General features: G+C 52.4%; 2 protein-coding genes across 5 annotated transcripts; both read right to left on the bottom strand.

Moving 5' to 3' along the window:
- Positions 1–8987: 8987 nt before the first annotated feature.
- TMEM161A (transmembrane protein 161A) lies at positions 8988–27623 on the bottom strand. 4 transcript variants are annotated; one of them, XM_050769649.1, is made up of 13 exons: positions 27554–27597; positions 26505–26671; positions 23903–24006; positions 21942–22022; positions 21466–21563; positions 21161–21317; positions 19395–19546; positions 11096–11156; positions 10862–11005; positions 10645–10758; positions 10347–10521; positions 10119–10215; positions 8988–9551 (listed from the first exon to the last, which is right to left on the bottom strand). In XM_050769649.1, exons 3-13 carry the CDS (start codon positions 23956–23958, stop codon positions 9298–9300), a joined length of 1389 nt encoding a protein of 462 aa, XP_050625606.1. In that variant the 5' UTR covers positions 23959–24006; positions 26505–26671; positions 27554–27597; the 3' UTR covers positions 8988–9297. The 4 variants fall into 4 exon arrangements, with proteins under 4 accessions (XP_050625606.1, XP_050625605.1, XP_050625607.1 ...); XM_050769648.1 differs by lacking the exon at positions 26505–26671 and having other exon boundaries at positions 27554–27623; XM_050769650.1 differs by lacking the exon at positions 26505–26671 and having other exon boundaries at positions 21161–21242; positions 27554–27606.
- Positions 27624–35436: 7813 nt separating this feature from the next.
- On the bottom strand, positions 35437–40892 carry MEF2B (myocyte enhancer factor 2B). Its single transcript, XM_050769717.1, has 8 exons — positions 40816–40892; positions 39351–39554; positions 37547–37681; positions 36908–37055; positions 36603–36736; positions 36415–36508; positions 36135–36246; positions 35437–35878 (listed from the first exon to the last, which is right to left on the bottom strand). Exons 1-8 carry the CDS (start codon positions 40867–40869, stop codon positions 35653–35655), a joined length of 1107 nt encoding a protein of 368 aa, XP_050625674.1. The 5' UTR covers positions 40870–40892; the 3' UTR covers positions 35437–35652.
- Positions 40893–62570: the final 21678 nt, after the last annotated feature.

Genomic DNA, 62570 nt, shown 5'->3' with positions numbered 1-62570 from the left:
CCAGTCTTGGAGGTACCAGCTACTCAGAAATTCACGCATCCCTTATGTTACCAAACCAGGCTCGTTCTGCCCATCAGTACAACAGAGATGACAGGTTTTGTAGCGAAGAGTTGATTCACGAGGCAGCCAAGTGAGGAGAAAGGAGAACAGATCTCAAATCTGCCTCCCTGAAGATGGGGTTTTAGGGATATTTAAGGGATAGAGGAGCAAGGTGGTCAGAGACACGGGGAAAAGTGGGGCAGTCGGGGAACCGTGTATGCGTAGTCAAGCTTCATGGGTTTTCCATAGGATGCATTCCATAGGATGCGTGTTCACCAAATGACATTGTTATCATGATCTGAGGGTGTAGTGTTTGGCCTTCTAACGTCAAAAGGTCACCACCTAAATACACACAGGCCGAGGTGAAGGTTCGGCTCTCAGCCCATTTGAACTGGACAAGAACTGATCCTGTTCCTGAAGAACAACTTAAGCAACCATTACCATGGTGGCCCATTCATAGAGATGTTATCTATAAGGGAACTAGTGGGAGTTTTTTTTTTGTTTTTTTTTTTTGCGGGGGGGGGGTTTGTTTTGTTTTGTTTTGTTTTTGAGATGGAGTGTTGCTCTTTTTGCCCAGGCTGGAGTACAGTGGCACGATCTCGGCTTACTGCAACCTCCACCTCCCGGGTTCAAGCGATTCTCCTGCCTCAGCCTCCTAAGTAGCTGGGATTACAGGTGCCCGCCACCCAGCTAATTTTTTGTATTTTTAGTAGAGACGGGGTTTCACCATGTTGGCCAGGCTGGTCTCAAACTCCTGACCTCAGGTGATTCACCCGCCTCAGCCTCCCAAAGTACTGGGATTACACGCTTGAGCCACTGTGCCCCTTCCTTCCTTCCTTCCTTCCTTCCTTCCCTCCTTCCCTCCCTCCCTCCCTCCCTCCCTCCCTCCTTCTTTTCCTTTCCTTTCCTTTTTTTTTTTTTTTTTTTTTTGAGACAGGGTCTCTCTCTATTGCCCAGGCTGGAATGCAGTGACACTACCATGGCTCACTGTAGCCTCCAACTCCTGGGCTCAAGCAATCCTCCCACCTCAGCCCCCCTAGGAGCTGGGACTATGGGTACATGCCACCACACCTGGCTATTTTTTGTATTTTTTTGTAGAGATGGGGGTCTCACCATATTTCTCAGGCTGGTCTCTAACTCCTGGCTCAAGTGATCTATCTGCCTGCCTTGTCCTCCCAAAATGCTGAGATGACAGGCATGAGCCACCACACCTGGCCTGGGAGGTTAGCTATATAGTGTTTAGCTGAGTGTCTTTTAACACTATGAGAGTTTATAATCAACTAAAAACAAGTGAGGTAAGTTAAGATTGGTAGGTCTAATCAGGTGAGCCCTCAGTTCTCCCTTATGGATGGGCAATTATGTTGTTAGGTATTGCCATGACAACGTGATAGCAATTTGGTGGGAGCTGCTGAACTCATCTGCACCCCGCCTCCGACATCCAGCCCAGATTTCTGATCTAAGTTCCATGTTTCACCCCAGTCCCCGAACCTTGGTCAACCCCTCCCCTCTCCCGCCCACCACTGTGGCATCTCCTAATAGTACAGAGGTGAGCCCGTGGACCTGTCTAGACTAGTGACAGTGAAGAAGATGTTTGCTAGCTGCGTCCAAGAAGAGCTTCAGGAGACTCTCGTCCTCTTTTTATTGAGATGGAGTCTTGCTCTGTTGCCCAGGCTGGAGTGCAGTGGTGCAATCTTGACTCACTGCAACCTCTGCCTCCCAGGTTCAAGTGATTCTCCTGCCTCAGCCTCACAAGTAGCTGGGATTACAGGCGCCCGCCACTATGCCCAGCTAATTTTTACATTTTTTTTTTTTTTTGAGACGGAGTCTCGCTCTGTCACCCAGGCTGCAGTGCAGTGGCCGGATCTCAGCTCACTGCAAGCTCCGCCTCCCGGGTTCACGCCATTCTCCTGCCTCAGCCTCCCGAGTAGCTGGGACTACAGGCGCCCGCCACCTCGCCCGGCTAGTTTTTTGTATTTTTTAGTAGAGACGGGGTTTCACCGTGTTAGCCAGGATGGTTTCGATCTCCTGACCTCGTGATCCGCCCGTCTCGGCCTCCCAAAGTGCTGGGATTACAGGCTTGAGCCACCGCGCCCGGCCTAATTTTTACATTTTTAGTAGAGAAGGGGGTTTCAGGATGTTGGCCAGGCTGGTCTTGAACTCCTGACCTCAGGTGATCTACCCGCTTCGGCCTCCCAAAGTGCTGGGATTACAGACGTGAGCCACCGCACCCGGCCACCAAATGCTTTTTGCTATAAGCAATTCCACCTAGCCTAGGCATCTCCTAAAGAAACACAACACAGTACCCCAGGTGCAACCGACTGGTGGATGACTGAAGATAGGTGTGTAAGTAGCTTAACCTGTGCCCGGAGGTGGGATCGCCCTGAGATAATTGCTCTACACTGCCCCCATAAGGCCCCCAGCAGGACTGAGCCTGGGTTGCCCACAGTGTGACCTGCTCATTGGTGCCCCCTGCAGGGCACCTTCCCTCCTCGTCTCAGCTCTCACCCGCCATGGGGGCTGCCTGGGGACACCTCCCAGGTAAACCACCAGCTCTGAGTCCTTTTGGGGTCATCTTTGAGGGGAACCTATCCAAAAAGGAATAGGAATGCCAGGTATTCCTGCAAATAGATCATATGGATTTACACCATACTCTCACCCATCTTTGATCTTCCATAATCTGACAAGTAAAAAACCATATCTCGGCCGGGTGCGATGGCTCATGCCTGTAATCTCAGGCCTTTGGGAGGCTGAGGCAGGCAGATCACTTGAATTCAAGACCAGCCTGGCCAATATGGTGAAACCCAGTCTCTACTAAAAATACAAAAATTAGCCGGGCATGGTGGTGAGCGCCTGTAATCCCAGCTACTCAGGAGGATCGCTTGAATCCGGGAGGTGGGGCCGAGATGGCACCACTGCACTCCAGCCTGGGCGACAGAACACGACTCCGTCTCAAAAAAAAAAAAAAAAAAAAAGATATCTTACCTGGTTGGTTGGCTTTTTTTTTTTTTGAGACGGCGTCTTGCTCTGTTGCCCAGGCTGGAGTGCAATGGTGCAATCTCGGCCCACTGCAAGCTCCACCTCCCAGGTTCATGCCATTCGCCTGCCTCAGCCTCCCAAGTAGCTGGGACTACAGGCACCCACCACCACGCCTGGCTAATTTTTTGTATTTTTAGTGGAGATGGGGTTTCACCATGTTAGCCAGGATGGTCTCGATCTCCTGACCTCATGATCCACCCGCCTCGGCCTCCCAAAGTGCTGGGATTACAGGCGTGAGCCACCGTGCCCAGCCTTTTTTTTTTTTTTTTTTGAGACAGAGTTTTGCTTTTGTTGCCCAGGCTGGAGTGCAATGGTGCGATCTCCGCTTACTGCAACCTCCACCTCCCGGGTTCAAGCGATTCTCCTGCCTCTGCCTCCCGAATAGCTGGGATCACAGGGCATGCACCACTATGCCTGGCTAATTTTGTAATTTTCGTAGAGACAGGTTTCTCCATTTTGGTCAGGCTGGTCTCAAACTCTCAACCTCAGGTGATCCACCCACCTAGGCCTCCCAAAGTGCTGGGATTATAGGTGTGAACCACCACGCCTGGCCTCGTTGATTGTTTTTTCTTCCTCAGGTCTAGCCTAGAGCTCTTTCCTTTTTTTTTTTTTTTTTTTTTTTTTTGAGACGGAGTCTCGCTCTGTCGCCCAGGCTGGAGTGCTCACTGCAAGCTCTGCCTCCCAGATTCATGCCATTCTCCTGCCCCAGCCTCCCGAATAGCTGGGACTACATACAGGCGCCCGCCACCTCGCCCAGCTAGTTTTTTTGTATTTTTTAGTACAGACGGGGTTTCACTGTGTTAGCCAGGATGGTCTCGATCTCCTGACCTCGTGATCCGCCCGTCTCGGCCTCCCAAAGTGCTGGGATTACAGGCTTGAGCTACCGCGCCCGGCCAAGAGCTCTTTCCTTTTAAGAATAGCTCATTTGCAGGCCGAGTGCAGTGGTTCACACATGTTATCCCAGCACTTTGGGAGGCCAAGGCAGTTGGATCATTTGAGCTCACGAGTTCAAGACCAGCCTGTGCAGGATGGTGAAACCCTGTCTCTACAATAAATACTGGGCATGGTGGCATGTGCCTGTAATCCCCACTACTCAGGAGGCTGAGGTGGGAGGATGGCTTGAGTCTGGGAGGTGGAGGTTGCAGTGAGTCGAGATGGCACCACTGCATCCCAGCATGGATGACAGAACCAGACCTCGTCTCAAAAACAAACAAACAAACAAGCAAGCAAACAAACAACAGCTAATTTACGGCCAGGTATGGTGGCTCACACCTGTAATCCCAGCTCTTTGGAAAGCTGAGGCAGGAGGATCACTTGAGACCTGGAGTTTGACACCAGCTTGGGCAACGTAGTGAGACCCTGTCTCTACAAATAATCTTTTTTTGATGGGACAGGGTTCTCACTCTGTCACCCAGGCTGGGGTACAGTGGCACAATCACAGCTCACTACAGCCTCAACCTCCCAGGGTCAAGTGATCCTCCCACCTCAGCCTCCCGAGTAGCTGGGACTATAGGCGCAGGCCATTGCGCCTGGCTAATTTTTTATATTTTGTAGAGACGGGGTCTTGCTATGTTGCCCAGGCTGATGTTGAACTTCTGGGCTCAAGAGATCTGCCCACCTCGACTTCCCAAAGTGTTGGGATTACAGGCATGAGCCACTGCACCTGGCCCTCTACAAATAATTTTTAAAATTATTTTAATATTTTAAAAGTTGAAGGTTGTATTTGTTTTGTTTTTTTCTATGAGTTTTACTTCCCCTTTTCATTTTGTTTCAGCTTGTCTGGAAATGGTACATGCCATTTCTTCACCCATAGGGCTTCACAACATCAGCACTGCTGACATTTGGCGCTGATCAGCGTCTGGGGTGAGGCCATCCTGGGCACCTCACGGTATTAAGCAGCATCTCTGGCCTCCACTCTTCAGACGCCAAGAGCAACACCTCCACCCCTTGTGGTGACAACTAAAAAATGTCTCCAGACATCAACATGTGTTCCCTTGGAGCAGAACCACCGCCTCCTATGAGAGGCATGGATGTGGTGGTTACAAAGGATGCATCAACAAAAATTAAAATGTTTGGCCAGGTGCAGTGGCTCAGGCCTGTAATCCCAGTACTTTGGGAGACTGAGGCAGGTGAATCACTTGAAGCCAGGAGTTCGAGACTAGCCTGGCCAATATGGTGAAACCCATCTCTATTAAAAATACACAAAAAAGGCTCGGCACGATGGCAAACGCCTGTAATCCCAGCACTTTGGGAGGCCGAGACGGGCGGATCACGAGGTCAGGAGATCGAGACCATCCTGGCTAACACAGTGAAACCCCATCTCTACTAAAAAATACAAAAAATTAGCCAGGCGTGGTGGCGGGCACGTGTAGTCTCAGCTACTCAGGAGGCTGAGGCAGGAGAATGGCGTGAACCCGGGAGGTGGAGCTTGCAGTGAGCTGAGATGGCGCCACTGCACTCCAGCCTGGGCGAAGAGTGAGACTCCGTCTCAAAAACAAAAACAAAAAACAAAGAAACACACAAAAGGCCGGGCACGGTGGCTCATGCCTGTAATCCCAGCACTTCAGGAGGCCAAGATGGGTGGATCACGAGGTCAGGAGATCAAGACCATCCTGGCTAACACAGTGAAACCTTGTCTCTACTAAAAATACAAAAAATTAGCCAGGCATGGTGGCGGGCATCTGTAGTTCCAGCTACTCAGGAGGCTGAGGCAGGAGAATGGCGTGAACCCGGGAGGCAGAGCTTGCAGTGAGCCGAGATTGTGCCACTGCACTCCAGACTGGGTGACACAGTGAGATTCCATCTCAAAAAATAAAAAAAATTTTAAAAATACACGCACAAAATAATTAAAATGTTTATCTTCCCTCTGAACCACACACAAAGACCTCAACCACCCCCTTCCATCTTTCCTATTTCATTATTTTTTTGAGACAGAGTCTTGCTCTGTTGCCCAGGCTGGAGTACAATGGCACGATCTCGGCTCACTGCAACCTCTGCCTCCCGGGTTCAAGCAATTCTCCTGCTTCAGCCTCCTGAGTAGCTGGGATTACAGGCACCTGCCACCGCACCTGGCTAATTTTTGTATTTTTAACAGAGATGGGGTTTCACCATTTTGGCCAGGCTGGTCTCAAACTCTTGACTTCATGATCCACCACCTCGGCCTCCCAAAGTGCTGGGATTACAGGTGTGAGATACCACACCCGGCCGTATCTTTCCTATTTTTTTCTCATCGTGGTTCCGTCTGATTTTTCTCCTTACACTGCTTTTTGTTTTTATTTTTATTTTCATTTTTTGTTTTGGTTTTATATTTTTGAGACAGGGTCTTGCCCTGTCTCCCAGGCTGGCATGCAGTGGTGCAATCACAGCTCACTGCAGCCTCAACCTATGGGGCTCAATAAATCTTCCTACCCTGACCTCCTGAGTAGCCAGGAGTACAGGTGTGCACCACGACACCCAGCTAATTTTTGGATTTTTTGTAGAGACAGGGTTTCACCATGTTGCCCAGGCTAGTCTCAAACTCCTGAGCTCAAGTGATCCTCCTGCCTCAGCTGTCCAAAGTGCTGGGATTACAGGCGAGTGCCACTGTGTCTGGCCATATTTTCTTTTTCTTTTTCTTTTTTTTTTTTTCAAGACCAAGTCTCACTCTGTCACCCAGGCTGGAGTGGAGTTGCACGATCTCCACTCACTGCAAGCTCTGCCTCCTGGGTTCACGCCTTTCTCCTGCCTCAGCCTCCCGAGTAACTGGGACTACAGGCGCCCGCCACCACACCTGGCTAATTTTTTGTATTCTTTAGTAGCGACAGATTTTCACCATGTTAGCCAGGATGGTCTCGATCTCCTGACCTCGTGATCTGCCCGCCTTGGCCTCCCAAAGTACTGGGATTACAGGTGTGAGCCACCACGCCCAGCCTGGCCATAGTTTCATTTTTTTTTTTAAAGACAGGGTCAAGCTCTGTCACCCGGGCTGGAATACAGAGGTGAGATGATAGCTCACTGCAGCCTCAAACTCTCGGGCCCAGTGGATCCTCCAGCCTCAGCCTTCCAAGTAGCTGGAACCACAGGTGCATGCCACCATGCCCAGCTAATTTATTTTTTGGAGAGACAGGGTCTCCCTGTGTCGCCCAGGCTGGTCTTGAACTCCTGGCCTCAAGCCATCCTCCCGCCTCGGCCTCCCAATGTGCTGGGATTACAGGGATAAGCCACCACGCCCAGCCTGAATCCTTATTTTTAATATATTTTTCATTTTTATCCACATAACAGAAGTACAAATTTCAGAAGTCAAACATCACTGAAAGGGCATCTCCTGATGCCTGTTCTGGGAGCCACTGCGTGTCAGCTCTTTCTGTGGCTTTTCTTGAGACAGGGTCTCACTCTGTCATCGAGGCTGGAGTGCAGTGGCGTGATCACGGCTCACTGCAGCTTCAAACTCCCGGGCTCAAGAGATCCTTCTGCCTCAGCCTCCCACGTAGCTGGGACTACAGGTGTACACCACCATGTCTAGCTAATTTTTTTTTAATCTTTAGTAGAGAGGAGGTCGTGGTATGTTGCCCAGGCTGGTCTCAAACTTCCTGGGCTCAAGCGATCCTTCTGCCTCGGCCTCTCAAAGTGCTGGGATTACAGGTGTGAGCCAGCATACCCAGCCCGATGAAATTTTTAAAAAAGAAAAATCTTAAACCCTTCTAAGTCAGGGAACTGTCTGTATACATCTTACTTATACAAAAAGGTTACATATGCACCTTACATTGTTTTTGTTTTGAGACAGAGTCTCACTTCGTCACCCAGACTGGAGTGCAGTGGCATGATCTTGGCTCACTGCAACCTCCGCTTCCCAGGTTCATGCGATTCTCCTGTCTCAGCCTCTCGAGTAGCTGGGATTACAAAGTGTGTGCCGCCATGCCTGGCTAATTTTTTTGGTATTTTTAGTAGAGACAGGGTTTCACCATGTTGGCCAGGCTGGTCTTGAACTCCTGACCTCAGGTGATTGGCCCGCCTCAGCCTCCCAAAGTGCTGGGTTACAGGCGTGAGCCACGGCACCCAGCCTGCACCTTACATTGTAACACACATGTGCACACACCCCGGAGTCACAGCTACAGGACAACTTCAGAGTCCACGAAGGCCCCACGTCCCTTCCCTGGGTCACAAAGACCTCAATATGCCCCTCCCTGTGTGTGACCTCTATACAAAGTCACCTGCATACCTGTGGCAGATGCTGGCATCACCGTGGGCTCCCCGCCCTCCCATTTATTCAAACAGGTTTTCCCCTGAGGTTTCCCTGCCCGTCTAACCTTCTCCTGGCACTCCCTCATGAGGCATTTCTCTCACCTGCCTGCCCGTCCCAGGCCACCTGCACTCTCAGCTAGGACTCCACCTTCCTCTGATTTCTGGTCTCTTCCATCCTGCTTTTGGACTTTTCCTGGGACACTTGTATTTCTTCTCTTTTTCCTCCTTTTCTTTTTTTTTGAGACAGAGTTTTACTCTGTCACGCAGGCTGGAGTGTGACGCGATCTTGGCTCACTGCAGCTTCCACCTCTCAGGTTCAAGCGACTCTTCAGGATCATTATTCTCAGTAGCTGGAACTATAGGCATGCGCCACCATGCCTACTTTTTGTATTTTTAGTAGAGATGGGGTTTCACCATGCGTTGACCAGGCTGTTCTCGAACTGCTGGCCTCAAGTGATCTGCCCGCTTTGGCCTCCCAAAGTGCTGGGATTTGGGATTGCAGGCGCGAGCTGCCGTGCCTGGCCTCCTCCTTGCTTTCCCTTCTCCTCCCAGACCTTTGCTCCCCTCTCAGTCCTGATCCTTTCTCCCTCCTGCGCAGCCCGCACCCTGCACCCGGGCAGGTGCCACAGGGATGTGCAAGGCAGCTACCACCCTGCACACGCCCAAGTTCCAAACCACTCACACCCTGTTTGTAAAAATCGGCGTGCTCCTTTATTTGTTCAGAAGAGCAGCCGGCATCACCCCCACCACTCAAACCTGACACACACGCTTCGGAGACAATGGCCTCGGGACCCTCATGCTGCTGGGCCCAGGAGAGACAGTTCTGAGGCAGAAACTCGGCGTCCAAGGGGGGGCCGCGGCTCAGGCACTGCGGTGAAGGGAACAGCAGGGAGTCCGGCCCCACCTTGCTGCTGGGGACACGAGGGCACACACAGAGGGGGCAGGCTAGTGTCCTGCTGACCCAGGACAAGACCTCAGCGCCACAGGAGGATCTGCAGGCAGCTAGGAGCCTGCCAAGTGCTGGTGGAAGTAGAGGCCGAAGAGGCTGCAGAGCAGCTGGCAGGCCGCCGTCCACCAGATGAGGTAGGCCAGGATGCCGCGGAGGAAGAGGGGCGTGAGCAGGCCACCCAGGGCCCCGGCGATCCGCGCTGCAGTCTGCTGGACCTCGTCCTCCCCAAAGCCGATGGAGGCAGCACTGGCTGAGGATGGGTTGGGGGATAGTAGAGGGGCTGGGCCCAGGCCCCAGGAATAGCCTCCTAGGAGAAGAGGATGAAGCGAGGTATGAGTGGAGAAATGGGGGAGGGGGTGAGGGGCAGGGCTGGCATGAGGGGCCGGGCCCATTCCTCCAGACACTCCCACCCCTGTCTCAGACTCCACCTCCTGCCGGGTCTCCACCCCCTCAGGCGCCGCCACCTGTCCAAGGCAAGCCTTATCCCTGGCCCCACCTCCTGCTCAGTTCCTGCCTCACTACATGCCCTTCCCCCTACCCAGGCCCCACCTCCTGCCAAGACCCAACCCCTCCCCAGGCTCCACCTCCTAAGGCACACCCCATCCCAAACTCCACCTCCTGCTCATAACCTGCCCCACCACAGTCCCCGCCCCCTTCCCAGGCCCCACCTCCTGCCAAGAGCCAACCCTCCTCAGGCTCCACCTCCTAAGGCAAACCCCATCCCAAACTCCACCTCCTGCTCAGAACCTGCCTCACCACAGTCCCCACCCCCTGCCCAGGCCCCGCCTCCTCCCCCCGGCCTCCCCAAGACTCCAACTTCACTGTTTTATCTTCCAGCCCCGCCCTCCTCCACCTCCACACGGCAGCATCTCACCCAGCGTCTTGAGCAGGAGTGTGCAGTTGAGGGTGAGGATGAGCGGCGTCAGGTACTGCAAGCTCACCACGGTCACGTAGCAGTAGACCCGGACCACCTGTGGGCAGGTAACAGGGGTGGCTACAGCAGGAAGCCTTCTGGGTTTGGGAGGACTCCACGCCCAAAGGACTAGGAACCCTGCCCTCAGCCCCAAGTTCCCTCTGGCCTAGGTCATCGGGGCGTCCATACCCTCCGCTGGATTTCACGGGCTTCGATGCGGCCAGCCTCCCTTCGCAGCTGCTCCACGCGGGCCTTGGCCAGGCACAGGTAGGCCTGCAGGTGGGGCCGGGTCACCGCAAGCCGCAGCAGGCACAGCACTACCAGCAGCCAAAGGCGCCCGGAGTCGAAGGCAGAGTCGGACAGCCTGTGCGGAGCGGGGCGGGGTAAGGGGCTAGGAAGGCCGCCCCTCACCCCCCAGGATCTTCCCCAGGTTCCTCCCTGAGTCTCAGAGGTTGGAGCACCCAGGGGAGCCCCACCCGATACGCACAGGGAGAAGGGCCTTTCCCCAAACGGCGGCTGGTGCAGGAAGTCCCGTGCAATGGGCTTTGTCCAGAGCCACAGGATGAACAGGGGAGACAGGAAGCTGGTGTGCAGGAGGAACCTAGGGGGTGACAGCAGGAGAGAGTGAGGCCTGGGCACCCCCTCTTCCCCAGCCCCTCCTTTAGGGCCCCTAATCCCCCCACCCACCAAGCGACCCACGTAACTGCAGCATGGGCCGGTCCTCCGACATGGTCAGCGCGTCCCGGTGGGTCTGGGCCAGCCGTAGGCCTGGGAAGGTGAGGAAGGCACCCAGCACAGAGCCCACCACCGCCAGCCCCACACGGATAGCCAGCTTGGCCACAGGGAGCCTAGGAGAACACCAGGTCACAAGCTTGCCTGGGGGACCCTGGGAGGGTCCCATCCTGCCCTTGCTCCCCTCCCCCATTCCCAGGACTCACACCCAGTCCCAGTCCTGCTTCTTCAGAAGTGGCTCCAAGTTCTGGGTCATGCTGGCCAGGCCTGGGGACGATAAGAAGAGGACCGAATAGAGTGAATTCCTAGGGTCTCTGAGGCCACTCTGTTCCCTAATCCCCCATCCCTCAAGCATCCATTTGCTCCCCAAGTAGGAATGCACCAGGCCCTGTGCCAGGCATAAGGACAACTTTGTGCTCTAGTTACACAGCACTCTTTACAAGAAACAAGGTCAGTGTGTTGGCTCACGCCTTCAGCACTTTGAGAGGCCGAGGCAGGCGGATCACCTGTGATCAGGAGTTTGAGACAAGCCTGGCCAACATAGTGAAACCCTGTCTCTACTTAAAATACAAAAATTAGCTGGGCGTGGTGGCAGGTGCCTGTAATCCCAGCTACTTGAGGCAGGAGAATCGCTTGAACCTGGGGGGCGGAGGTTGCGGTGAGCCTAGACCGCACCATTGCACTCTAGCCTGGGGGATAAGAGTGAAACTCAGACTCAAAGAAAAAGAAACAGAATGTACCAGGCAGATACTCCTGATTGGGCTGGGAACATTCAGGGGTATCTGTTGAGCCTGAGCTCCCTAGGTTATAGAAGGAATCTGGAGGGGGATGAAGGACTCCTGCGGGAGAAAACCAAAGTCCTCCTGGAGGAAGGAATCCTCAGTTCAGGACTCAAGATTGTGCAGTGGCTCGCACCTGTAACTCAGCACTTTGGGAGGCCAAGGCGGGTGGATCATTTGAGCTCACAAGTTCGAGACCAGCCTAGGCAACATGGCAAAACCCCCATCTCTACAAAAAATACAAAACCAGGAGTGGTGGTGCACGCCTGTAGTCCCAACTACTCTGAAGGCTGAGGTGGGAGGATGGGTTGGGCCCAGGATGTGGAGGTTGCAGTGAGCTGAGATCATGCCATTGCACTCCAGCACAGAGTGAAACTTTGTCAAAAAAAAAAAAAAAAAAAAAAAAAAAAGGAGAAAATTCATATGAGCTCACAGGCAAAATCAACAAATGCATAAGGAAACAAATCGCCATAAAGGAGAGTTAACAGAAAAACAACAGTCAAGTTTAGGCCTCAAAGACTTCAGAACTTGGTGCTGTCAATTATGTGTCAGATGACTAAGGAAATGAAAGCTGTAATCACAGAACAGGTGACATGAGACTACCTTCAGATGACTGGGTAGAATTGCAAAGGAACCAAATTAAACTCTTCTAAAGGGAAAATGTAAGTGTTGAAATAATAGATTGTTAAACAGCACATTAGGAACAGCCAAAGGAGGAACTGATGAACTGGAAGACAGATCTGAAGAAATCACTCAGATTCCAACTCAGAAAAGTAGGTGAGAAATACGAAGAGAGAGGCTAAGAGAATAAGGAAGACAGAACAGAAAGTCCAATGCAAATCAAATCAGAGCCCCAGAGGTAGGGAAGAGAAGGAATGAAGAATAAAAGGAATTACTGGAAGAGAATAGTTGAGAAGTTTGCAGAATGAAAGACACACACAAAGTATATCAAACCATGTAAATAAAAAGAAATCCATACCTAGACACAATGGAGTGAAACTGCAGAACACCAAAAACAAAAAAATCACAAAGCAGCCGGGGAGTTAAGACATTTCACCTATAAAGGAACAACAATTAGGCTGACAGCTAATGTCAACTGCAACAACAGAAAAGGAACAAATAGAAAGCAAAAAAGTAAGATGGTAGAAACAAAGTCAAATGTCAGTTATCACAATAAATGTAAGTAGACTAAACTTTAAAGTTACATGACAAAGACTATCAGACTACATTGAAAATATCCAGCTACATGTTTTTTTAAAAGATGACATACCTTGACATAAAGTCACTGGAAGATTGAAAGTAAAGGGATGTTAAAAAGATACAGCAAATACTAATCAAAAGAAAGCAAGCGGCCGGGCACGGTGGCTCACGCCTGTAATCCCAGCACTTTGGGAGGCCGAGACGGGCGGATCACGAGGTCAGGAGATCGAGACCATCCTGGCTAGCATGGTGAAACCCCATCTCTACTAAAAAATACAAAAAACTAGCCGGGCGAGGTGGCGGGCGCCTGTAGTCCCAGCTATTCGGGAGGCCGAGGCAGGAGAATGGCATAAACCTGGGAGGTGGAGCTTGCAGTGAGCTGAGATCCGGCCACTGCACTCCAGCCTGGGCGACAGAGCGAGACTCCGTCTCAAAAAAAAAAAAAAAAAAAAAAAAAAAAAAAAGCAAGCTAGAAAGGCTACACTACTACCAGCCAAACTGGACTAAGAAGTAGTATTAGAATAGGCCGGGCGTGGTGGCTCACACCTGTAACTCTAGCACTTTGGGAGGCCGAGGCAGGTGGATCACAAGGTCAGGAGTTCAAGACCAGTTTGGCCAACATGGTGAAACCCTGGCTCTACTAAAAATACAAAAATTAGCTGGGCATAGTGGCAGGTAATACCAGCTACTTGGGAGGCTGAGGCAGGAGAACCACTTGAACCCAGGAGGCAGAGGTTGCGCCATTGCACTCCAGCCTGGGCAACAAGAGCAAAACTCCATCTCGAAAAAAAAGAAAAAAAAAAAGAGAAGTAAAAAAGAAGTAGTATTAGAAGATAGAAGGGGTCCATACATCATGATAAAATGGCTGATTCACCAGGAAAATGTAGCAGTTCTAAATCTGTGAACACCTTGTGAATAGGCTGTAAAATATATAAAGAAAACATTGACAGAATTGATAAGGAAATTGAGAGCTCTGTTGTCCCAGAGGGAGACTGACTTCTGCTGACTGATATGTCACAGACAAAAGGTTAGGCAAGATGGAGATTTGAATTTATTAAACTCATAGAGCCAGAGAATATGTCCTTCAATTACAACACGTGAAAAAAGGCAACACAACAACAGAATATGTCAAGAAAACATGGAACAGTCACAAAATCTGATCACGTTCCAGGCCATAGGGCAAACCTTACCAAATTTTAAATAAATTATTTCAAATAGACCATCTGTGCAATTGAGCTAGAAATAAATATGTATTTTTTAAAGGTCTATGTTTGAAAAATTTAAAAATCTTTAATAATCCATAGGTCAAAGCATAGCAAGACCCCATCTCTACAGAAATCAGAAGGGAAATGTTAAAACATCCCAAACAGAACAATAAAAAATATCAACCAAAACTTGGGTGAACTGTCGGGCGTGATGGCTCACACCTGTAATCCCAGAACTTTGGGAAGCCAAGGCAGGTGGATCACCTGAGGTCAGGAGTTTGAGACCAGCCTGGCCAACATGGTGAAACCTCTTCTCTACTAAAAATACAAAAATTAGCCAGGCGTGGTGGCATGCACCTGTAATCCCAGCTACTCAGGAGGCTAAGGCAGGAGAATCACTTGAACCTAGGAGGCAGAGGTTGCAGTGAGCTGAGATTGCACAATTGCACTCCAGCCTGAGTGACAAGAGCAAAACTCTATCTCAAAAAAAACCTCCAAAAAGCAAAAAAAAAAAAAATTAGGTGAACAAAAGTGAGAGACCTGATAAAATATGTATAACATTAAATGCTATATATGCTATAAACTTAGAAAAGACTGAAAATTTATGAGCCAAGTAGCTAACTGAGAAATTGGAAACAAGAAAAGGAGGTACATCACTACTGTTCTAAAATCCAGAGGTCCTAGTCACACCAAAAGGGAAAGATCAGACAAGACAAAAGAAAACCAAAAAGAACCTGGAATTCAATAAAAATACAATTCTTTTTTTTTTTTTTTTTTTTTTTTTTTTTGAGACAGAGTCTTGCTCAGTCGCCCAGGCTGAAGTACAGTGGCGTGATCTCGGCTCACTGCAAGCTCTGCCTCCCGGGTTCATGCCATTCTCCTGCCTCAGCCTCCCAAGTAGCTGGGACTACAGGCGCCCACCACCACACCTGGCTAATTTTTTGCATTTTTAGTAGAGACGGGGTTTCACCGTGTTAGCTAGGATGGTCTCGATCTCCTGACCTCGTGATCCACCCGCCTCGGCCTCCCAAAGTGCTGGGATTACAGGCGTGAGCCACCACGCCCGGCCTAAAAATATAATTCTTTAGCAAGGTTAGTCCATGGAGACACTCAAATTTGACCCCTACATCATAACACAAAAATTAATATCACTGTCCATCAGCGACAGTGAGGAGTTTAGGAGCTTATATAAAATGTAAAAGTTGAAATATTTTATTTTATTTTATTTTATTTATTTTTAAGATGGAGTCTTGCTCTTGTCGCCCAGGCTAGAGTGCAATGACGCGATTTTGGCTTACTGCAACCTCCGCCTCCTGGGTTCAAGCGATTCTCCTGCCTCAGCCTCCAGAGTAGCTATTACAGGTGCACGCCACCTCGCCCAGCTGCTTTTTGTATTTTTACTACAGATGGGGTTTCACCATGTTGACCAGGCTAGTCTTGAACTCCAGACCTCAGGCAATCCACCCGCCTCGGCCTCCCAAAGTGTTGGGATTACAGGCATGAGCCACCACGCCTGGCCGAAATATTTTAGAATAAAATATAGAATGACTTTCTGATTTTAGGGAAGGATATTTTTCAAAACAAATATCAACTAAAATAATTAAATAACATTCATCAAGATACTAGAGGTGACGCTTACAACTACATTCAATGGCTCAGCAAAGAAAGTGTGATGCATGTATGCAGACAGAAAATAATGCAAATAGTGGTCAAGTGAAAAGAAAAAGAAAACAAGTATTGGCAATGAAGTGGAGAAATTGTGCACTTGTGCACTGCTGCTGGGAATATAATATATAAAATGGGCCAGGCACAGTGGTGCATGCCTATAATCCCAGCACTTTGGAAGGCCGAGGCTGGCACACTGCTTGAGTTCAAGAGTTTGAGACCAGCCTGGGCAACATGGCAAAATCCGTCTCTATTAAAAATACAAAAATTATCTGGGTGTGGCTGGGCACGGTGACTCACACCTGTAATCCCAGCACTTTGGGAGGCCAAGATGGGCAGATCGCCTGAGGTCAAAAGTTCAAGACCAAAAAAAAAAAAAAAAAAAAAAAAAAATTTTTAGCTGGGTGTGGTGGTAGGAGCCTATAGTCCCAGCTACTCGGGAGCCTGAGGCATGAGAATCATTTGAATCCAGGAGGCGGAGGTTGCAGTGAGTGGAGATCATGCCACCACTGCACTCCAGCCTGGGCAACAGAATGAGACTCTGTCTCAAAAATAAAATAAAATGGTTCAGCTGCTGTATAAAACGGTATGGCAGTTCCTCAAAAAATTAAAAGTAGAATTATCATATAATCCAGCAGTTCCACTTCTGGATATATCCCCTCCAAAACTGAAAATGGAGTCTCAAAGAGATACTTGTACACTCAGGTTCACAGCAGTATTAGTCAAAAAGCCAAAAGTTGGAAACAACCCAAGCAAATGTTCATCCGTGGACAAATAAACAAAATGTGTTCCATCCAGACAATGAAATACTGTTCAGTCTTAAAAATGGAATTCTGGCTGGGCACAGTGGCTCACGCCTGTTATCCTAGCACTTTGGGAGGCTGAGGTGAGAGGATTGCTCAAGGCCAGGAGTTTGAGACCAGACTGGGAAGCATAGCAAGACCCCATCTCTACAGACAAAAAAGTAAAAATTAGCCAGGCATGGTGGCATGTGACTGTGGTCCCAGCTACTTGGAAGGCTGAGGTGGGAGATCACTTGAGCCCTGGAGGTCAAGGCTGCAGTGAGTTGTGATTGCACCACTGCACTCCAGCCTAGATGACACAGTGAGATCCTGTCTCAAAAAAAGAAAAAAAATCTAACACCTGCTACAACATGGATATGATTTGAGGACATTGTGCTAACTGAAATGAGCCCATCACAAAAGGACAAATACTGTATGATGCCACCTATATGAGGAACCCAGAGTGGTCACATTCACAGAGACAGGACATAAAATGGTGGGTATCAGGGGCTGCAGAAGGAGGAACAGGGAGTTAGTGTTTAATGGGATGGAGTTTCAGTTTTGCAAGAGGAAAGAGTTGTGGAGATGGATGGTGGTGATGGTTCCACAATAATCTAAATAGACTTTTTTTTTTTTTGAGACAGAGTCTCGCTCTGTCTCCCAGGCTGGAGTGCAGTGGCGTGATCTCATCTCACTGCAAGCTCTGCCTCCTGGGTTCACACCATTCTCCTGCCTCAGCCTCCCAAGTAGCTGGGACTACAGGTGCCCACCACTACGCCCAGCTAATTTTTTGTATTTTTAGTAGAGACGGGGTTTCACCATGTTAGCCAGGATGGTCTTGATCTCCTGACCTTGTGATCTGCCTGCCTCAGCCTCCCAAAGTGCTGGGATTACACACATGAGCCACCACGCCTGGCCTATCTTTTTTTTTTTTTTTGAGATGGAGTTTTACTCTTGTTGCCCAGGCTGGAGTGCCATGGCTCGATCTTGGCTCACCACAACCTCCGCTTCCCAGGTTCAAGCAATTCTCCTGCCTCAGCCTCCCAAGTAGCTGGGATTACAGGCGTGTGTCACCACATCCGGCTAATTTTGTATTTTTAGTAGAGACAAAATTTAGGGTTTCTCCATGTTGAGCAGGCTGGTCTCAAACTCCCAACCTCAGGTGATCTGCCTGCCTCAGCCTCCCAAAGTGCTGGGATTATAGACATGAGCCACCACGCTCGGCCATCTAAATATACTTAATGCCACTGAGCTGCACATTTAAAAATGGTTAAGATGGTGAATTTTATGTTTTGTCTATTTTACCACAATGAAAAAAAATTCAAAGAGAAAAAAGATACAAAAATGGGCAACAACGTGAACAGGCATTTCACAGAAATTTCATAGAAGAGACATGAATCATGAATAAACAGGAAAAGGTGCTCAACTTCCCTGGTAATCAGAGAAATGCATGTTAAGGCCACAGAGGGCATCATTCCACATGATGAGGACTAGGTTGGCAAAAATCAAGCCCTATCTATGGATCCTGATTCATTTAAACCTTACTGCCCCCTGGGAGATTGGTGCAGTCACTACCCCACCTACTTCTTATTTGAGGGGTAGGTTTGCAGGTACTCATATTATTATTTTGCTTTATAATTGACATACACATCTTCTTTGTATATATCAAACATATATAATTTTAAAAACTGAAAGGCAGGGAGAATTGGAGAAGGTAAAACTCAAACAGTCAGCAGGGTCATGTGGGCCATGGTGAGGACTATGGTCTTCTAAGACCCAGGGAGTGTGGTGCCAGGCAGAGAAGTGATGAGGTACAAATTCTATGTTAAAAGGATCATTTAAGAGGCCAGGCATGGTGGCTCACACCTGTAATACCAGCACTTTGGGAGGCTGAGGTGGGCAGATCGCTTGAGCTCAGGAGTGTGAGACCAGCCTGGGCAACACAATGAGACCCTGTCTCAATAAAAATAAATAAATAAATAATTTTTTTAAAAAATGAAAAAAAGAGCCGGGCGCGGTGGCTCACGCCTGTAATCCCAGCACTTTGGGAGACCGAGACGGGCGGATCACGAGGTCAGGAGAGCGAGACCATCCTGGCTAACACGGTGAAACCCCGTCTCTACTAAAAAATACAAAAAAACTAGCCGGGCGAGGTGGCGGGCGCCTGTGGTCCCAGCTACTCGGGAGGCTGAGGCAGGAGAATGGCGGGAACCCAGGAGGCGGAGCTTGCAGTGAGCTGAGATCCGGCCACTGCACTCCAGCCTGGGCGGCAGAGCGAGACTCCGTCTCAAAAAAAAAAAAAAAATTAAAAAAAAAAAAAAAAAAAAAGAAAAAAAGAGGCCACACATAGTGGCTCACACCTGTAATCCCAGCACTTGGGGAGGCTGAGGTGGGTGGGTCACCTGAGGTCAGGAGTTTGAGACCAGCCTGGCCAACATGGTGAAACCCCATCTTTACTAAAAATAAAAAAATTAGCCAGGCTTGGTGGTGTGCACCCATAATCCCAGCTTGGGAGGCTGAGGCAGGAGAATCACTTGAATGCAGGAGGCAGAGGTTGCAGTGAGCTGAGATCATGCCACTGAACTCCTGCCTGGGTGACAAAAGTGAGACTCCATCTCAAAAAAAAAAAAAGAAAAAGAAAGAAGAGCTATAGCCATGAGTATCCATCAGAGACAGTGAGAAAGGGAAGGTCCTCTCTTCCCCAAAGCCCAATGAGGTTCAGGAGTTGAGATAGTCACTAATGGGGGCTGTCTTCACCCCAGGAGCCCACTCCTTTACCTATTCATGCTGGACACCGAGCCAGTGAAACCAGCCTGGTCAGATTACATGAGGGAGTGACAGCTGTGGCGCCCCCACGTTGGGGGCTGCACTTACCAGGCTCCAGGCCCAGCTCGAGGGTGTCCTCCCGCACCACCTGTACCAGCATGGCCAGCAGCAGGAAGAGGAAGGCAAAGGTGAGGCAGACAGAGCGCTCACCCCCCTCCTCGGCACTGAAGTACAGCCGTGTCACTGTCAGGAACATCTTGCTGGAGGCTAGAGCTAAGGAGGCCTCAGTTGCCACTGCCCCACTCTGCCCATTTCACCACACCCCACCTGGGAACTCCCGGGAACAAGCACTGCTGCACAAACAGGCCTTGGGGATGACCTAGAGGAGTTCGGGTTTGGGGTGCTGGATCCCAGATCAGGATGTAAACTGGGGGTTCCTGTTGAGTGGGAGATGGCCTCATCAGGCCACCATGTCTGTTCAGCCTCCCGCCCTGGGTGATCCTGCCTCTTTCACCCACCTCACCTACTTCACATCCCTTGGAAAAGCAATCAGATATAGAAGGGCTTCATCTCCAATCTGCCCTCAAAATGCAGCATTGGGGCCAGACACGGTAGTGCATGCCTGTAATCCCAGCTACTTGGGAGGCTGAGGCAGGAGAATCACTTGAACCCGGGAGACGGAGGTTGTAGTGCCTAAATCATGCCACTGCACTCCAGCCTGGGCAACAAGAGCAAAACTCCATCTCAAAAAAAAAAAAAAAAAAAAAAAAAAAAAGCATGGGAATCTGGGGAACCAGTGGATTTTGAGACAGGTTTCCCTCTCCAAGAGTCACAGGAGTGGCATTCTTTCTGTGCTTCCTCAAACTTGGGTCCCTAAAGTCATATGTTTGCTCTCTTTGGGAGGCCAAAGCAGGAGAATCACTTGAAGCCAGTCAGGACCAGCCTAGGCAACAAAGCAAGATCCCATCTCAACAACAACAAATATATATACATATACACATATACATACACATACATACATACATATGTGTGTGTGTGTGTGTGTATATATAAAATTTGGGGGGGGGGGAAGGAATTCACTCTTGTCACCCAGGCTGGAGTGCAATAGCATGATCTCGGCTAACTGCAACCTCTACCTCCCGGGTTCAAGCGATTCTCCTGCCTCAGGCTCCTAAGTAACTGGGATTACAGGCATGCACCACCATGCCTGGCTAATTTTTGTATTTTTAGTAGAGAAGGGGTTTCTCCATGTTGGTCAGGCTGGTCTTGAACTCCTGACCTCAGGTGATCCACCCACCTTGGCCTCCCAAAGTGCTGGGATTACAGGCATGAGCCACTGTGCCCGGCTAATTTTTGTACTTTTAGTAGAGATGGGGTTTCACCATGTTGGCCAGGCTGGTCTCGAACTCCAGACCTCAGGTGATCCGCCTGCCTCAGCCTCCCAAAGTGCTGGGATTACAAGTGTGAGCCACCATGCCTGGAGTATACATTTTTTAAAATTTTGCCAAGGGGCCATCTCTTTCTTGGCCTTGATTGTGGACTGGCCTGGTGATTTCCTTACACAAGGAGAATGTGGTAGAAAGAAAAGGGATGGGGTGGGTGACTTTGGGCAAGGCATTCCCTCTTGCCTCCTGGCATTTCTACTGCCACTGAATGGCATGATCATGTGGAGTGGAGATTAACCGACTTGCTGAGCCCCGCCCAGTCTGTTCACCCACAGAACCAGAGCACATAAAATGTCTGCTTCATGCCACCAAGCTTGGGGAAGTTTGTGGCACAGCAGGTGAAAACTGCCACCCCAGTTTAGGGGAGCCAGCGTAGCTCGGGTCCTGCTCCCATCTGCCCCTCTGGCAGGGAGCAGAGAGGAAGGATACATGGAGAAGACCACTGTGAGCAGGCACCAGAACACGGCAATGTTAGTCTCCTTGGCTGGACCCAGCACGTAGTAGTAGGCCTCTGTGAAGAGGTACACGCCACCCGAGTACACAGCAAAGTCCACGAACCACTGGTACTCCAGGAAGAAGTGCAGGACTGCGGGGGGCACTCTGCTCAGCCCTGGGGCCCAGCCCGCTCCCCTCCCAACAGCATACTCCTCCTTCAAATCCTCCCCACCCCCATGAGGGTGTGGGGACCTTCAGGGCTGAGGGCGTGGAGTTTAGGGACGGGACTGGGCTATTACCCAGGGCATCCACAGTTGTGAGGGGGCAGGTCTCCAGCTGGAATGGGGCATCTCGGGGCACAGACAGTGGCTTCTCCTCACTAAGGCCATTGGCCCACCTGGGAGGATGGTGACAAGCAAGGGGGCTGGTAAGCACACATCCCACTGGGGCCAGCCACCCTCAGAGCTCAGAGCAGTTGGCCTGGAGACCATCACTTCCTATAGCCTCGGCTCTTCTGCACACTGGGATGTGAGGACCCCCACCACCACCACCCACAGGACTGGCTAGAGCAAACTGCTAGGAAACAGATGCTAACTTGACAGTGATCATCTCCTTGGACTAGGGTCTCCCAGTTCACCTGTGCCCAGATCAGAGTCTGGAAGTGTGGGTAGGCCAGTCCTGTGTCCCTTAGCCCAGAGCCCCCTGAGCAAGGGTGAGGCCGTCCCTGGGGAGGAGCCACCCACCCAAGGCTGGGGATGGGGCCCAGTTCACTCACCGCTCTTTCCTGCCTCTGGGCCTCGGCTTCCCCGCCAGAGCCCGAAGCTCCTCCTCGGACGGGTGCTTGTATCGGAACAGACTGAGAGCAAGGACGGGCAGTCAGGGAAGCTCAGATATGGGGCTGGCAGGTTGAGGCAGTGAACCTCAAATCCAGGGATTCTAGTTAGAGGGTAGCCTAGTTCAGGGGAACACTGGGAGGTAGGTGAGGGTACAGCATGGGGAAATTCTGGGGAAATCGTGAGGCCAACAGATCTAGGCTGAGTGGGCTCAGGAGGCTTGGATACCCCTGAATCTGCTGGCTAACTCTCCTGGGGAAGCAGGTGTGTGCAACTTTTATCTTCTTTTTCCTTTTCTTTCTGAGACAGAGTCTTGCTCTGTCGCCCAGCCTGGAGTGCAGTGGCACGATCTTGGCTCATTGCAACCTCCACTTCCCGGGTTCAAGTGATTCTCCTGCCTCAACCTCCCGAGGAGCTGGGACTACCGGCATGCACCACGATGCCCAGCTAATTTTTGTATTTTTAGTAGGGACAGGGTTTCACTATGTTGGCCAGGCTGGTCTCAAACTCCTGACCTCAAGTGATACACCCGCCTCAGCCTCCCAAAGGGCTGGGATTACAGGCGTGAGCCACCTCGCCTGGCTTTCTGTTTTTGTTTTTGAGAGAAGGCCTTGGTCGGTCGCCCAGGCTAGAGTACAGTGGCGCCATCTCAGCTCACGGCAGACTCGACCTTCTGGGCTCAAATGATCCTCCCGCCTCAGACTCCTGATTAGCTGGGATCACAGGCGTGAGCCACCATACCCGGCTAATTTTTAAAATTTTTTGTAGAGACGCGGTCTTGCCATGTTGCCCAGGCTGGTCTCAAACTCCTGGGTCAAGTGATCCTCCCACCTTGGCTTCCCCCAGTGTTGGGATTATGGGCCTGAGCCATCATCTCTGACGCGTTTTTTTGCCTTTGTTTTTGTCACATACATTTTTCTCAGGAGAGAATTCAGTTACCACCAGATTCTCAGAAAGCATCAGAGACCCACACAGGGACAAAAACCAGAGCAGGCGAGCTCTAGCAGGTGCAGGGGTGGAAGGAAGGCTGGGTTACAGGGAGGCAGGAAGAGTGGGGAGTGTGGCGATGGTTCCACCCATGTGTACATCTGTCAAAACAGGTCCAACTGTATACGTCAAATATATACAGTTTGTGTCAGGCATAGGGTCTCACGCCTGTAATCCTAGCACTTTAGGAGGTCAAAGTGGTAGGATCGCTTGAGCCCAGGAGTTTGAGACCAGCCTGGGCAACTTAGCAAGACCCCATCTCTATTAAAAGTTAAAAAACTGTGGCCGGGCGCGGTGGCTCAAGCCTGTAATCCCAGCACTTTGGGAGGCCGAGGCGGGTGGATCACGAGGTCAGGAGATCGAGACTATCCTGGCTAACATGGTGAAACCCCGTCTCTACTAAAAATACAAAAAACTAGCCAGGCGTGGTGGCGGGCGCCTGTAGTCTCAGCTACTTGGGAGGCTAAGGCGGGAGAATGGCGTGAACCCGGGAGGCGGAGCTTGCAGTGAGCCGAGATCACGCCACTGCACTCCAGCCTGGGAGACACAGCGAGACTCCGTCTCAAAAAAAAAAAAAAAAAAAAAATTGTCTGGGCACGGTGGTGCACACCTGTAGTCCCAGCTACTCAGGAGGTTCAGGCAGGAGGGCCACCTGAGCCCAGAAGGTTGAGGTTGCAGTGAGCTATGATCAGACCACTGCACTACAAGCTGGGTAACAATGAGACCCTGTCTCTAAAAAGAAAAAGAAAAAACAAATATATACAGTTTGTTGTACTTCAATTACACCTCAACAACGTCTTTCCCCCCATCACCCACTAACCAAGATCGAGGGCGTGCAATTTGTGAGGGGGAGCGTAGGGAGCCAGAAGGGGGCGTGGTTCCGCGGGGCCCCTCCCACCGCCGGGACACGACTCACCTGCCGTTGCAGAGCAGCCAGCGCGCGAAGGAGCAGTGCGGCGCCAGCCTGTGCATGAGGGTGGCAGTGAGCAGGGTCACCACCAGCTGCACTCCGAGGACCGCCTGGGGGGAGGGGACGTGACTGGCAGCACCTGCCAGAGGGTCACAAGCTCCCTCCCTCCCTAGGAACCCAGGCTATTTATAGAGAAGCCAGGCCCGATGGGGGAAGGGCGAGCCTCTTAGGCTCTAGCAGCTTCTTAGGGGAGAGTCCTGGGGTGAGCCTGGACTCACCTGGCCTGGCCCTGCCCTCTCACGTCAGAGATCAGCAGCACCCCCCCCCCCATCACCACCTAGCTGGAGTGTAGGGCAGTGGAGACCATGGGGTTCGCCTCCTGCCTCCACTATGGATTCAGGTATAATATTACTTTCCTGGAGTCTCACTTTTCTCATCTGGAAATGGGTGCTTCCTATGTAGCCTCCTGTATTCCTCACCACCACCTTCCAGCCCCTAACCACGAGGTCGCCACACTCAGTGCAAGCAACTCCCACCGCCTTCTGCACTCCCACCTTGGGAGCCACTGCCTCCTGGTTGAGCTTCTAGCTTTCTCCTTCCCCCGGTAGCTCCTTCCCCTAAGTGTCTCCCACCTTAAATGATCCCTGATGGTTCCATCACCCTCCTCCCTCTCCTTCCCTTTGTAATTAACCTCCTTGAAAGGGCATCTATGCTCCTGGCCACCTCCTGTTTTGATGTGAAGACCTACATGTCTGAGTGTGGTGAGCTTATTTATTTTTATTTGTGTGTGTGTGTGTGTGTGTGTGTGTGGTGTGTGTGTGTGTGTGTTTTGTCAGGGGAGTGGTGGTGGGGAGAATAGGGTCTTGCTCTGCCACCCAGGCTGGAGTGCAGTGACATGGTGGGGTGCTCACTGCAGCCTCAACCTCCCAGGTTCAAGTGATTCTCCCACATCAGCCTCCCTAGTAGCTGGGATTACAGGCACCCGCCAACACACCCAGCTGATTTTTGACTATTTTGTAGAGATAGGGTTTCTCCATGTCGCCCAGGCTGGTCTTGAACACCTAGGCTCAAGCAGTCCTCCCGCCTTGGCTTCCCAAACTGTTGGGATTACAGGCATGAGCCACTGTGTCAGGCCTATTTTTATTTTTAGAGATGGGGTCTTGCTATGTTGCCCAGGCTGGTCTCAAACTCCTGGGATCAAGTGATCCTTCCACCTCAACCTACTGAGTAGCTAGGACCACAGTCATGCACTAACACACCCAGCTATGACTTTTTTTTTTTTTAAATTAGGAATTTTCTCACCCAGTTCTTAATTCAGAACACATTTTCATATACTTATTTTTAAACATTTTAGAAGAATCAGTCTGTGGTGAAGCTGGGTTTTCCTGCTTGAATGCAGTAAATACCCATTTGCTGCCAGTAATTACATAATTATGTAAAATTATGTGCTCAGGAGAGCTGTCTACTAGTATTCTGGTGTCATAATCAAAATGAAATAAAGTTTAATACTAAAATTAATTATTAAAATAATCCTTTAATCAGGCATAAATAAGCTAAATTTACTCAGAAAAACCCTAATGTGATGGATACCGGGCCTAGCATGGTAATTCGAAACGACTGCTGAGGCCAGGCACGGTGGCTCATGCCTGTAATCCCAGCACTTTGGGAGGCTGAGGCGGGCTGATCACTTGAGGTCAGGAGTTTGAGACCAACCTGGTCAACATGGTGAAACCTTGTCTCTACTAAAAATACAAAAATTAGCGGCATGGTGGCACATGCCTGTAATCCCAGCTACTCGGGAGGCTGAGGCAGGAGAATTGCTTGAACCCGGGAGGTAGAGGTTGCAGTGAGTCGAGATTGCGCCATTGCACTCCAGCCTGAGCAACAGAGTGGGACTCTGTCTCAAAACAAAATAATAATCATAAAAAAATAAAAATAAATAAAATAACAGACTAATAGGACATTTTCTCTGTGCCTGTCACTTATAAACTGAGACCAGAAATCTTTTTTCAGTAATGAGGTTGGTGGCGCCATCTTTCTCATCTCTACATCCTCATTGCTCACCCTCCCCCGGACCCTAGTGCACACTGGCTGGTTGGCTGGCTGGCACTTAAGGACCATGAGTGCCAGCCCATGAGCCCCTGCAAGCCAGTGAGCCACCTGCCCTGCCACTCACCAGTCTGTTTTTCTTCTCTCTCTCGGACCTCTCTCCTGTGACCTGCCAGGGTTTTAACCACCCAATCCACCAACCCATCACAACCTTAGCACAGTAACACCTCCAGCCCAGACCTCTCTGCTGAGCTCAACCAGTAGGCTCCTCCAGGCTCTCCTGAGAGACCCCAACACTCACCCATCATCCCATACCCTTCCAGGTGGTTCAGGCCTTTACCAGTCTCACAGTCAGCCCCCAACTCGGTTCTGCACCCTGCAGGCATAGCTACAGACCCCCCCTCCACCTCCCCATGGCTCAGCTCTCTCCTCAGCCCTCACTGCGCCCAACCACTGGAGTCTCAGAGGTCTTCCTGGACCTTTGGGCTCTTCATCAATGACCCCACCACCTCCCAAAACCCCCTAAGGGAAAAGGTGGTGGAGGGGTGTATCTCTTCACCTAAGGCTTCTAGAGGTCTGTCCTGGGATGTTCTGATAGCCCTGCCCTCCAGCCAGCCTCCTATCTCAAGGTCAGGGCTCCGCAGACATCTCCAAGGATTTTCTTGAGTCTTCCATCAGCTCCTTCTTTTCCCTTTACTGGATTTACGATCCTTGAACCCAAGAACCCTGATAAAATCAATGCAACTTCCCTCCATCTCATTCCCGGGAGCCCGCGCCCTCATCTCCTACGGCGTCCTGCACCTGCGCCTGGGACAACGTCCCACTTTCAATAATCCCGGCCATCAGGGCCCTTCCTTCAGGGCCATCTCCAGCACCCCTCATCGGGGATGGTCCCAGGCAGGGACCCTCCAGTTCTCCAGTTCCACGTCCCTCTCTCTGCCCAGGCCAGTCGCGTCAGGGTTGTGGGAGTCCCCCATCTACCCGCACCAGCCTGATCCCCTGGGGCTGGGCTAAGTTTTAAGAACATACTCAGTGGGTTGAACCCAGAGCTGAGTGAGACGTGAAGGTTCCAACTGTCCTGTCTCCCACTCTGAGAACTTTGCCCGCCCTGAGGCCACCCAGACCTCCTGAGTCCACTTCCCACGGCTTCCCCTGCCCGTTGCACACACCCCGATATAGAAGGGACCCCTGATGGATCCCGTCGGCGCGGCCCCCACGCTCCTGCAGGACCCCTGTACCCAGAGTGGACCCCAACAGGCCCCCACACCGCCTTAACAAGGTTCCAAATGTGCTGAGGTCCGCAGTCCCCTCTGTGGGACCACGACCCCATAGCAGGACCCCAAACCCCTAAAAGGTCTCCAGAGAGCGGAATCCCCAGAACGCTTAAGGGCTTCTAGTCTCCCTGGGTACGACCCCCGTCGACTCCTTCGGAGGTCCTGCAGCGAGAGCAGGGCCCCCAGACAGGGACACACGGCCTTCAGCGTGCCCCCGAATCCCTCAGAGCCTCCAATCCCCAAGAAGAGACCACATTCCCTCAGTGTCTCCCTGGACCCCCTCGGCTGGACCCCGGCCCTGCAGAGCCCCCCACTTCGCAAGACGCTCGCTCACCATGGCGCTTGCGGGAGCGCGGTACACGGACCCACCGGCCTGGGGCTCCGGGCCCTCCACGGGAACTCGACCAATTAGAGCCCGACTCTGATCTGACGAGCATCCCGTGCAACCAATCAGCGTGTTTTGAGCCGGCAAGTCACCAGGGACTAGGAGGCCGCTCGCGTTGCATGCCGGAAATTGTAGTTCAGACACGCTGGTTCTGAGCGATCAAAGTCAAGATTGTGTCTGGGAGGCCTGCGTGGCCCACCTCTCTGAAGGCTCAGTCTTCTCTTACCTAAACTTATTTCAAAGGTTTGCAGCGAAATCATTTATTCCCACCTAAGGGACATTTCTGAGAGAACTCCCCCCCCCATCAAGAACATTCAACGGCTCCTACTTAGTAGACTAAGTACTTAGTATTCCTAAGTACCAAGTAGGCTAAGTACTCAGACTGAATCCAGACCCCTCTGCCTGACTTAAATCTGCTGCTAGCACTGTGGTGCACCTAATAGTACAGCTTGCACCCACCATGCTCTGTCATACCTCCAGGCTTTTGTAAATATCCTACATCTTGCAATGCCTTCAGGAATGCCTCAATCTTAAAATAAAAACAAAACAAAACCAAAAAAGAATGCCTCAATATTTTTCACCTGGCAAGTGCTTTATTCATCTCTATCAGCCAGGACTCTGGCTGTGCTCCACAAAATATCAACTAAAATAGGTTCAAGCAAAAAAAAGGAAAGTTTATGGCTCATGTGACAGAAAATACTAGCTGTAGGGTCAGCTTCAGGCATGGCTGGATCAAGGACCAAATGTCAGCTTCAGGGATCTGATGTTCTTTATTTCACCGCTAGAAGGAAAGGGCTTCTGGTGTTCGTGCCTGGGTTTTGCCGTTTGTCTTTCTGTGGATGAGTGTGTCTGCCTGAGTGTAGACATATATTGGGTATGACCAAGTGTCTGAGTATCTTTATGGGGGTGGGTTCCTGTGTGGGGGGCCCGTGTAACTACCTTTTCATTTTTACATTTTATTATGTTTTTTTTTTTTTTTTTTTTTTCCTTGAGACGGAGTTTCCCTCTTGTTGCCCAGGCTGGAGTATAATGGTGCGATCTTGGCTCACCGCAACTTCCGCCTCCCTGGTTCAAGTGATTCTCCTGCCTCAGCCTCCCGAGTAGCTGGGATTACAGGCATGGGCCACCATGCCTCGCTAATTTTGTATTTTTAGTAGCGACGAGGTTCTCCGTGTTCATCAGGCTGGTCTCGAACTCCCGATTTCAGGTGATCCGCCCGCTTCGGCCTCCCAAAGTGCTGGGTTTACAGGCGTGAGCCCCCGGGCCTTGGCAAGTGCTGAATCTTAAGCGCACTATCGCACGCCACCTCGTGGTGGAGGGCAAAAGTGCAGTCTCCCTGGGATGGAGAAGCCGAACCAGTCTCACCAGTGACCCTGGGGGCTCCCAGTCTTAGAAAGCAACCCATAATTTAATGGACCTCACACTGGGTGCTTAGTCTGTGGGCACTGATATCAGGGACTGGCCTGACTTCTTGTCACCGTGAGGGTGAGATCCAAAGGCTGGGAAGGTTCTTTCTCTCTGGCCATGCCTCAGTTTCCTCCAGGGTACCTGCTGCTTTGACTCTTTCCCTCCTGCTCAGTCCCTGGTCCCGGTCCGGATGTGTGGGGTTGGGGTGCCAGTGAGTAGGCGGTTCTTCAGCCCATGTGGGAGGAAGGCCAGAGTCATTGTCGGGGAGGTCCTCAGAACACAAGGGTGGGTAACTGGGTGAAGGGTTTGCATCCTCTATGTGTAACACCGTGCATGTGGCAGTGGCGCTGCTGGAGGTGGCAGGGGCTGTATGCTCAGCTGGACCTCCACAGCCATTGATCACTGTCATGGGGACAGTGGCTCACCCCTCCTGAGTGGGGAAGGGACAGAAGGAACCAGGTGGGAAGTGTTGAAGACCTGAGTCCAGCCAGGGATAGTGGCTTGGTGTGTGCCTGTAGTCCCAGCTACGTGGGAGGCTAAGGCTGGAGGACTGCTTGAGCCCAGAATTTTGAGATCAGCCTGGGCAGCACAGCAAGACCCTCATCTCTAAATAAAATAAAATAAATTTTTAAAACGTTAAATTAGCCCAGTGTGGTGGCTCAAGCCTGTAAGTCCCAGCTACTTAAGAGCCTGAGGTGGGAAGATTGCTTGAGCCCAGGAGTTTGAGGCTGCAGTGAGTCATGATCATGCCACAGCACTCCAGCCCTGGCAACACAGTGAGGAAAAAAAAAAAAAAGAGGCTGGGTACAGTGGCTCATGCCTGTAATCCAAGAACTTTGGGAGGCCAAGATGGGACGATCACTTAATCCCAGGAGTTCCAGACCAGCCTGGGGAACGTGGGGAAACCCAGACTATACAAAAAATATAAAAATTGACTGGGCAGGCTGGGCACAGTGGCTCACGCCTGTAATCCCAGTACTTTGGGAGGCTGAGGCAGGCATATCGAAAGATCAGGAGATCGAGACCATCCTGGCCCATATGGTGAAACCCCATCTCTACTAAAAATACAAAAATTAGCTAGGCGTTGTGGCTCACGCCTGTGAGGTACTGTGGAGGCTGAGTCAGGAGAATCACTTGAACTCGGGAGGCAGACGTTGCAGTGAGCCGAGATCGTGCCACTGCACTCCAGCCTAGCTGGGCAAGGTGGTGCGCACCTGCAGTCCCAGCTACTTGGGAGGCTGAGGTAGGAAGATCGCTTGCACCCAGGAGGTCAAGGCTGCAGTGAGCTATGATTGCACCACTGCACTGCAGCCTGGGCAGTACAGTGAGACCCTGCCTCAAAAATTAAAAAAAATAGGCCAGGCATGGTGACTCATGCCTGTAATCTCAGCATTTTGGGAGGCTGAGGTGGGTGGATCACATGAGCTCAGGAGTTCGAAACCAGCCTGGCCAACATGGTGAAACCCCGTCTCTACTGAAAATACAAAAATTAGCCGCGTGTGGTGGCACTCGCCTGTAATCTGAGCTATTTGGGGAGCACAAGAATCGTTTGAACCCGGGAGGCAGAAGCTGCAGTGAGCCGAGATTCTGCCACTGCACTCCAGCCTGGGCAACAGAGTGAGACTTTTGTCTCCAAAAAAAAAAAAAAAAAAAAAAAAGCAAGAATAATAAAAATAAAAAAAATAGGCCGGGAGCGGTGGCTCACGCCTGTAATCCCAGCACTTTGGGAGACCAAGGTGGGTGGATTACCTGAGGTCAGGAGTTCGAGACCAGCCTTACCAACATAGTGAAACCCCATCTCTACTAAAAATACAAAAAATTAGCTGGGCATGGTGGCACGCACCTGTAGTCCCAGCTACTCGGGAGGCTGAGGCAGGAGAATTGCTTGAACCTGGGAGGCGGAGGCTGCAGCGAGCCAAGATTACACCATTACACTCCAGCCTGCATGACAGAGCGAGACTCCATCTCAGGAAAAAAAAAAAAAAAGCAAAACAAAATAAAAATAAACAAATAGGCCGGGCGCAGTGGCTCAAACCTGTAATCCCAGCACTTTGGGAGGCCGAGATGGGCGGATCACGAGGTCAAGAGATCGAGACCATCCTGGCTAACCTGGTGAAACCCCGTCTCTACTAAAAAAAATACAAAAAACTAGCCGGGGGAGGTGGCGGGCACCTGTAGTCCCAGCTACTCAGGAAGCTGAGGCAGGAGAATGGTGTAAACCCGGGAGGTGGAGTTTGCAGTGAGCTGAGATCCGGCCACTGCACTCCAGCCTGGGCGACACAGTGAGACTCCGTCTCAAAAAATAAATAAATAAATAAAAAATAAAATAAAATAAAATAAATAAAATAAAAAGAAAGAAAAGAAAAAGAAAAAAGAAAGACCTGAGTCTGGGGTTGGGTGAGCAAAATCTCTAGCCACACTCGGACAGTCTGCAGAGGCTTCGAGTTCACCCCATCCAAGTCTTATTCCCCACAAGCTTCCACAGCACAGAGGGAGAAATGGGGGCTTCCAGTCGCCCACGGAACCTTCTTCCCTTCACCTCCACCTCCAAGCTGTCCTGGAGTCCTGGTGGTTTCGCCTACACACACACACACAGAGTGATCATTCCAGGGGATACTGCCTCCCCTCAGCGCCCAGTGTCCCCTGCCATGGGAGCCTGCAGAGGGGCTTTTACACACTTTGATCATGCCATATCCCTGTTCTGGAAACTGGGTCCCCAAAGCCCCCACCTCACTGGGGATGAGGGTGGCGAAGATGACATAGGACAAACTTTAGCTGGGGTCTGGGGTGCAGATGGCACCCTATACTCCACCATATAAACGAGTGCCCTCTCTGGGTTCTGTCACTTATATACTTTGTCCTGTCTCCCTAGCCCTTAAAAGGAGTCCCACCCATCATCTCGTCTAGGACTGTGTGCGCTAAGGGTGGAATGTAAGGCACTAGGTTTTACTGAAGGAACCTCTCCCTGGGGCGCTGAGTGATGGAAGGAGATTTTGAAATTGTCAGTCAAGGTATCCTGCCCATTCTGGCTGAGCTGCGCCAATCAGCTTAGCTTTGGATCTTGGCAGAGTGATTGGAAAGCAGGTGAGTTTGTTTGTTTGTGTTTTGAGATGGCGTCTTGCTCTGTTGCCCAGGCTAGAGTACGGTGGTGCGATCTCGGCTCACTGCAACCTCCACTTCCCAGGTTCAAGCGATTCTCCTGCCTCAGCCTCCTGAGTAGCTGGCACTACAGGCACATGCTACCATGCCCGGCTAATGTTTGTATTTGTATTTTTTTATTTTTTAAATTTAATTTAATTTTTTAAAATTATACTTTAAGTTCTAGGATACATGTGCAGGTTTGTTACATATGTATACATGTGCCATGTTGGTGTGCTGCACCCAATTTTTTTGCATTTTTAATAGAGATGGAGTTTCACCACATTGGTCAGGCTGGTCTCGAACTCCTGACCTCAAGTGATCCACCTGCCTCAGCCTCCCAAAGCACTGGGATTACAGGTGTGAGTCACCATGCCCGGCCTGTTTTTGTTTTTTCACTCTTTGAGACAGGGTCTTTTGCTCTGTGGGCCAGGCTGGAGTGCAGTGACTCAATCATAGTTCACTGCAGCTTCACTTCTCGGGCTCAGGTGATTCTCCCACCTCAGCCTCCTGAGTAGCTGGGACTACAGGTACACACCGCCCCGCCTGGCTAATTTTTTTTTTTTTTAAAGAGATGGGATTCACCATGTTGCCCAGGCTAGTCTTGAACTCCTGGGCTCAGGCCATCCTCCCACCTCAGACTCTCAAAGTGTTTGGATTACAGGCGTGAGCCACTGTGCCCGGCCAAGGCGGATCTTGTAAGTCTTGATCTCAACACTCATGTTTTCCATCTTCCTGTCCAAATCTGTGAACTCCAGTCCACAAAGGCATTTCTCAGCTTGGGACAGTGTAGATGGCACCCTGGAGGAAGAGAGGCAGAGCTGGGCCTTGGAGGGTGGGAAGGAGTTTAAAAAGGAGGCAAGTTGGGGGTTGAGGGAGGCGCTCCAGGAAAGACCAGTATGTTGGAATTGCAAATATTTCAAAGGGACTGGAGGGGCTGGGATAGGGATAGGAGATGAGGCCAGAGTGGGGTAGGGCAGCTGAGGAGCCCAGCTTCCTTCTAAGGATGAGGGCAAGCTTCAAAGAGATGAGCAGAACAGGGCAGAGGCACATCTTTTAAATTTTATTACTGTTATTTTTAGAGACAATGTTTTTTTCTGTCACTCAGGCTGGATTGTAGTGGGCTGATAATAGCCCACTGCAGCCTCCAACTCCTGGGCTCAAGGCATCCTTCCTCCTCAGCCTCCCAAAGGGCTGGGATTACAGGCAAGAAGTAATTTTTTTTTCTTTTTTTTTTTTTGAGATGGAGTCTTCCTCTGTTCTGCAGGCTGCAGTGCAGTGGTGTGATCTCAGCTGACTGCAACCTCCACCTCTCAAGTTCAAGTGATTCTCGTGCCTCGGCCTCTCAAGTAGCTGGAATTACAGGCATGGGCCAGCAGGCCCAGCTAATTTTTGTATTTTTAGTAGAGACAGTTTCAAACTTCTGGCCTCAAGTGATCTGCCCTCCTTGGCCCCCCGAAGTGCTAGGAATACAGGTGTGAGCCACCGCGCCCGGCTAGAAGTCAGTTTTTTATGTTGTCATTGTTGTTGATGTTTTTAACAGAGGGTCTTGCTCTGTTGTCCAAGGTGGAGTGCAATGGCTCGACCACAGCTCACTGCAGCCTCGACTTCCCGTGCTCAGGCGATTCTCCCACCTCAGCCTCCTGAATAGCTGAGGAAGGCTATGTGCCAGCCATGCCCAGCTAATTTTTTTAAAAAATTTTTGTAGGGATCGGGGTGTCACTATGTTGCCCAGGCTGGTCTCAAACTCCTGGGCCCAAGCCATCCATCCACTTCAACTTCCCAAAGTGCTAGGATTACAGGCATTCGCCACTACACCCGGCAAGAAGTCAGATGTTAAGTGTTCTGAAGATCTCACTGAATGCCAGGTATGGCGGCTTGCACCTGTAGTCCCAGCTATTCTGGAGGCCGAGGTGAGAGGATTGCTTGAGCACAGGAGTTTGAGACCAACCTGGGCATCATAATAAGGCCCCAACTGAAAAAAAAAAAAAAAAAAAAAAAAAATCCCGGCCGGGCGCGGTGGTTCAAGCCTGTAATCCCAGCACTTTGGGAGGCCGAGACGGGCGGATCACGAGGTCAGGAGATCGAGACCATCCTGGCTAACATGGGAAACCCCGTCTCTACTAAAAAATACAAGAAACTAGCTGGGCGAGGTGGCGGGCGCCTGTAGTGTCAGCTAGTCGGGAGGCTGAGGCAAGAGAATGGGGTAAACCCGGGAGGCGGAGCTTGCAGTGAGCGGAGATCCGGCCACTGCACTCCAGCCTGGGCGACAGAGCGAGAATCCGTCTCAAAAAAAAAAAAAAAAAAAAAAATCCCACTGAGACCACCTGGGGTGTCACCCTGCTGCACCTCAACTGTTTTCTGGGAGGCACCCCTGACTCCAGGACACCCAAGTCTGCCTTCACACACAGGACAGGCCCGAGTGGGGGGCAGTTTGCAGCCCCAGGAGTGGGTGTGTAAACACCCTGCTCTCTTGTCCTTTGGGTAGAATCAGTTGCTGGGTCAAAGGCTCAAGAGATACACCCATTCAAAAGACGAGCAGTTGGCAGGGCTGGGTGGCTCATGCCTATAATCCCAGCACTTTGAAAGGCCGAGGCAGGCAGACCACCTCAGGTCAGGAATTCGAGACCAGCCTGACCAACATGGCGAAACCTGTCTCTACTAAAAATACAAAAATTAACATGGTAGTAGGCGCTTGTAGTCCCAGTTACTCCAGAGGCTGAGGCGGGAGAATCCCTTGAACCCGGGAGGCGGAGGTTGCAGTGAGCCGAGATCGCACCGCTGCAACCCAGCCTGGGTGATACGGGGAGCCCCTGTCTCAAATAAAATAAAATTAAAATAATAAAATAAAAAATAAGAAGAGGAGCAGTTCAGGGGTGCTCCCAGTGCCCTGGGAGCCCGACATTCAGGATTCCCAGCTGCTGCTTTTGGAGCCATACGACCCAGCCCTAGAGGCTTGCCCCTGAGCCCATGACCCACAGCGCCAGGAGCAGCCCTGGCCGTTGGCCCTGGAGTGGAAATAGCCGGGGCCCTCACCCCTGGAGTGGGACCATTCTAGGTGCACGATCACTCTATGCTGTCCTCAGAAGCCCGCGCGGGCTAAGCACCCGCTGCTGGTGCGCGTCCCCTGCAGGGCTCCTCCCGCCTCGCCTCCCCACCCCTGCACCTGGCAGCCCTCCCGGACACCCCACGGGCTCTTGAGTCCTCATCTCAGGTCGGCTTCTGGAGGGGGCACCCCAAGCCAAGACTAGGCAAGAATGAGGCGAGTTCTGAGCAGCCACAGTCAGTCTGGTCCACGGACGCCACGCGCGTTTTATTTTTAGGTATACACACAAAGAGGAAGAAGGAAAGGAGTCCCCCCAGCATGGATTGAGTCCAAGCCCCCACCGCGGAGGGGGCCGTCACTGTCGAGTCTTCTCTGAAGAGGCCTGGAGGGAGGTGGGGTCCCCACGTGCCCTCGCCGTGCCCGGCGAGAGTCCTGGGCCTGTGCCACCAGGGGTCTCCTACCGGGGCCAGCCGTCGGCCAAGGGCAGCCGGCGCAGGGCGGGCCCGGGCCGCAGAGGCTCTGCCAGGGACCGGGCGAGGAGCAAGGGGTAGGGGAAGGTCTTAGGAAAGTCGCCGGGGCCCCCGGGGGCCGGAGAGAGGCGCTCGGACTTGATGCTGACTGGGGGGGTCGGCGGGGAGGCGCCGCGGGTTGGGGGGCCCTCCTCGCCCAGGCTTCGGCCCCCACTGCAGGGGGAAAGAGAGAGGGAGGCCGTGAGCTCAGCGAGGAAGGGAAGGAAGCCAGGGGATGGCACAGCGTGGGCAAAGGCTTGGCAGGAGGACCTTGGGAAAGGAGGGGGTGGCGGTCCCTCTTGGGGCCTCAAAATAACTGCCCATCCGCACCGGAAGTGTGCGCAGTACCAGGGATGGCCACCAGAGGTCAGCAGCGGCAGGGGCTTTGGAGGAGCGGGACTTGAGCTGGGGCCGTCGTCAGGGCACTTACCTGGGCTGGGAGGGCACGGCGGGGGGCCCATCACCCCTCGAGGGCTGCCAGGGGGCCAGGGTGGGGGGCTGCAACAAGCCAGGGGGCGGTGGAGGGTCTCCCAGGCCATATTCTGGTGGGCAGGAATTGGGGGCTGAGGCCTGGACCTCTCCTTAAGCCTCTTGCAAACCTGACCACCCCCGGTGAGTTTTGAGTTCTGGTGGGTGGGAGAGTGTGGAACTCCCAGAGGGCAGGAGTGCGGACGCTTCCCAGGCGGGGCGGGGCGGGTTAGGGGGTGTACCTGCGGGGCCTGCTGGGAGAAAGGGGAAGCTCCCCAGCGGGGGTCCAGGGGTTGCAGTGGAGCAGGGGCTCTGCAGGCCACTGTAGAGGCTTCTCTGTGCGGAGAGAGGGTGAAGGGGAAACTGAGGCCCACACCCCAGGCTGCCCTGTCTGCCCTCATCAGCCCCACCACACCCTCCCCTCACTCACGGAGGTGTTTAGTGCCCCTCGGGGCCCAGCCAGGCCACCAGGTAGGTCTGGCCTCCGCCCTTCCGTCGGCAGGTACAGTGGGGGTGGTGTCTTGCTCGTGAGGTGGCTTGGTGAGAAGAGAGGGTGCACCAGGCCTGGGGAAGAGGAGACCCCAGAGAGACCCCAGAGAGAGAGGACAGGCGGGCCATGTCAACTAATGAAGTCTGAGGTTTAGAGGTGATGCACACAGTCCGGCAGTGCCAGAGCCAAGATGCACCCAAACAGCCCCCCAGGACCCCACCCCCACCCCACTGTCCCATGCTCACCTGGGGGCCCGGCTTTGGGGGCTGCTGGTCGGAAGGGAGATGGGCGGCTCTGGGCGGGCAGTGCCTCCCCAAGCCCACTGGGGTCACAGCCTGGTGGTGGCAGGGCCCCGTACACCATGTCTGGGCTGGGCATAGCAGGAGCTGCAGGCTTTGGGTAGAGAGAGGATGGGTCAGAGGACCCCAGGCCAGATGGGGTCCAAGGGAGAAAATCCTGATGAGTTCAGGGGCCCAGCTCTACCTTCAGGAAGCCTTTGCTGCACCTCCCACCAGGCTCCCTACCTGCTTTAATCCCACAGGCTGGGGAGCTTCTGTCTGACTGCCTGTCCTTGACAGGTAGGTTCAGAGCCAAGGCCTCTCACTTAGTGTAGAGTTGGCACTGAGGGGGCTGCACAGAGTGTTTGATGAATCAAAGATGAAATGAAGGCAGGAACTGTTCACCTGTTGAACTCTTATTAATCCTTCAAAGCCCCAGCTATGGTGCCCACTTCTCAAAGAAGCCTTTCCTGCCCAACCAGGTGGAGACCTGCCTCCCAACTCCAGGATCTCTGGCTCTAAGCCCCTCTCTCGGTACCAGCCTCAACAACTTGGGCCTAGGAAGTAGGAGGAATGCCTCATTCACAGAGCCAGGGAGTCACTTACATACAGCCGGGGTCGGGGCAAGGCTGGATCACCCCCTTCGCCTGCCAGCCTCCGAAACTTCTCTCCTGGCTCCTCAGGCCCTTCATCTGGCTCCATTTCTGGCCCATCGAGGCCAATGCCCCTCCGCTTCAGCGTCTATGGGGACAGGAGACAACAGGGTAGACGCTTACCCCTACCCTAGCCAGGGAACCCAGTTCTATGGGAGAGGGGAGAGACTATCCCCATCCAGCTCCATGAGTGGGGAGGAATGCAGGCATGGCCTGCTCTAGCCAAACCCCACTGACCAAACCCCAGTGAGATACCATCTAGCAATTTCCTCCCCTGAGACCAAAGAGCCCAAGGTCCTGCCCAGATCGACATAGCAGGAGCTGAGATTCATGCAGGCCTGTTGGCACTGTCCTAATGCTGCTCCTGACATGACTCCAGGACCTCCATTCTGCCCCCACTTGCAGCCTCATAGCCTGGCATCAAAAGCTGCTTAAGAGGCTGGGCGCGGTGGCTCACGCCTGTAATCCCAGCACTTTGGGAGGCCGAGGCAGGCAGATTCACTTGAGGTCAGGAGTTTGAGACCAGCCTGGCCAACATGGTGAGACCTCCATCTCTACTAAAAATATACAAATTAGCCAGGCATGGTGGCGTATGCCTGTGGTCAGAGCTATTCGGGAGGCTGAGGCAGGAGAATACTTGAATCTGAGAGGCAGAGGTTGTGGTGAGCTGAGATTGTGCCACTACACTGCAGAGTGGGCGACAAAGCGAGACTCAGTCTCAAAAAAAGAAAAAAAAAGCTGCTTAAGAAACGCCAGGCCGGGCGCGGTGGCTCAAGCCTGTAATCCCAGCACTTTGGGAGGCCGAGACGGGTGGATCACGAGGTCAGGAGATCGAGACCATCCTAGCTAACACGGTGAAACCCCGTCTCTACTAAAAAAATACAAAAAAACTAGCCGGGTGAGGTGGCGGGCGCCTGTAGTCCCAGCTACTCAGGAGGCTGAGGCAGGAGAATGGCTGAACCCGGGAGGCGGAGCTTGCAGTGAGCTGAGATCCGGCCACAGCACTCCAGCCTGGGTGACAGAGCGAGACTCCGTCTCAAAAAAAAAAAAAAAAAAAAGAAACGCCAGCAGATTTCCTGAGCTGCCTTCTCCTGCGGCCACAGAACCACACACTCCTGGACCCCAACCTCTTCTTTGCCACCTTCTGCCCCACACTTCCAAAACACTGAGGACTCCCAGGCCTAGTCCTAGCCCGCTGCTCTCCGCAGCCCTTAGGCTTTAGCTTCCCATCCCAGTGAAGACCCCTCTGTCTTTTTTGTTTATTTATTTATTTGTTATTTTATTTACTTATTTTTTTGAGACAGAGTCTTGCTCTGTTGCCCAGGCTGGAGTGAAATGGCGTGATCTGGGCTCACTGCAACCTCCGCCTCCCGGGTTCAAGCAATTCTCCTACTTCAGCCTCCCAAGTAGCTTGGATTAGAGGCATGAGCCACCACGCCCGGCTAATTTTTGTGTTTTTAGTAGAGACTGGGTTATGCCATGTTGGCCAGGCTGGTCTAGAATCCCTGACCTCAAGTGATCCCCCTGCCTCAGTCTCCAAAAGTGCTGGGATTGCAGGTGTGAGCTGCCGCGACCTGCCAGATGTGCTTTATTTCTGCTGTCCCTAGAAAGGTCCCCCGACTCTAGGGACAGCAGAAATAAAGGACATCAGCCCGCAAAGCCAGATGAAGATGCTCATCTTTTGTGCAAAGTCCCTGGGCTCTGAGAAAGCAGTGTGCACAGGGCCTGGTGGGGCTGGGGAGGAGGACCTGGGGTACCTCGAGGATATCAGTGTTGGTGCGGCTCTCGTGGGGCTCGCTGTACTCCGTGTACTTCAGCAGCACGCGGTCCATGTCCGTGCTGGCGTACTGGAAGAGGCGGTTGGCGCTGTTGAAGATGATGAGGGCTATCTCACAGTCGCAGAGCACGCTCAGCTCATAGGCCTTCTTCATCAGCCCGAACTTCCGCTTGGTGAACGTTACCTGGACCCAGGATCCGCAGGGGTAGGGGAGAGAAGAAGAGACGAATGTGGGGTGGTGTGGGGGAAGTGGCAGGGCCTAACTCTTCCTCCAACATACCTCAGGATTCTTTCTGGCTGCGCTGGTAATTCTCATGTCACAACCTAGCAAACTCCTACTGGAACTTAAAAACCCAGCCCAAATGTCTCCTGCCCTTTGAGAAGTGTGCCTTGGGTTCCCAAGCAGAGCCCACATGCTCTCTCTGGGCTTTCCCAGTTCTGGGCCTCCCTCTGTTCTGGCCCTCTGAGTTGGGTGTGGCTGTGTCGAGCTCCATCTCCCCTGTGGCTGGGGTTCCAGCCATCAGGGAGAAAAAATGAATAAGTGATCATGAAAATGAGCAGGCCGGGCGTGGTGGCTCAGCCTGAGGTCCCAGCACTTTGGGAGGCCGAGGCAGGAGGATTGATTGAGGTCAGGAGTTCGAGGCTAGCTTGGGCAACATGGTGAGACCCCGACTCTACTAAAACTACCAAAATTAGCCTAGCCGGGTGTGGTGGCGGTCGCCTGTAATTCCAGCTATTCGGAAGGCTGAGGCAGGAGAATCACTTGAACTCAGGAGGCGGAGCTTGCAGTGAGCTGAGATCGCTCCACGCACTCCAGCCTGGGTGACAAAGTAAACTCCGTCTCAAAAAAAAAAAAAAAAAAGGAAGGAAGGAAGGACAGAAAGAGAGAGGGAAAGAAGGAGGGAAGGAGGGAGGGAAGGAGGAAGGGAGGGAAGGAAGCAGAGAGGGAAGGAGGGAGTGAGGAAGGGAGGGAGGGGAAACAAGAAACACTGACAAGCCGGGCACAGTGGCTTATGCCTGTAATCCCAGCACTTTGGGAGGACGAGGCCGGCGGATCACGAGGTCAGGAGTTCAAGACTACTGTGGCCCACATGGTGAAACCCCGTCTCTACTAAAATGAAAAATTAGCTAGGCGTGGTGGTGCGTGCCTGTAATCCCAGCTACTCAGGAGGCTGAGGAAGGAGAATCGTTTGAACCTGGGAGGCAGAGGTTGCAGTGAGCTGAGATCGCACCATAGCACTCCAGCCTGGGCAATAGAGTGAGACTTCATCTCAAAAAAAAAAAAAAAGAAAGAAAAGAAAAGAAAGAAATGCTGACACGGCATCAGGACTCCTCATGCCTCCTCATTCCCCTGCAGTTCAATTGGTCAGGTCAGCCCCTTGCCTAGGCCACGCCCCCTGCTAGGAATGTCTTTCCCAACCACCGTTCTACCCGGTGGAACTCACCTGCCGATTCCTTTGGTCCAGGATGCGGGAGATCTGGATTTTTTTCCTCCCCATCGTCCCAGGCTGAGTGGAGCGATCTCTGTCTAGGAGGAGAAGAGGGAGAGGACAGAGTGAGTGGGTGGAGAGTGGGGAGGGGTACCCCAGCCTCACGCCTCTCCTCTACCTGCCCCTGCCAGTCACTGAGGGGAAGATGATGGGGAAAATCAAGGCAGGCTGGGTCACTGTCGCAGACTCCGCCCCCAGCCAGCCGGAGGATGCAGTAGAGGCTCAATAAACATGTTTAGACCAAATGGGGCATGGTGGCTCACGCCTGTGATCCCTAGCATTTTGGGAGGCCAAGGCGGGAGGATCACTTGAGCCCAGGAGTTTGAGGCCAGCCTGGGCAACATGTTGAAACCCCGGCTCTACAAAAAATGCAAAAATTAGCCAGGCATGGTGGCACACGTCTGTAGTCCCAGCTACTCTGGTGGCTGAAGTAGGAGGATCACTTGAGCTGGGGAGGTTGAGGCTGCTGTAGCAGGAGGATGCAGGCACACACTGGAAAGGCCTCCAGCTCGGACTCCTTGGGCCAGGATGTGGGCCTGGCATCCACTTGGTGACTTGGAAGAACTCCTGTACCCCACTCAAGGAGATGTGAGATTGCCCTGGTAGGGGTCCCAGGAGGAGACTGCTGGACTATGTTGGGGTCCAGGCCTTCCCCAGAGACCCCCATGCGAGGTTCCTGGGAACAATCAAATCACGTGGCCCGTCCTGCAGCCACCACCCGCTGTACAGACATCCCCTGACACCCCAGGGGACGTCCCCGCTCCGCCAACTGTGTGACCACACTCCACCTCCCAGCCTCTACCATGTCACAGGTGACTGAGGCTTCAGGCAAGGGGCCTCTCCAGGGTCACACGGACCTGCGCTCGGGCCTGGCCTTCCCTCTGACCCTCAGGGCAGCCCTCAGCACAGAAGGCCCTTTCCCCAGGCCTTAGTTTGCTCTTCTGTGAATGGGCTGGTATGAAATGCTGAGCACCCACCACCAGGCTTGGCAACAAGTTACCAAGAAATCCAGATCAGGCCAGGCACGGTGGCTCACGCCTGTAATCCAAGCACTTTCGGAGGCCCAGGCAGGCAGATCACTTGAGATCAGGAGTTCAAGACCAGCCTGGCCAACATGCCAAAACCCCGTCTCTTTTTTTTTTGTTTTGTTTTGCTTTTTTGAGATGAGTTTCACTCTTATTGCCCAGGCTGAAATGCAATGGCGCAATCTCGGCTCACTAAAACCTCCGCCTCCCAAGTTCAAGCGATTTTCCTGCCTCAGCCTCCTGAGTAGCTGGGATTACAGGCACCCTCCACTATGCCCAGCTAATTTTTGTATTTTTAGTAGAGATGGGGTTTCACCATGTTAGTCAGGCTGGTCTCAAACTCCTGACCTCATGATCCACCCATCTTGGCCTCCCAAGGTGCTGGGATTACCACTGCATCCAACCTACCCTGGCTCTATTAAAAATGCAAAAATTAACCAGGTGTCGTGGTACACGCCTGTAGTCCCAGACACTTGGGGGGCTGCGGCAGGAGTGCCGCTGCACCCCAGCCTGGGTGACAGAGCAAGACTCTGTCTTAAAAAGAAAAAGAAATCCAGCTGGGCGCGGTGGCTCATGCCACCCAGTATTTTGGGAGGCTGAGGTGGGTGGATCACGAGGTCAGGCATTTGAGACCATCCTGGCCAACATGGCGAAACCCCATCTCTACTAAAAATACAAAAATGAACCAGGCATAGAGGTGGGTGCCTGTAGACCCAGCTACTCGGGATGCTGAGTCAGGAGAATCTCTTGAACCTGGGAGGCAGAGGTTGCAGTGAGCCGAGATCCCGAGACTTTGATAGCCTTGGCAACAAAGTGAGACTCAGTCTCAAAAAAAAAAAAAAAAAAAAAAAGAAGGAAAGAAAGAAATCCAGATTGTTCTCTGGGAGTGGTCACAGGGGCTTGCCAGACCCCTGCCCAAGCAGTCTGGGAAAGGCCCTCCATTATCCCAGGGCCCGGAAATGTCAGATACCTCGACTGGCATATATGGCATGCTGTGTGACCCCAGGCACACCCTCTGCCCTCTCTGGGCTGGGTCTCTGAGCCCCCACAACTATGTAGAGCTCAGGCTGTCGGTCCCAGACCCTCAGCTCTGGCTTAACTTGCTAAATTTAACCTCCAGGGCTAATTTTAATCCCCAGCCGGAATCGGGACTGTTCCCACGGCTGGGATGTGTTGCCCCCACCCTGATGGGTCCCTGGGGGTGGAGGGGGGCCTTGGTCCAGAGGTCCCAGTGCCAAGATGACTCCGGAAATGCCCCTGATGCCCGGGGTCCCATGAGAGCAGTGGCAGGGCTGGGGCTTAGGCCTGAGTCTCTTAAGCATGGAAGACCTGACTCGAGCCCCTTCTCACTCCATCTGTCCCCATTTTAGACATAGACACCACGGCTAGGGCAGAGGTCATGCGATGGGGGAGAACTGGGCAGTCTCTGTCTGCACTGAGACCCTCAGAGCTGAGACAGGAAGTGAGTTCCAGGCAGAAGGAACAGCAGGTGCCAGGGCCCTGAGGGGGGATAAGAAACAGCTATGAGGGGCCGGCGCGGTGGCTCAAGCCTGTAATCCCAGCACTTTGGGAGGCCAAGACGGGCGGATCACGAGGTCAGGAGATCGAGACCATCCTGGCTAACACGGTGAAACCCCGTCTGTACTAAAAAAAAAAATACAAAAAACTAGCCGGGTGAGGTGGCGGGCGCCTGTAGTCTCAGCTACTCAGGAGGCTGAGGCAGGAGAATGGCGTAAACCCGGGAGGCAGAGCTTGCAGTGAGCTGAGATCCGGCCAATGCACTCCAGCCTGGGCGACAGAGCGAGACTCCGTCTCAAAAAAAAAAAAAAAAAAAAGTAACAGCTATGATGTTGGAGGGTTCAAGTGATTCTCCCGGGTTCAAGCGATTCTCCTGGGTTCAAGTGATTCTCCCGTTTCAGCCTTCTGAGTAGCTGCGATTACGGGCATGCACCACCACACCCTGCTAATTTTTGTATTTTTAGTAGAGACGAGTTTCACCATGTTGGCCAGGCTGGTCTCGAACTCCTGGCCTCAAGTGATCTGTCTGCCCTGGCCTCCTAAAGTGCTGAGATTACAGGCGTGAGCCACCATGCCTGGCCATATTTATTTATTTTTTTGAGACAGAGTCTTGCTCTGTTGCCCAGACTGGAGTGCGGTGGTGCAATCTCAGCTCACTGCAGACTTGACCTCCCAGGCTCAAGTAATCCTCCCACCTCAGCCTCCTGAATAGCTGGGACTACAGGTGAGTGCCACCACTCCCTGCTAATTTTTGTTTTATTTTTGCAGAGATGGAGTCTGACTATGTTATCTAGGTTGGTCTCAAACTCCTGGCTTGAAGTGATCCTCCTGCCTCAACCTCCCAAAGGGCTGGGATTCCAGGTGTGAGCCACTGTACCTGGCCCACTGTGGGCCTTCTGAGCTGGAGGAGGGCTGTGGATTTTGGTCTAAGAGTGATGTGGAGCTATGAGGGCATATTTTATTTTATTTCCTATTTTATTTTATTTTTTATTTTTAATAGATATATATTTTTGAAATGGAGTCTCACTCTGTCACCCAGGCTGAAGTGCAGTGGTGCGATCTCGACTCACTGCAACCTCCACCTCCCTGGTTCAAACGATTCTTCTGCCTCAGCCTCCCATGTAGCTGGGACTACAGGCATGTGCCACCACGCCCGGAAAATTTTTGTAGTTGTAGTAGAGACGGTGTTTCACCGTATTGGTCAGGCTAGTCTCAAACTCCTGACCTCATAATCCGCCTGCCTCGGCCTCCCAAAGTGCTGGGATTACAGGCATGAGCCACCGCGCCCAGCCTTTTATTTTATTCTTTGAGACAGAGTCTTGCTCTGTTATGCCAGCTGGAGTGCAGTGGCGTGATCTTCACCTCCCAGGTTCAAGCGATTCTCCTGCTTCAGCCTCCCAAGTAGCTGAGATTACAGGCGTGCACCACCACGCCTGGCTAATTTTTGTATTTTTTTTTTTTTTAATTTGAGACGGAGTCTTGCTCTCACCCAGGCTGGAGTGCAGTGGCGTGATCTCGGCTCACTGCAAGCTCTGCCTCCTAGGCTCACGCCATTCTCCTGCCTCAGCCTCCTGAGTAGCTGGGACCACAGGCACCCGCCACCATGCCCGGCTAATATTTTTTTTGTATTTTTAGTAGAGACGGGGTTTCACCATGTTAGCCAGGATGGTCTCCATCCCCAGACCTCGTGATCCGCCCGCCTCGGCCTCCCAAAGTGCTGGGATTACAGGCGTGAGCCACTGTGCCTGGCATAATTTTTGTATTTTTAGTAGAGACAGAGTTTTGACAAGTTGGCCAGACTGGTCTTGAACTCCTGACCTCAAGGGATCCACTGGCCTCAGCCTCCCAAAGTGCTGGGATTCCAGGCATGAGCCACTATGAGAAGGTTTTTTTTTTTTTTTTTTGAGACGGAGTTTCGCTCTGTCGCCCAGGCTGGAGTGCAGTGGCCTGATCTCAGCTCACTGCAATCTCCGCCTCCTGGGTTTAAGCTATTCTCCTGCCTTAGCCTCCCGAGTAGCTGGGACTATAGGCCCCCGCCACCACACCAGGCTAGTTTTTTGTATTTTTTAGTAGAGACGGGGTTTCCCTGTGTTAGCCAGGATGGTCTCAATCTCCTGACCTCATGATCTGCCCGTCTCGGCCTCCCAAAGTGCTGGGATTACAGGCGTGAGCCACCGCACCCGGCCTATGAGAAGGTTTTAAGCAGAGAAGGGATGGGCTTGGTTTATTATTTTAAGACTCAGCTCATGGCTTCCATGGAGAGCAGGTCTGTTGGAGGCCAGGATGGAGATGATGGGCGGCTGGAGAGGAGGGAAGGGCTGTGTCTGTCTGGACAGAGACTGGGGGTAGGGCCCCCTCTGTGCTGGGCCTGTGCCTTGCACTTTAAGTCACTGTACTCCAGGGTGCTTTAGTCCTCCAGAAGCCAGCAGGCCCTACACCAACTCTGGAGCCAGGCCTGACAGGTGCAGATGAACGCACACAGGAGTTTCACTCTCCTGAACCCCAGTGACGTGGAACCAAAGCCATCCTCCACTCTAGCCCCTGAGGGAATCTACCCAACACACAGCTCTGAGCATGGTCCTCTCCTGCTCACACACTCTCCATGGCTCCCCACTGCCCTTATGAGAAAGTTCCAGCACTTAGCCTGGCATTCAAGTCCTCTTCCCAAATCAGCTCTTGCCTGCTTCTCTCTCTTCGATAAATATCTCTTACTAGAAGGAGCCTTTCCCCTTTTTCACCAAGCCAACTCCTATTCAAACATTAAAACCCAGTTCAAGGCCGGGCGCGGTGGCTCAAGCCTGTAATCCCAGCACTTTGGGAGGCCGAGACGGGCGGATCACGAGGTCAGGAGATCGAGACCACCCTGGCTAACATGGTGAAACCCCGTCTCTACTAAAAATACAAAAAATTAGCCGGGCGTGGTGGCGGGCGCCTGTAGTCCCAGCTACTCGGGAGGCTGAGGCAGGAGAATGGCGTGAACCCAGGAGGCGGAGCTTGCAGTGAGCCGAGATTGCGCCACTGCACTCCAGTCTGGGCGACAGAGCGAAACTCCGCGCCCCCCGCCAAAAAAAAAAAAAAAAACCCAGTTCAAAAAACCCATTCCTCTAGGAAGTCCTCCCTGCCATTCTTCTGGTCTCCCACAGTCACCATCCTCCTCCAGTTCAGATTCCATGGCATTGAGGGTATATATATCCAGATTTGTCTCCTCCAGACTAAAAGCCCCTCTGGATAAGGACTAGGAATGGACAGTAAGGTTTGGTGAGCAGAGTAGATCAAGAGAGATGTCACTGACCTCCTCCACAACCCTACAGCTTCCCTCAACAACTTCCTCTCAGACTGCCCCAGCTGATACCCTGCCCAGAAATACACGCGCATGCAAATCCAGCCACTCAGCGTTGACTTGTCTCGGGCCCAGGTGTGAAGAGCCAGGCAAAGAATGCGGAGGCGGCAGGCCAGAATGTGTATGTATATTTGTAGTCACATGCAAATCCCTGCCCAGAGCCGCAGACAGACCCTGGTGGCCCATTCTCCAGATGTTGGTGTGATCGGAACTGCTGGGGGAGGTGGCGGCACAGGCTGAATGTGCCAGGCACGAGGGGGGAAGCTGAGGTTTGGGGAGGCCTCTTCCGCACACACATACCCTCCCTGCTTTGTCCAGCCAGAAATCAGAGAGCTGTGGCATCTGCCCAGCGCAGAGGCAGAGAGGTGGACCTATTGACCAAGGAATGAAGCATAGAAGAAAGAACAGGAGAAGAAACCCAGGAGAGCTTCCTGGGGGAGGAGGCATGTAGTTGGAGGTAGATGCAGAGGCTGGATGGGATCCTGAGCAGAAGGGGAGGGAGGTGGGCATTTGAAACTAAGAGTCCAGCACCTTCCTAGCCCTTTTGTTGCACCCTCATACTTAGCATTTATTAAGCATTAACCTGTGCAAGTCACTGAGCCAAGAACTGACCTCAGAAGAAGTAGAAAGCTTAAGTAGACCCAACAACCATAGAAGATTAGAAAGGTGACTCAGGACCTAGCATTAAAAAAGTAATAAAGTGGGCTGGGCACGATGGTTCACACTTGTAATCCCAGCACTTTGGGAGGCCAAGGTAGGAGGATTGCTTGAGCCCAGCTCAAGCAGTTCAAGACCAGCCTAGGCAACATAGCGAGACCCCTATGTCAAAAAAAAAAAAAAATTTGTTTTGAAAGGCAATAGAATTCAAGGCTGCAGTGAGCTTTGAGCCACTGCACTCCAGCCAGGGCAACAGAGTGAGACTCTGTCTCTAAAAAATAATAATAATTTCAAAATTAAAACAATAACTAAAAAACATGTTTAAAGGCAACAGGCCCAGGTGGTTTTACAGCTATTTTCTCAAATCTCACACAACAGGAAAGTGCAGTGTTATTTCAATGAACTTAAATCTTTGAAATAGACGGGATCTAGCCAAGTCATTTTTTTTGTTTTTGAGATGGGGTCTTCCTCTGTTGCCCAGGCTGGAGTTCAGTGGTGCAATTATAGCTCACTGTAGCCTTGAACTCCTGGGCTCAAGTGATCCTCCAGCCTCAGCATCCCGAGTAGCTGGGATTACACCTAAGTGTCACCACACCCAGCAAATTTTTTAAAACTTTTTGTAGAGACAGGGATTTGCTATGCTGCCCAGGCTGGTCTCAAACTCCTGGCTACTCCCGGATACTTCCAGTTACTTGAGAGGCCAAGGTGGGAGGATTGCTTGAGGCCAGAAATTGGAGACCAGCCTGGGCAACATAGCGAGAAAACCTGTCTACAAAAACAGTGAAAATTAGCTGCACGCCGTGGCACACACCTGGCTATGTGGGAGCCTGAGGCTTGAGGATTCTTTGAGCCCAGGAGTTCAACATTACAGTGAGCAATGATCTTGCAAGCTCTTCCACTTCCAGCTCTCATGCATTGCTGGTGGTAGAGGAAAAAGGGACAAACACTTGGATAATTCTCTGGCATCTACTAAATCTGGACAGATGCCTACCCTGTGTCCCAAGACAAACGGGTCCAAGTTGCACCTGAAGATACAGACAAGAATGTTTTTTGCCGCTTCGTACATCATTGCCTCAAACTGGAATCAACCCGGAAGCCCTTAATGGGAGAGTTGGTCAACACGTTCTTGTCGATTCTATGATCAGTTATGGCACAACACAGAAAAGGGGTGCACTCTTGCTACACACAACCACGTGGATGCATCTCAGAGACCATTGGCCAATTCGACGATCCCAGACTCCACCGAGAGGACGCGCTGTGTGATTTTATTTACATGAAGTTTCAGAACAATCAAAACTCACTGATGCAGCTGGACGCAGTGGCTCAAGCCTATAATCCCAGCACTTTAGGAGGCCAAGGCAGGCAGATCACTTGAAGTCAGGAGTTTGAGACCAGCCTGACCAACATGGCAAAACCCCATCTCTACTAAAAATACAAAAAGTAGCCGGGCGTGGTGGCATGTGCCTGTGATCCCAGCTACCTGGGAGGCTGAGGCAGGAGAATCACTTGAACCCAGGAGGCGGAAGTTGCAGTGAGCCAAGATTGTGCCATTAAGGCCGGGCGCGGTGGCTCAAGCCTGTAATCCCAGCACTTTGGGAGGCCGAGACGGGCGGATCATGAGGTCAGGAGATCGAGACCATCCTGGCTAACACGGTGAAACCCCGTCTCTACTAAAAAATACAAAAAACTAGCCGGGCGAGGTGGCGGGCGCCTGTAGTCCCAGCTACTCAGGAGGCTGAGGCAGGAGAATGGCGTGAACCCGGGAGGCGGAGCTTGCAGTGAGCTGAGATCCGGCCACTGCACTCCAGCCTGGGCGACAGAGCGAGACTCCGTCTCAAAAAAAAAAAAAAAACCCTCAGTGAGGCTGATGGACATCAGACAGAACATTGGTCACCCTGGGCAGCAGCTGTGATTAGGCAGTGGCCCAAGGGGGAAGTCCCAGGGGCGGGGGAAGTCCTGTTCCTGGATCCCAGGTTTGGGTACACAGATGTGTTCAGTTTGTGCAAATGTGTTGAGCTCAACTCTACTGATTTGTGCATTTTTCTTCATGTGATTTATTTCAAAACGAAGATTTCTCTCTCTCTCTCTTTTTTTTTTTTTTTTTTTTTTTTTTTTTTGAGGTGGAGTCTTGCTCTGTCACCCAGACTGGAGTGCACTGGATGATCTCAGCTCACTGAAACCTCCATCTCCTGAGTTCAAGCAATTCTCCTGTCTCAGCCTCCGGAGTAGCTGGGATTACAGGCGCCCGCCACTGTGCCTGGCTAACTTTTGCATTTTTACTAGAGATGGGTTTTCACCATGTTGGCCAGGCTGGTCTTAAACTCCTGGCCTCAGGTGATCTGCCCACCTCGGCCTCCCAAAGTGCTGGGATTACTGGCATGAGCCATGGCGCCTGGCCCAAAAGGAAGATTTCTTAAAAAGCTTCCAGCCAGAGCAACATAGTAAGATCCTGCCCCTGCCCCTAAAAAAAAAAAAAAAAATTGGGGCCAGGCGCAGTGGCTCACGCCTGTAATCCCAGTGCTTTGGGAGGCTGAGGTGGGAGGATCGCTAGAACCCAGGAGTTCAAGACCAGCCCGGGCAACATGGCAAAACCCTGTCTCTAGGAAAAAAAAAAAAAAAAGTTAGCTGGGTGTGGTGGCATGCCTGTGGTCCCAGCTACTCAGGAGGCTGAGGTGGGAGAATCAGTTGAGCCCAGGAAGTAGAGGCTGCAGTGAGCCAAGATCACACCACTACACTCCAGCCTGGGCAACAGAGCCAGACCCTGTCTCAAAAAATAAATAAACAAAAATAAAAAATTTAGCCAGGTGTGGTGGTGCGCCCCTTAGTCCCAGCTACTCAGGAGTCTGAAGTGGGAGGATCACTTGAGCAGGGGAGGCAGAGGTTGCAGTGAACTGAGATCCTGCCACTGAACTCCAGCCCTGGCAACATTGTGAGACTCTGACTCTAAAAAAAATTTTCTTTTCTTTTTTTTGAGACAGAGTTTCGCTCTTGTCACCTAGGCTGGAGTGCAGTGGTGTAATCTCAGCTCACCGAAACTTCCCCCTCACCAGTTCAAGCAATTCTCCTGCCTCAGCCTCCTGAGTAGCTGGGATTACAGGCGCCCACCACTACACCCAGCTAATTTCTGTATTTTTAGTAGAGATGGGGTTTCACCATGTTGGCCAGGCTGGTCTCGAACTCCTGACCTCAGGTGATCCACCAGTCTCGGCCTCCCAAAGTTCTGGGATTACAGGTGAGAGCCACAGTGCACAGCCTAAAATAAATAAATAAATAAATAAATAAAAATTTAAATCTCGCCGGGCATGGTGGTGTCTGCCTGTAGTCCCAGCTACTTGGGAAGCTGAGGCGGGAGGATGACTTGAGCCCAGGAGGTGGAGGCTTCAGTGAGCTATGAGGGGGCCACTGCACTCCAGCCTGGGTGACAGAGTGAGACTCTGTCTCTAAAAATAAAAGAGCTCCCTGCTGCTTATGGCTGCCTTGGGGAGCAGTGTCTGTTCAGGCTAGAGTGAGGTGACACGAAGAGGCTGAGCCAGTGGGAAATACGGAGTTTAATGGAGACAGGGGTGGCACCTGGGCAGAAGTGGACTGTTCATTTGGTGACCAAAGGGGCAGGATGTGCTGGTGACCTGGGATAGAAGACGAGCCTGGTGATCCCAGGCCTGAGCAATGTGAGGGTTAGGGGGAATTGAGAGGACAAAAGAAAAGCTCAGGAGTACGGAAGCATCAGAAATTCTCTGGCAGTATCTGTGGTCACTAAGTCAATCAACAAACATTACCCTGAAGCTCTTCAAGCCATAGATGATCATCTCCCCAGACTGGCGAGGCCTCTTAGACCCCCAGTAATGGAGATGGGGTGCTGGAGGGAATCCCACCCCTCCGCTGACCCTTCCCCTCTGGCCTCTCTGCGTGGTAGGACTCAGTTTTCTCACCTGTTAATTGGGGGTGAGAATCCTTCTCCCACCAGCTGGGGAGAGGGTAGGGAGCAGGGGTCTATTGAACTTTTTGTTTTTTTGAGACTCGCTTTTTTTGAGTCTCACTCTGTCGCCCAGGTTGGAGTGCAGTGCCGTGATCTCGGCTCCCTGCAACCACTGCTTCCCGGGTTTAAGCGATTCTCCTGCCACAGACTCCCGAGTAGCTGGGATTACAGGCGCACACTACCACACCTGGCTAATTTTTTATATTTTTGGTAGAGACGGGGTTTCAGCATGTTGGTCAGGCTGATCTTGAACTCCTGGCCTCAAGTGATCCACCCGCCTCGGCCTCCCAAAGTGCTGGGATTACAGGCGTGAGCCACCGCACAGGGGCCTCTACTGAACTTTTCTTCTGGCTTCTGGGAAGCCAAAAGGAAGAAGGTTGGGGTCTTGGAACTAGGGGTGCTGAGTCAGTGCTGCATCCTGCAAGACCACCTTGAAATACTGTCATCAGTCACCTGCTTCCTCCCCTGTAAAATGGGTCACAGGATCCTAACCTCACAGGCTTTGCAGCAGGGGTTTAAGAGAAAAGATTAGGAGCAAGTCAAGTTCCCTTTCTTGGCACCCGTGCGGGACTTTACTGGGGGGCTGAGCTGCAGTCACTTTGCCAGACCCCTGACCCCGCAGGGAGGCCATGGCTTGGCGGAGGAACCCAGGCCGGGAAAGGAGAAGTGAGAGGCAGGTGGGTTGGGTGGGGGTGGGGGTGAGGGCCCGCGGGAGGCGATGAAGCGGGGAGGGGGCGCTGCTCCTGGGCCCTGCAGCGAATCAGGCCTGTGGCCCCGCCTCACGCAACCCAGGCTGTGGTTTCATCACCTGCTCCCCAAGTACCTCATTATGGGCGACAGGAAGAGCCCCTTGGAAAGCCAGGACCCCTCCTCCCCTCTCCTGGGGGCTCCAGCGGCTCCGACCCCAGCTGCAGGCGACCCTCCTTCCCCAGCCAGAGCCCTGGGCCCGCCTCCTCCCCTGGGGGCCTAGGGAGGTGGTGCCCAGGTCGGGGGGCAGGTAGGTGACTTGGCGGCCTGGCTCAGTTCACAGCGGTCCCTGGAGCCCCGCACCTGCCCTCAGGGACTCAGGGGACAGGGTGGGCTCGGGCAGTGACTCCCCCATTGCTGAGCTTCTCTGGAACTCAGTTTCCTCCCCCGGAAAGTCAGGGGGCAGCAGGAGCCACCTGGCTGAACTGAGGGGAGGGGCTTCATAGTAAGGTGCTTTATAGATGCGGGGAGCGTTTGTGGCCGCTGGGCCCTGATGCCTCTCAGAAGGCCTTGGGGTCACCTCTCCATCCTGGGGGAACCCAGCTCAGATTGAGGGCCCCAGAAAGCTCCTGGTGGAGTGCTGGGGGACAGGGGCGGATGGGGTTGGGGGTCACTCCATCCTTGTATGGGCACAATGGGAGGTAGGAATATTCCCCACACATGGAGACCCCCAAACAGAGCCGCGGAAAATCCACAGATGCCCAAAACATAACAGATACCCCAAACACACAAGGATTCCTCCTGCGAAAGTCCCCAAAATACATGTAGTTCACAGTACGTCAAACCCCCAACCCACACAGCTCTCCAAACACACGTCCCCAAAACACATTCTGTTCCCTCTGCATAGACAGAACCTGAAAACACTCAGACACACCCAGATGCTCCATCACATGCCAATCCCCCAAATGCACAGACACATACAGATCTCCCTAAACACATGCCAGTCCCCCAAATACACACAGACCCCTTTCCCCCGAACAATGTGGAGACCCCCACCAGACACATGCAGACTCTTCCAGAAAACATATACAGACTTCCCCCAATCCACACTGGTCCCCCCATTACACAGGTAGGGCCCCCCATCCCTGCAGTGGTATCACCCACACTCTGGCTTTCCTCTTTTTTGTTTTTTTGTGAGACAGAGTCTCGCTTTGTCACCCAGGCTGGAGTGCAGTGGCATGTTCTCCGCTCACTGCAACCTCTGCCTTCCAGGTTCAAGCGATTCTCCTGCCTCAGCTTCCCCAGTAGCTGGGATTACAGCCATGCGCTACCATACCCAGCTAATTTTTGTATTTTTAGTACAGACAGGGTTTCACCATGTTGGCCAGGCTGGTCTTGAACTCCTGGCCCCGTGTGATCTGCTACTACAGTCTCCCAAAGTGCTGGGATTACTTTGGGAGACTACAGTCTCCCAAAGTGCTGGGATTACTTTGGCTACCATACCTGGCTGGGTTTCTTCTTTTTAATTATTATTATTATTTTTTGAGATGGGGTCTCACTCTGTTGCCCAGGCTGGAGTGCAGTGGCGCCATCATAGCTCACTGCAGCCTCCAATTCCTGGGCTTAAACATTCCTCCCACCTCAGCCTTCCCACCTGGGGCAGCCTTCCCGGAGTAGCTGGGGCCCAGGCTGGACAAGCGCACACGGCTCACTGCAAGCTCTTTTTCTCCTGCCTCAGCAGACTATGCCCCGCCACCGCTAATTTTTTGTAAAATTTTTGGTCTCGTAGTGAGAAGGGGGGATTCACTTTGTCACACTGGACTGGTCTTGAAAATTTTTGTAGAGAAGGGGGTTTTCTTCCGGCCTCAAGCTATCCTCCTGCCTCAGCCTCCCAAAGTGCTGGGATTACAGGTGTGAGCCACCACACAGGCCTGGCTTCCTTCCCAAGGCAGGGTGGTCTCCACCCACCAGGGGTGAAATGCAGGCTGGGGGCATCTGAGGCTAGATTTGAATGGGTAGTGTTAGAATCCAGGAATCTTAGAATGTTCCAGCTGGGAAAGGCCCCATGGGGGTCCTTTTCTCCATAGGTCCCTCTGGCATCCATGGGGAAAGTGAGGCCCAGTGGGGAGCCCTCAGACCCTCCTTCCCACCTCTCCCTGGGCCTGCTCCTGGGAGGGACAGCTCCTGTTCGAGGGGCAGGAGTCCAGGGTGAGTGGGACCCCCTGTGGGATGCCCCCTCTGCTCTGCTCCGCTCCAGGATCCCATTTTGGCCATGCACAGAGAGGCCAGGGCTGGGGCTGTGGGCTAGTCAGTCCAGGATCCCACCACTTGCCCACTGCGTGATGTTTTCTGAGCCTTGGTTTCCTGTGTCTACAAGGGGTCCATGCAAACTCCCCAGGGACCCACCCACCTCTCCCCTCACTTGAAAAGGTGTCTACCAGCAGACTCCCAGCCTACCTTTTACCCGTTTGGGGGCATCTGCAACAACAGCCCCAAACTGATCCTCTACCTGCCCATCACTCTCCCTTTTCCCGGACTGTGTCCAACCCCGGGACACCCTTCTAGGTTTGCCCAAGTCCAGGAGTGTCTCCATGTCCTCTAAAGACCTTCAGAAAACCCTCTTTCTGGAGGCACCAATTTTTTTTAATGTTTATTTTAATTTTTTCAGGCAGAGTCTCATTCTGTCACCCAGGCTGGAGTGCAGTGGTGTGGTCTCAACTCACTGCAGCCTGGACCTCCCGGACTCAAGCGATCATCCCACCTCAGCCTCTGGAGTAGCTGGGAGTAGTACGGTGCCACATCTAGCTAATTTTTGTATTTTTTGTAGAGCTGGGGTCTCCCCATGTTGCCCAGGCTGGTCTCGAACTCCTGGCCTCAAGTGATCCTCCTGCCTTGGTCTCCCATAGTGCTGGGATTACAGGTGTAAGCCACCACGCCCGGCCAAATTCAACTCTTCCTGCAGCACCCAGCCCTATCAGATTTTTTGGTGTGTGTTTCTTTATTGCTTTCTTTGATGAGCATCTCGTCCTGCCGGGCTCCCCAGCGCCTAGTACATAGAAGGCCCTCAGTCACCCTTCATCAATGAGCAAACAACTGCTTCACAAACAGAAGCAACACTGACAACTTGTTCAGTTTTCTGTTTTTCTTTTTTCTTTTTTTGAGATGGGGTCTTGGTCTGTCACCCAGACTGGTGTTTAATGGCACAATCTGGGCTCACTGCAACCTCCGCCTCCCAGGTTCAAGCCAATCTCCTGCCTCAGCCTCCCGAGTAGCTGGGACTGCAGGCGCCCGCCCCTCCACGTGGCTAATTTTTTGATTTTTTTTTTTTTTTTTTTTTTTTGAGACGGAGTCTCGCTCTGTCGCCCAGGCTGGAGTGCAGTGGCTGGATCTCAGCTCACTGCAAGCTCCGCCTCCCGGGTTTACGCCATTCTCCTGCCTCAGCCTCCGAGTAGCTGGGATTACGGGCACCTGCCACCTCGCCCGGCTAGTTTTTTGTATTTTTTAGTAGAGACGGGGTTTCACCAGGTTAGCCAGGATGGTCTCGATCTCCTGACCTTGTGATCCACCCATCTCGGCCTCCCAAAGTGCTGGGATTACAGGCTTGAGCCACCGCGCCCGGCCAATTTTTTTATTTTTTGACATCTTATTTTTTGTAGAGACAGGGTCTCACTAGGTTGCTCAGGCTGGTTTGAACTCCTGAGCTCAAGCAATCTGCCGGCCTTGGCCTCCCAAAGTTCTGAGATTATAGAAGTGAGCCACCACACCCAGCAACTACTTGTTTTTTTTCTTGAGATGGGTTTCGCTCTTGTTGCCCAGGCTGGAGTGTAATGGCGTGATCTCAGCTCACCGCAACCTCTGCCTCCCAGGTTCAAGCAATTCTCCTGCCTCAGCCTCCCTAATAGCTGGGATTACAGGCACGCCCCCACCATGCCCAGCTAATTTTGTATTTTTAGTAGACGAGGTTTCTCCATGTTGGTCAGAATGGTCTCGAACTCCCGACCTCAGATGATCTGCCCACCTCGGCCTCCCAAAGTGCTGGGATTACAGGTGTGAGCCTGGCCCTACTTATTCACTTCTCTTTGAAACACCTCGTGGTCCACACAACAAATTTAAGGCCCCATCCGGCCCACAGGCTGCCAGTTTGTGGCCCCTCCTCTAAACAACCTTCACAGCAAAACAGTCAATTGGACAGTGCTGATGCTCCTCTCAGGCCAAGGAACTGACCCTCTGAATGTCCCACTGCCCAGCTTGGGAGAAAACCATGTCCAGGTGACCATCCATGGCAAACCTGACCTGGCACAGGCACTCTCACCTGGCCAAGAAGTCCTGTTCCAGGCCGGGTGTGGTGGCTCACGCCTGTAATCCCACTACTTTGGGAGGCCGAGGTGGGCAGATCACTTGAGGTCAGGAGTTTGAGACCAGCCTGGCCAACATAGTGAAATCCCATCTCTACTGAAAATACAAAAATTAGCCGGGCATGATGGTGGGTGCCTGTAGTCCCAGCTACTCAGGAAGCTGAGGCAGGAGAATCACTTGAACCTGGGAGTCAGAGGTCACCCAGCCCATGGAGCCAAAAGAGACCCCACACTCTGAATTTGACCCTGCTGTCCCATGCAGGCTAGAGTCCAAGGCTCTCTCAGGCCCCCAGTGATGTCCCCTGAGCCACAGTAGTGGCCGCAGGGACAGCCCAAGGTTTTCCTCTCTTTGTTCCAGAGAAAGCTCTCCCTGTGGGGCCTCGGAAATTTATCCCCAGATGCCCCAGCCTCCCTGCTTGGGAAATTAGCACATCTGTCAGCACTGGGCAGAAAGGACTCTGCCCACACAGCCCGGCAGCCCCAAGATGCAGCCAGCAGGGACCCTGAGATGGGGCTTTAGGACATTGTCAGCGCCCAATATCTTCCTGCAGAAATGTCTGGGAGCCCATCAGGTGCCGGGGATGCAGGAGCAGGGGGTGGGCAGAGCAAGGTCTCCCCCATCACCCAGTCTGATGGGGGAGGCAACAGCGGCCACATAACTGTATCTGGGAAGAAGGACTTCAAGGAAGAAATTCAATAGGGGGAGGCAGTGGAGGGTGGAGGGGGAGAGCTACTTTGGACAGAGGGTCCAGGAGGGCTTCTCTGAAGAGGAGTGGTCTTGAGGAGGACAGGACACCAGCCACAGGGTGGTGATGTGTAGGGGCGCCACACCTGCAGTCCCAGTTACTCGGGAGGCGGAGGTATGAAAATTGCTTGAACCCGGGAGGCGAAGATTGCAGTGAGCCGAGATCGCACCACTGCACTCCAGCCTGCGTGACAGAGCGAGACCCTGTCTCTGAGGTGTCTCAGGGAGATGGAAGCCAGCCTGCCTGGTGGACACAATGGCAGGTGCAAAGGCCCTGAGGTGGGATTGTGCTAAGCAGGTGGGTTCCAGGAGCAGGCAAATCCCATGCAGCTAGGGTGGAGTGAGCAAGGGGTGGCCAGAGACAGAGAAGGTCAGAGAGGCATTGGGGGACAGAAAGAGGGTGGACGTAGAGCAAGAGGGAGCCATGGAAGGTATGTGAGGAGGGGAGGACTGCGGTCTGATTCGGAATTTTCAGACGACCCTGTGGCTTCCATGGAGAAAAGGCCTGTTGGAGCAGGAAGCCAGGCCAGCATCCAGCTAGGGATGACAGGGCTTGCACCAGGCACAGGCTGCAGGTTGGAACAGTGGGCAAGGCAGGCTCATGCCCACAGCAGCCATGACTCTTATTACGATCCACCTCCATTTCTCCCTTCCTCACGCCCCACCTTGACCTTGGGTGAACCTGGGCTTGGAGGGAAACAGCATCTGGCAGAGGGCGGAGAGGAAAGAGGCCTGGATGGGCTCACAAACACCTCCGCTTGATCACAGCCCAGATGGGACCTTCTGTTATTGAGCCCTTACTGTCTGCCCGGGCCCACACCCCACCTCATTTACATATAAGACCTGCCTGACCCCCAGACACCCCAGGAAAGCAGAGATAGTTGCCCTGTTTTACACAAGATTCAGCAGGCTTCTTCCAGGGCCACATGGTGAGACCCCCAGATCCCCACCCAATCCTGGGCTGTACCCCGGGGCCATCATGTGACACCTCAGTCTCACCACCCCCACCCAGGCTGGGAAGTGGGCCTGGGCCTGTCCAGCCCAGAATCACCATCACAGTGTCCAGGAAACTCAATCCTGGGCCCCAGGGTATCAGGGTAACCACACAAGTCCCCAGGATGCAGCCCCAGAGAAGCCCTTTGGAGGCTGAGAAACGGGATTTAACTTCCTTGCCCACCCCATGGGGATTCACAGGCCGGGGCTGGGGCGAGTTCCCTGAACCCAAAACTGATCCCAGACACATTCTAAATCTTCTCAGAAAAATGGCATCTGGCTGGGCTCATGCCTGTAATCCCAGCACTTTGGGAGGCCGAGGCGGGAGGACCATTTGAGCCCAGGAGTTTAAGACCAGCCTGGGCAACATAGGGAGACCCCATCTCTACTTAAAAAAAAAAAAAAAAGGCCGGGCGCGGTGGCTCAAGCCTGTAATCCCAGCACTTTGGGAGGCCGAGACGGGCGGATCACAAGGTCAGGAGATGGAGACCATCCTGGCTAACACGGTGAAACCCCGTCTCTACTAAAAAATACAAAAACCTAGCCGGGCGAGGTGGTGGGCGTCTGTAGTCCCAGCTACTCGGGAGGCTGAGACAGGAGAATGGCGTGAACCTGGGAGGCGGAGCTTGCAGTGAGCTGAGATCGGGCCACTGCACTCCAGTCTGGGCGACAAAGCGAGACTCTGTCTCAACAAAAAAAAAAGAAAAGAAAAGAAAAGAAAAAAGAGGCCAGGCGTGGTTGCTCACGCCTGTAATCCCAGCACTTTGGGAGACTGAGGCAGGCGGATCATAAGGTCAGGAGATCGAGACCATCCTGGCTAACATGGTGAAACCCTGTCTCTACTAAAAATACAAAAAATTAGCCGGGCGTGGTTGCGGGCGCCTGTAGTCCCAGCTACTCGGGAGGCTGAGGCAGGAGAATGGCGTGAACCCGGGAGGCGGAGTTTGCAGTGAGCCAAGATCACACCACTGCCCTCCAGCCTCAACAGAGCGAAACTCCGTCTCAAAAAAAAAAAAAAGCTAGTCATGGTAGCGCTCCCCTACAGTCCCAGCTACTCGGTAGACTGAGGTGACAAGATCACTTGAGCCCAGGAGTTCAAGGTCACAGGGAGCTGTGATTGCAACACTCAAGGAAAGAAAGACAGAAAGACAGTCTGTCTCCAGACCACTCTGTGCCTCGAATCTTCCAGAAGGGGGCAGGGAGTGGTGGCTCATGCCTCTAATCCCAGCACTTTGGGAGGCCGAGTTGGGCTGATTGCTTGAGCCAAGTTCAAGACCAGCCTGGGCAACATAGGGAGAACTTGTCTCTAGAAATAAATAAATAAATAAATAAATAAATAAATAAATAAATAAAAGTGGGCCAGGTGCGGTGGCTCACGCCTATAATCCCACAACTTTGGGAGGCCGAGGTGTGTGGATTGTTTGAGTACAGGAATTCAAGACCAGCCTGGGCAACATGACAAGACCCCATCTTTATTTATTTATTTTTAATTAGCTGGGCACAGGCCGGGCACGGTGGCTCACTCCTTTAATCCCAGCACTTTGGGAGGCCAAGGCGGGTGGATCACCTGAGACCAGGAGTTTGAGACCAGCTTGGCCAACATGGTGAAACCCTGTCTCTACTAAAAATACAAACATTAGCCGGGAATGGTGGCACGCACCTGTAAGTCCAGCTACTCAGGAGGCTAAGGCAGAAGAATCGCCTGAACCTGGGAGGTGGAGGTTGCAGTGAGCTGAGATTGTGCTACTGCACTCCAGCCTGGGCAACAGAGTAAGACTCTGTCTCAAAAAAAAAAAAAAAAAAAAAAAAAAAAAAAAAATTAGCTGGGTATGCTGGTGTGAGCATGTATTCCTAGCTCCTCAGGAGGCTGAGGCGGGAGGATCACTTGAGCCCAGGAGGTGGAGGTTGCAGCGAGCCAAGATCACACCATTTTACTCTAGCCTGAGCAACAGAGCAAGATGCTGTCTCAAAAACCAAAAGAAAGAAATAAAACAAAAAAACACCTCTTCCAGAAGGCCAGACACCCAGCATGTCTACACTCATTGCCCCCAAGTTGCGGTGAACAAATGTTTTTAATTCGTCTTCCCTTCTTCATTTGCATTTTCCAGATGTCCACCTGGTTGGGTCATAGTTTAACCAAATAAATCATTCGTTGGGATGGGAAAGCCAAGACTGGGTTCAACTTGCTCGGCTCACAGGAGCGGCCACAAAGTTCAGAGAGGGGCAGCCACCTGTTGGGGGGTCACACAGAGAAGAGGGAGAGGAAGCTGGGCACTGCGCCCCCGGCCTCTGTTCTCTTCGGGGGCTGAGGCATGGCCTTGAGCTCCATCCTTTTTCTGAGGGGCCTAGTGTTACTACCTGACCTCAGCCTTCCCTCCTGCAAACCAGCTTCCTGCTCTCTCAGGTGATAGCCCAAGATCCTAAATGTCCTGAAATTCTGTCTGCTGGAGGCCAAGCTTCCCTCTTTACCGCACAACAGGCAGGAGACATGAGGGAACAAGCCTGCCTTTTTAGAAAGCCCCTTTCACCTCTGGAAATCAGTCCTCAGGCACTGGTCCTCCGAAGTCGAAATAGATTTTTGTATCCAGTTTCCTTCACTCCAAGAGTCTGAGAGTTCTTGTCCCTAATGCCCAAGGTCCAGGGGCCCTACCCTTTCCCAGGGATGATTCTTGGCCAGGCTAGTCTGAGGCCTTTATTATTTTTTTGTTTCTTTTTCTTTTTTTGAGACGGAGTTTCGCTCTTGTTGCCCAGGCTGGAGTGCAATGGCATGATCTTGGCTCACTGCAGCCTCCACCTCCCGGGTTGAAGCGATTCTCCTGCCTCAGGCTCCTGAGTAGCTGGGATTACAGGCGTGTACCATCATGGCCGGCTAATTTTGTATTTTTAGTAGAGACGGGGTTTCTCCATGTTGGTCAGGCTGGTCTCAAACTCCTGACCTCAGGTGATCCGCCCCGCTCCGCCCCCCCCCCAGCCTCCCAAAGTGCTTGGATTACAGGTGTGAGCCACTGCACCTGGCCATTTTTTTTTTTGTTTCTTTTCTTTATTTTTATTTTTATTTTTTTAGAGACAGGATCTTGCTCTGTCACCCAGGCTGGAGTGCACTAGCTCAGTCATAGCTCACTGCAGACTCAAACTCCTCGGCTCAAGTGATCCTCCTGCCTCAGCCTCCCGAATAGCTGGGACTATACACGTAAGCCACCACACCTGCCTAATTAAAAAAAATTTTTTTTTGGACGGACACGGTGGCTCACTCCTGTAATCCCAACACTTTGAGAGGCCGAAGCGGGCAGATCACATGAGACCAGCCTGGCCAACATGGTGAAAATTAGCTGATCATGGTGACACATGCTTGTAGTCCCAGCTACTCGGGAGGCTGAGGCAAAGAATCAATCACTTGAACCTGGGAGGCAGAGGTTGCAGTGAGCCGAGATTGAGCCACTGCACTGCAGCCTGGGTGACTGAGTGAGATTCCGTCTCAAAAAAAAAAAAAAAAAATTTAAGCCGGGTTCAGGGGCTCACGCCTGTAATCCCAGCACTTTGGGAGGTTGAGGCGGGTGAATCATTTGAGGTCAGGAGTTCAAGACCAGCCTGGTCAACATGGTGAAATCCCATCTCTACTAAAAATACAAAAACTAGCCAGGCAGTGGTGGCACATGCCTGTAATCCCAGCTACTGGGAAGGCTGAGGGAGGAGAATCGTTTGAGTCTGGGAGGTATAGGTTGCAGTGAGCCAAGATCACCACTGTACTCTAGGCTGGGCGACAGAATGAGACCCTATCTCAAAAAAGAGGAGAGAGAGAGAGAGAAAGAAAGAAAGAGAGAAAGAAAGAAAAAAAGAAGAAAAGATGGGGGTCTAGCTATGTCTCCCAGGCTGGTCTCAAACTACTGGGCTCAAGTGATCCTCCTGCCTCAGCCTCCCAAAGTGCTGGGATTACAGGCATAAGCCACGGCGCCCGGCCAGCTATTTCTGACTAATTGGGTCTGCAACTAGGGGTTAGGGTGGCCAGGGACCCAGGTCGTCCATATCTGCAGCCCTGGGCCCCAAAAGAGACAGGGAGTGAGGACTGTGACCATGAAAGTAATGCTGCCACCACCTTGTCGTGTGCTAACAACCACACGGGGATGTGACTCTTGTTCCTGTACCAAGTCCTAGGTACAGTCATCGAGGCAGAGGGAGGAGGGTTGGCCCAGGCAGCTGTTGCTCCCCCATTCCAAGGTTTATGCCTACCGTCCTGCTGTGACAAACGAGTGTACACCCACAGAAGGAAGGCATAGGGTTGTGCGCAGGGGACGCGCTAATGCTAAAGGAGTGCACACCAGGAGAGAGGGACATCGCATGCCACATCATAGAGCTCACAGACACATAATAGTAGGGCCTCCCTGCATCACGATTTTGGACACACAGCTAACTCTCC

The sequence above is a fragment of the Macaca thibetana genome, chromosome 19, assembly GCF_024542745.1.
Source record: "Macaca thibetana thibetana isolate TM-01 chromosome 19, ASM2454274v1, whole genome shotgun sequence".
Taxonomy (NCBI): domain Eukaryota; kingdom Metazoa; phylum Chordata; class Mammalia; order Primates; family Cercopithecidae; genus Macaca; species Macaca thibetana.
Note: the sequence above shows the minus strand (reverse complement) of the source record. Positions and strands in the feature narration are given on the sequence as shown.

Excerpts from the sequence above, each read along its gene's own strand:
- TMEM161A (XM_050769648.1), bottom strand. Across the intron at positions 10,216-10,346 it reads CCCGTGAAATCCAGCGGAGG|GTGGTCCGGGTCTACTGCTA; the intron begins GTATGGACGCCC and ends ACCTGCCCACAG. Across the intron at positions 9,552-10,118 it reads ACTCCTGCTCAAGACGCTGG|GAGGCTATTCCTGGGGCCTG; the intron begins GTGAGATGCTGC and ends CTCTTCTCCTAG.
- MEF2B (XM_050769717.1), bottom strand. The coding sequence starts at position 40,869 with ATGGGGAGGAAAAAAATCCAGATCTCCCGCATCCTGGACCAAAGGAAT. Across the intron at positions 39,555-40,815 it reads TGGACCAAAGGAATCGGCAG|GTAACGTTCACCAAGCGGAA; the intron begins GTGAGTTCCACC and ends TCCTGGGTCCAG. Across the intron at positions 36,247-36,414 it reads TCTCCCAGCAGGCCCCGCAG|AATATGGCCTGGGAGACCCT; the intron begins GTACACCCCCTA and ends CCTGCCCACCAG.